This window comes from Gossypium hirsutum, chromosome A12 (assembly GCF_007990345.1).
Source record: "Gossypium hirsutum isolate 1008001.06 chromosome A12, Gossypium_hirsutum_v2.1, whole genome shotgun sequence".
Taxonomy (NCBI): Eukaryota; Viridiplantae; Streptophyta; class Magnoliopsida; order Malvales; family Malvaceae; genus Gossypium; species Gossypium hirsutum.
The window spans coordinates 40,165,377-40,237,465 of NC_053435.1; the positions used below are offsets into that span (position 1 = coordinate 40,165,377).

General features: G+C 34.5%; 2 protein-coding genes across 2 annotated transcripts; both read left to right on the forward strand.

Moving 5' to 3' along the window:
- Positions 1 to 16,664: 16,664 nt before the first annotated feature.
- Positions 16,665 to 23,386, forward strand: LOC107934394 (formin-like protein 6). The gene is made up of 5 exons (XM_016866820.2): positions 16,665 to 17,122; positions 18,636 to 20,211; positions 20,300 to 20,499; positions 22,019 to 22,260; positions 22,369 to 23,386. Exons 2-5 carry the CDS (start codon positions 18,728 to 18,730, stop codon positions 23,137 to 23,139), a joined length of 2,697 nt encoding a protein of 898 aa, XP_016722309.2. The 5' UTR covers positions 16,665 to 17,122; positions 18,636 to 18,727; the 3' UTR covers positions 23,140 to 23,386.
- A 6,936-nt stretch (positions 23,387 to 30,322) lies between these two features.
- On the forward strand, positions 30,323 to 33,393 carry LOC121211380 (uncharacterized). The gene is made up of 7 exons (XM_041084140.1): positions 30,323 to 30,750; positions 31,164 to 31,329; positions 31,462 to 31,594; positions 31,835 to 32,079; positions 32,779 to 32,988; positions 33,076 to 33,216; positions 33,301 to 33,393. Exons 1-7 carry the CDS (start codon positions 30,323 to 30,325, stop codon positions 33,391 to 33,393), a joined length of 1,416 nt encoding a protein of 471 aa, XP_040940074.1.
- Positions 33,394 to 72,089: the final 38,696 nt, after the last annotated feature.

Genomic DNA, 72,089 nt, shown 5'->3' on the forward strand with positions numbered 1-72,089 from the left:
TTAATTAAGATGTTTATGGGGTTGTTCGCAATCAAACTCAGATTCAGGACTTGAATCCAAACTTAATTATCAAAATTCAATCGAATGTCTCGAGACATGATAATTTTTATTTTTGTTTAGATGTTGGAAATTTCGAGACATTATTAGACATGTCTTAAGAATTGGGTCCAAGCTTCGCTGTCTTGGGACACAACTTCCCTTTTCAAACCCCTATCTTTGATGTTTGCAAGTCTCGAGACAAGAGATATCAAGTATCGAGACTTGAGACAAAGCAAAATTTATTTAGCTTGGATGTTTTGGTGTCTCGAGGCATAGGTCACTAATGTCTCAAGTCTTGCTTAGTAAGTTTCGAGACCTGTACCCAAAAATGCACAATTTAATCATTTTTGTTCTTAGTGTTTCGAAATATGTTCTTAATGTATCAAGACCAAAAGACAATTTCATCTACAATACAATCTTTCAATCATGAATTTCATCTCCAAATGTCATCCAACTTACCCCAACATCATATCATATCAATGTACAAGGGCGAAACCAGGGGGGCAGGCATGGGCCCCGGTCCCCCCTAAAATGGGAAATTTTCATTTAGGCCCTTTAGATTTTTTTAAAATTTTAAATTAGTAAAGGTAAAATTGCACTTTGGCCCTCCCTAAAATTATAAAAATTCAATTTAATCCTTTAAAAATTATAAATATATAGACTGTAAAAAATTAAATTTCCTTCGGCCCCCCCAAAAATTATTTTCTGGCTTCGCCCCTGCCAATGTACACGCATTTAGCATACTAAAACACATTCAATCCACATACATACAAACGTGGCATTCAATACTTCATACTTTACTATATCTAACATATAATGCAACAAGAAAACTCATGCATATTTCCATTAGAATTAGGTATCAAATTTCAACCTTAAAACATTTATAGGTCCAACACGTACCAAAATATATCAGAAGACTTAAAAATAGCGTATGATACATGACTCTATCTAGGTACATACCATTAACTATATATAAACAAAAGAGAACAAATTTAGTTTGAACTAAGTTAGTGAGCTTTAGATGCTTCACTAATCCTCCACTCTACCAAAACTTGCTCAGGACTTGCACAAGAAAAACACATTTGTATGCTAAGTATTAAATACTTGGTGGTTTGTGCTCTTTTGTTGTTATGTTTAATTTGATAAATTTGATTATGAAAATCCATTGGTTCCACAACCTAAACATAGAAACGTACCAATTAAATATGAAATACACTTTATTGAGTCTATCAAATCTCTAATATCCGAAATTTTCATATTTTACAACTCTTTCGTTTGAATTAAAATCCAAAATTTTAATTATACTACATAACCTCAAACTATCTAAAAATATAACTACCTCTCAAGATTTCTCATCTTCCCACCACCAACTAAGCATTAATCCATGACAACTTGGTTAAAACATAATAATCTCAAATTCTAACAAGTGGGCTTCATTTATCTAATATCTAAAGCTAATAATTTATAATAAAAAAATTGTAACACCGTAAACTCGGCCTAGACGTCCAATCCAAGTTTAGGAAGCCACATCATCGATACTTAAATACCACACATATAACACAATAACACTAAACCATACGTCGCACAATATTCATCAGAAAATTAGTTAAGTATATAATCTTCCAAAGTCCTACTATCATAGTTTACCGAAATTCCTAAAGTAGTATTTAAAAGAAAGATAAAAGCTTGACCAAGCTTCCACGGTGTGGACTCGTTCAAGAATGAGAACCACTTGAAATCCAACCAACAATAAAGTAAATTGTGAAATCAGTGCATAAAGAAGTTTATTTACATAAACACATTTACTAAACAGTGTCCGTATTCAAATATTTGATTTGATAACAAAAACATTTCTAATCAGATCCAAGACAGATTAATTTTAGATGCAGAAACAATTTCAGTTTCATATACATAATAGATTAGGGTCAAACACAGATATTCCTAACCCCCATCCGCTACACACCATCTTTGGTCATCCTAACACATCGTTAAGGGCATTCAATGCCCAACTAACCCTACACACCGTAGAGTGTTTGTCTGACACATTTACAGAAACATGGCTTAGCTGCTAGTTCATAATGCAACGGAACTCTAGGATCAGAGTTATACATATGGTGGCTGAGCCACTAATTTAGAATAGATCACTTCCTTCTTCATAATATCCCAACCGATGCATATGCAAAGAACCAATATCTACAATATGTATTTAGTTATTCTAAATTGTTCCACAAGTAGATAGCACAGTTCAATGTCAAACTAAGTATCACAGTGCACATGCTAATTTAAAATTTATGCATATGTCACAAGGTATCAGAGAGTTCTCACTTAGTCAAATTCAGACCATTCATTCCTTGGGGACGTCAAAATCAATCTCAAGTAACATTTACGACCTTCAAAACGATTTTTTGGCCCTTTTATATAAGCCACACAGCCTAGACACATGCCCATGTCCTTGTCCGTATGGTTCACACGGGCTGGGTAGACGCCCATGTCCTTACCCGTGTGGTTTTAAAGCATAAATCAGAGAGTTATACGACCTAGACACACGACCATGTCCTTGCCCATGTGACTCACACGGCTTGGGCACATGCCCGTGTACTCACTTGTATTGTCCTAAGTTACAAACAGTGAGTTACATGGCCTAGACACAATCCCATTTGAACCCTACACTAATATTGTCACACACAGCCTGGACACACGTCCATGTGCCTTGCCCATGTGACTCCAAATCGATGAACAGTGAGTTACACACCTGCCACATGATCGTCTGGCTCACACGGCCTAAAAACACGCCCGTGTGTCTGGCCGTGTAGCATCAACAACCACCATTTCCAGCGACCTAAACTTGCAAAAATTAAGGTTTTTAGTACGCACTTGGAGAGATTTCAAAGCAACAACAATGAGGAGAGTCTCTAGAGCCTAAAACACCATCCAATAACTCAACTAACCAACTTTATCGATAATAATGCACATTTTACACAGAATACTTTATGTCAAAGGTTTTGTGTCGAAACCTTCAATGAAATCAAACTTACTGAAAAGTCAAAAATGGTCGCTCAATTTGTTGAATTGAGGTTTTCTACTCTTGAGACCCCCACCTAAGAGAAAACCAAGTGACTAATTATCAAGGATTACACAAAATGTGTAATAGTCAAATTTATGGCCTAGTCGAAATAGTGGTCTTGGGACCAAAAATCCAAAGTCAGAGAAATTATTTATTATTATTTTGATATTATAGCATGTTTTTAAGAGTGCATAAAAAATTTAGTGAAGTAATTTTAGCGTTTGTGAACTTAATTGCGAAAAAGAACTAAATCGCATAAAGTGCAAAAGTCCTAATTTGATAGCTAAAAGTGTCAAATAGCTAGAGAATAAAATTTAGGGGTATTTAAAGGTAAATTAGACCCTTTTAAAAGAGCTTGGCCGGCCATGAGACAAAGAAAAGTAAATGGTCAAAATGTTAGGTAAGTGATGACATATTAGGTGACAAAATAATACCCTAAGTGCCCAGCCTTCATCTTTTTCACCTATTCTTTCTTCTTAACCGAAAATATCAGCCAAGAGAAGAGTTTTGAAATCTTGAAAATTTTAGCAACTTTAAGCCTTCACAAGTAAGTGATTTTAATGGCTTTTCTTAAATATTTTTGTACTTTTGAGACCTTTGAAACATGGGCTTTTAAATGAGGGTACTATTTTGCAAAATGATCAAGAGTGTAGGGTTTTTCCATGAAAGGGTTTGTAATATTTTCTGAGTTTTTATGGAAGAAAATAAGTCCTGGGTGTGTTATGAACAACTTTTGTGAAAGGTGTTAACAAGAAAACACCTAAAAAGACTATACTGCATAAATTGTAAAATAGATGTTAAGTATGTGAAATAGTGAGAATTTGGAGTTGCTATAAGAGCAAAAAGGGTTCGGATAGGCTTAAGATATGAAGAAATTTGATAAAAATTAATTTTCGGGCCTAGGGTTAAATTGGTCATTTTGTCAAAGTCTAGGGGTAAAATGTTCATTTTACCAAAGATATGAATTTTCGATTGCTTAATTTTATTTAGTGGCTAAATAAGTGCATTTTGCGATTATAGATCAAGAATCACCAAATTCGAACTTCATTCGGGGGAAAGCCAAGCAAATCGATTAAATCGACTAGTCGCCACATTTTGTAATTCGAGGTAAGTTGTATGTAAATAATACAACTACATTGCTTATGTATGTGTTGAATTGTATTTGAATTAATATAGCATGAATTGCTTGATTGTGGAATTGAGAAAGTATGATGATAATAGAGATAGTAGAATTCCTATTTGAACATGGGAAATAAATCGGATATTCATGCCATAACATATGGGTTATTATGAGCTAGTGTAAGACATGCTGGGACATGCATCGGCCACATTATGAGAGCCAGTGTAAGACCATGTCTAAGACATGTATCGACCTGGAGACGTAAGTCAGTATAAGACATGTTTGGGACATGCATTGGCTACGAGATGTGTCAGTGTAAGACCATGTCTGGGACACGGCATCGACACAGATATGCTAGAGCTTGTGTAAGACCATGTCTGGGATATGGAATCGGCACCTGACCCCATGTTTGAGTCTAAATGAATATTTGATAATGTTTCAAATGGTTCAACGATGAAAGTTATGATTTCAAGTTAACGAGGAAAGTATAGTCGTGTTGTGAGTGGTACAGGTACTTGTTTGTTATATATAGAATATAAGCCCATCTTATGATATACGATGTGTATTGAATATTGATGAGTAAGTTTTTGCTTATGCCCAATTGTATGTTATAAGCTTGTTGGTGAATGGTAAAGTTATGTTGTATATTCATTTATGTGAAACTTACTAAGCTTTATACTTACTCCCTCTCATTTTCCACTTTCTTATAGTGCCGCCTATCTAGCTCAAGGACCAACGGAAGTCGGAGATATCGATCACACTATCAATCGAAGCTTTCGGTATAGTTTGATTTATATTATTGAATGTGGCATGTATAGAGAACTAGACTTGTGTTTTGTGTCATTATCAATTTGGCCAAATGTGTTAGCTTGAGATAAATTTCTCATTTTGTATAAGCCTCGAATTATGGCTAATATCCATTTTGATTTATATACAAGGATGTTATCTTCATAGATGAGTAAAATGCACACTTGGAATGTTGTTTATTATGGCAGATTTGGTTACATGAGATAGCCTTGTATTGGTTTTGGTTGCTAATGTGTAGGTTGTGTAAGTAAGGGTGGCAAAGAGACTTGGTAAATAGTCTTATATTGTCCACACAAGTAGACACACGGGCATATGTTTAGGCCGTGTATGACACACGGTCTGCCTTATGGGTGTGTGGTCCAATCGTGTGTCCCCTGCAAGTAAAAATTTCAAGTCAGTATGCATGATAGTAAACACACGGCTGTGTGTCTCAGCCGTGTGATGGACACGGCCTAGCACACAGGCGTGTGCCTTGGCCGTGTGACATTTTGGGGATGTTGACATCAGAATCAGAATGTCTATGTTTTTGCACACAGGCGTGTCATGGTCGTGTGAAGGACACGGGCCAGGGACACGGGCATGTGTCAGGCCGTGTGAAAACCCCTGTAGGTGTGCATTTAGAATTAATTCCACATGGATGGGGACATGGGCATGTCCCTGTATTGTTTCGGCTGTGTGAGCCACACAGGCCATCAACACGACCATGTCGAATTGGTCACATGGGCGTGTTGCCCCTTCCATACAGACGTGTGCTCCTGTATCTAGTAATATTTTTTTCAGAATTTGTGGGAAGATTTGAATCATTTTCGAATGGTTTTAAATGACAGATGGAACCTCGTAGGCCTTTGTTATGAAGCTCTTGATAAAGAATCGGAAAAGTTTTAAATTTGACTAAATTTTGATGACTAAGAAACGTGTATTGTTATATGACCGAGTTAGGTAACACCTCGTATTCCGTTCTGACGTAGGGTACGGGTGTGGGGTGTTACAAAATGCTCGAGATGCCCAATTCAGAACATAAACCAACCCCGAAATTTAACAAATTGATAGTGAAATTTACTTACCAACCTTTCAATCAATGTAATTAATGGCGTATAACTTCGTCTAGACCCGTACTTACTTACGATCGTGATCAAAATAAAGAAAAACTTAAAGAATTGAAAAGAAAAAGAAAGGGAAGTAGGAAAATTAAAAAATAAAAATAAAAGACAGTAACAAAAAAAAATGGAAGATGACGAAACTTTTAATTCCTAATAACTTCAAATCAGATATCAGCACTTAGCAAAAAAAATATTCTCTATTGCATACCCTGGTATTCGAACTCGGAACTAGATAGAATACGGAAAGATGTTTAACCAGTGAACCAACAAGCTCATTCTTGTCACAGGTTTACATTGAATTGAACTTAACTATATAACACATGGACAAGAGTTGTTTTAAAAAAACAAAAACAGTTAACAATGAGACTCGAGCTCAAAACCCTAATAACAAAAGTAGAGCACACAATCATAGATACAGAGACTTAATTACTGTAAATTCTCACAATTAAATCCTCAAAATTTTTGGGGTGTTACAACATTCTCCCCCTAAAAGAAATTTTGACCTCGAAATTTACTTGACTCAAACAGATACAGATACTATCGTCGGATCAATTCTTCGGGTTCCCACATGGCCTCCTCAATACCGTGGTTCTGCCACAAAACTTTTACTAGAGGAACAGTTTTCTTCCTCAGTACCTTAACCTCAGGCTCTAAGATCTGGATAGGTTCCTCTTCGAATGTTAAGTTTGGTCACAATTCAATTTTGTCGATAGGAACAATATGTGACGGATCCGACCGATACTGTCTCAAAATCGAGACATGAAACACATCATGAATTCGTTCTAGCTCTGGTGGTAATTCTAACTGATACGAAATTGTTCTGACACGTTTCAAGATACGATAATGCCCAATAAACCTTGAGCTCAACTTGCCCTTGCGTTCAAATCGGAAGACCTTTTTCCACTATGATACCTTTAGAAACACTTGATCACCTACAGAAAACTCAATATCTTTTTTTTTTAAATTCACATAAAACTTCTGTCGATCAAAGGATGCTTTCAGGCAATCAGGAATCACTTACACAATACTCTCAATTTCAAAAACCAGCTCAGGACCCAATATCCGGCGTTCACTTAATTCTGTCCAACATAACAGAGTACGACACTTACAACTATACAAGGCCTCGTAGGGTGCCATCTAAATACTAGACTGGAAACTATTATTGTATGCAAACTCAGCCAATGGTAGATACTTCTCCCAACTACCCCAGAAGTCTATCACAAAACTCTAAAGCATATCTTCCCGAATCTGAATGACTCACTCAGATTGTCCGTCGGTCTGAGGGTGATACGCAGTACTAAAATTAAGTCAGGTACAAAACTCTAAAGCATATCTTCCCGAATCTGAATGACTCACTCAGATTGTCCGTCGATCTGAGGGTTATACGTAGTACTAAAATTAAGTCAGGTGTCTAAGGCCTCGTAAAATTTTATTCCAGAACTGAGATTTGAATTGTAGGTCTCTATCAGAAATAATTGAGATGGAACCCCGTGTAGTCTCACAATTTCAGCAATATACAATTTAACTAACTTCTATAGGGAGTAATCTATTCGGATAAGAATGACATGGGTTGATTTGGTCAACCAATCAATGATGACCCAAATCAAATCTTTCTTAGTTGGGGTTAAATGCAACCCACTAACAAAATCCATCGTTACTCGCTCCCACTTCCACTGAGGAATTTTAACTGGTTGAAGCAATCCGGAGGGCAATAATGCTCAGCTTTAACCTTTTAACACGTTAGACAGTAGGATACAAAAGCAACTACCTTTTGTTTCAGTCTGAGCCACCAATAAAGCTCTCGGAGATCCTGATACTTTTTTCCCCGCCAGGATGCATAGCATAGGGACTACTGTGCACCTCCTGTAGGATCGAATGCCTCAACTATTTATCATTAGGTACACAAATCTAACCTTTGAAGCACAACACATTATCGTTGTTCAAGCTAAAATCGAAAGTCTTGTTCGAACCAACATGTTGCAATCGTTGAACTAAGGATTTATCGCTCAACTATTTAGCTCGAATCTACTCCACCCAAATTGATTTAACCTATAATTATGCTAACAGCCCTTATCCTCAACCAAACTCAGACAAGCTAACATTGCTCTTAAATCAGTCAACGCTTTACAACTAAGGGCATCAGCTACCACATTAGCCTTACAGGGGTGGTACCCTATCATGCAATCATAATCATTAAGTAATTCAACCCATCTGCGTTGCCAAAGATTTAACTCTTTTTGAGTTAACAAATATTTGAGACTCTTGTGATCGGTGTAAATGATACACTTTTCACTATACAAATAGTGTCTCCAGATATTCAGAGCAAATACAACCACAGCCAGCTCAAGATCGTGCGTAGGTAGTTACCCTCGTGTGTCTTAAGCTGCCACGACGCGTAAATGACCACCTTACTGTCTTGCATAAGTACACATCCTAACCCGACATGTGACTCATTATTGTATACCATAAATTCTCGACCCGATTTCGGTTGAACTAAAACAGGAGCCTATGTCAGAATAGACTTGAGCTTATTGAAACTAGACTGCTATGCCTCAGACCACACAAATGAAGCACTCTTGCGTAGCAGCTTCATTAAAGGTGACGCAATCAAAGAAAATTCCTCAACAAACAACAGGCTAAACCTAGAAATCTACAAAATTCAAATACATTTTTCAGTTGTTTCCACTCAGCTATAGCTTCTATTTTCTTGGGATCGACTCGGATCCCTTCTACAGTTATCACATGACCTAGAAAAGGGACTTCCTGTAACCAAAACTCGCACTTAATAAACTTGGCATACAACTGTTTTTCTCAGAGTACTTAAAGTACAGTACGAAAGTGATTATCATGTTCATTTTTAGTTTTGGAGTAAATTAGGATGTCATCAATGAAAGTGATTATCATGTTCAATTTCAGTTTTGGAGTAAATTAGGAGTTCATCAATGAAAACCACTACAAATTGATCCAAATATGGTTGGAACACTTGATTCATTAAATCCATAAATGTCACAGGAGCATTCGTCAAACTGAAAGGCATCACCAGAAACTTGTAATGTCCGTAACAAGTCCTGAAAGCATTTTTTTACACATCAGTCTCCTTAACTTTGAATTGATGGTAACTAGAGCATAGATTGATTTTGGAGAAGACAGATGCTCCTCGAAATCGGTTGAAAATGTCGTTAATCCTTGGTAACAGGTACCTATTCTTAATTGTCAACTTATTCAACTGTCTATAGTTTATGCACATTCTCATCGACTCGTCTTTCTTCTTAACAAATAGTACCAGTGCCCCCATGGAGACACGCTCGATCAAATAAACCCTTTGTTGAAAAGTTCCTGAAGCTGCACTTTTAGCTCGGTCAGCTCATTCGGTGCCATGCAATAGGGTGAAATGGACATCCGAGCCAAACCTGGTAACATATCAATACCAAATTCCACCTCCCGATCCAGAGGTACCCTGGGCAATTCCTCAGAAAAACATCCGAGAATTCTTACACAGTACAGTTATCTCCCACAAAAAGCTTTGTGGAACAGAATCAGATACGTAAGCAAGGTATGCCTCGCACCCCTTTTGGACTAACTTATCTACTACAAGAGTAGAGATTACATTAGAGAGGTAATCTCGATGCTCACTGACCATGACTACCTCGTCATTCTTATCTGTTCTAAGAGTAACTCTCTTGGTTGTACAATCTAGACTGACCCAATATTCTTCAAGCTAGTCTATTCCCAAAATCAAATCAAACTCATTAAAGGGTAATTCCATTAGGTCAGCTGGAAATACCATACCCTGGAGCTTTAGAAGGTACCTGCCTGTAAACTCTATCAACTCGAATTGACTGACCCAAAGAACTAATCACAGAAAACTCTCTAGTAGTATTTTCAGCAATTAAACCCAGATTTGCAGAAATAACACTAGCTATGTACGAGTGAGTAGGGCCAATATCAATTAGAGCATAGCACAGAACAGAGTGAACAAAGAAGGTACCTGCAATGACATCAGCATCATTGCTCTCCTCGCGAAATCTTACCGCATAAACTAGTATCGACTGACGAGCCTCAATTTGACTTGCACCTCTACTTGGTGCTATTTATCCCCTCCCGAACTATTACCGTCTTTACCAGTACTACGACCTCTAGGTGGTTGCTGAACCACTCTTGGAGGCTGAACAGAACCCAGAGTTGAAGTCTGTGCCACAACTGGTACCTGATCTGGTCGATTGGGGCAATCTCTAACTCAAAGCTCCATCGACCCTCAACGGAGGCACGCTTCTAACTTCCTCTAACGCTCGCCCGGATGGCGTTTCCCATAATCACTATATAGTTGAATCTCAGTCACTACAGCTGGTGCTTCGACCCTCGGAGGCCAGTCAAACCTCGCCCACTTCTTAGAGAGTTGATCAGAACCAGAGGGAACTGAATCCCTCTTCATCTTTCTTTGATCCCTCTCATGACCACGCAGCTCGCGCAGAGTGTGCTTCACTTCTTCCACTATCTTTCTTTGTCAACTAGAACTGCAAAAATTCACTCCCTCTGAGGATCTATCAGAACCTGTAGATCATATCTCAATCCCTCCTCAAACCCCACGCACTTGTCGTAGTCAGACGCTACCAAAGTTTGCACATACCTACTCAGTCAAAGAAATTCAGCTTTATATTCAGCCACAGAGCAGTCGCCTGAACTAGGCTCATAAACTCGCGTTGGCGAGCCTCAACATAACTCGCCCTCAAATATTTACACCGAAAACATTATTGAAATAATCTCAGTTAACCTTACTCAACTGTCAACCACAACTAATAAGCTTCGTCTCGGAGTAGGGACACAAAACCCTTCAATTTCTAAGTGGGAGTATAGTCAAGATCAGTCAAAATACACTCGGTAGCCTCAAGCCAATATTCAGCAATAGTAGGAAGGACTCCTATGACGCCTTTAAATAATTCAGCCCCATTCGACCGGAGTCATCCAGTAATAGACCATTGTCTTCTCGATCCCAAATGGGTCCCTACGACCCTCTCTAGTGCTCGAATCATGGCCTGAGACAATGCATCATCCCCAGCCGTCAAAGTCTGGGACTCAGTCTCAGCAGTGGGAGTACCAACTGTCTCGTTGGTCTCCGAATTGGGCATACTATCCATAGAGTATGACTTTACTCGAGCTCCTTCTCGGAGTCCTCGATGCCTCTGAATACCACGTCCACAACTACCGAGTGAACTCATTATAGCAGTATAGCTACAATGTTAGAGTGCACAGATCAGTTCAGACATCCAACAGTATGATTTCACCAGTTCACATCAAAACATTTAACCAAACAACAGTTTAGGTATTATAATCTTTATAACAGAACAAAAATACCTACAGGGTTAGCATTGGAGGCTCAGTCATTCACTAAAGTTTTAGTTTTTTTTTCTATATTAACTTAGATACTAAGTTATCACTAAACTATTGTTCTCATACATTATGAGCCCAAACATAGTCCGAGTGTTGACTAACCTGGCTCTAATACCATTAAATGTAATACCCTAAGCCCAGCCTAGATATCTAGTCCAAGTTAAGAAGTCACATCATTGATACTCAAATACCACACATATAACACAATAACACTAAACCATGCGTCGCATAATATTCATCAGAAAGATTAGTTAAGTATATAATATTCCAAAGTTTTACTATTATAGTTTACTAAAATTCCTAAAGTAGTATTTAAAAGAAAGATAAAATCTTAACCGAGCTTCCGCGGTGTCGACCCGTTCAAGACTGAGAACCACCTGAAATCCAACCAACAATAAAGTGAGTTGTGAACTTAGTGCATAAAGAAGTTTATTCACATAAACACATTTACCAAACAGTATATGTATTCAAAGATTCGATCTGATAACAAAAACATTTCTAGTTCAAATTCAAGACAGATTAATTTCAAATGCAGAAACAATTTCAATTTCATAAATAAAACAGATTAGAGTCAAATGCAAATGTTTCTAACCTCCATCTGCTACACACCATCTTTAGTCATCCCAACACATCGTTAAGGGCGTTTAATACCCAACAAACCCTACATACAGTAAAGTGTCTGTCTGACACATTTATAGAAATACAGTTTAGCTGCTAGATCATAATGTGTCAAAATGTTAGGATCAGAGTTATACATATGGTGGCTTAGCCACTAATTTAGAACAAATCACTTCCTTCTTCATAATATCCCAACCCATGCACATGCAAAGAACCAATATCTACAATATGTATTCAGTCATTCTAAATTGTTCTACAAGTAGATAACATAGTTCAATGTTAGACTAAGTATTACAGTGCACATACCAATATAGAATTCATGCATATGTCACAGGGTATCAGAGAGTTCTCACTTACTCAAATTCATTCCATGGGGATGTCAAAATCAGTTTCAAGTAATATTTACGGCCTCAAAAATAGTTTTCGAGCCCTTTTATATACACCACATGGCCTGGACACACGCTCATGTCCTTGCTTGTGTGGCTCACACGGCCTGGGCACATGTCCATGTCCTTGCCCGTGTAGTTTTAAAGCATAAATCAGAGAGTTATACAGCCTAGACACACGGTCGTATCCTTACCCATGTGACTCACACGGCCTAGACACATGTCTGTGTGCTCGCTCGTGTTGTCCTAAGTCACAAACAGTGATTACACGGTTTAGACACACACTCGTTCCCTTACCTGTGTGAACCTTGCACTAATATTGTCACATACGACCTGGGCACATACCCGTGTGCCTTGCCTATATGGCTCCAAATTGATGAACAATGAGTAACACAGCCTGCCATACGGTCATGTGGCTTACATGGCCTAGACATAGGCCCGTGTGCCTGGCCATGTGGTATCGACAACCACTATTTCTTGTGACCAAAACTTGCAAAAATTAAGGTTTTCGTTACGCACCTGGAGAGATTTCAAAGCAACAACAGCGAGGAGAGTCTCCGGAGCCTAAAACGACCATCCAATAACTCAATCAACCAACTTTATCGACAATAACGTACATTTTACACAGAATACTTTATGTCAAAGGTTTCGACACGAAACCTTCAACGAAATCAAACTTACCGGAAAGTCAACAATGGTTGCTCGATTTTTCGAGTTAAGGTTTGCTACTCTCGACACCCCCGCCTAAGAGGAAACCAAGCAACTAATTATCAAGGATTACACAAAATGCTCGAGATGCCCAATTCAGAACATAAACCCTAGAATTTAATGAATTGACAGTGAAACTTACTTACTAACATTTTGATCAATGTAATTTATGGCGTATAACGTCTAGACCCGTACTTACTTAAGACCGTGATCAAAATGAAGAAGAAAATTAAAAAATTGAAACGAAAAAGAAAGGGAAAGGAAAAAGGAAAAAAATAAAAGACAGTAATAAAAAAAATGAATGGAAGATGACGGAATTTTTAATTCCTAATAACTTCTAGTCAGATATACCAGCACTTAGCAAAAAGAATATTCCCTATCGCATACCTTGAGATTCCAACTCGAAACCAGACAAAATACAGACAGATGTTTAATCAATGAACCAGCAGGCTCATTCTTGTTAAAATTTACACTGAATTGAACTTAACTATATAACACATGGACAAGGGTTGTTTTAAAAAAAACAGTTAACAATGCAACTCGAACTCAAAACCGTAATCACAAAAGCAGAGCACATAACCGCAAATACAGAAACTTAATTACTACAAATTTTCACAATTAAATTCTTAAAATTTTTGGGGTGTTACAAAAATCACACAGGAAAGCTTTGCTAACATTTAGAAATATCTTTCGGCTATGGAGGAAAAACACATGCAAGAACTTGTTTTCTTTCTTTTGTTTTTCCTTAGCAATTGCCGTTTGGGGAGAGATGATGATAAATTATATCTTTACATCTTTTATTAATTATCACATTTTAGTTTAATTAACCCAAATCCAATGATCACTGTTAACTTAGGAAAAGATTAGTGGAAAGGAATGGATGAGATCATTTCATCCACTAATTCATATTTATCATGGTTTATTAATCTTTAGGTCCCTGGTTTAATGACAATTAAGTCCTTAGTTTAATTGCACATTAAGGACTTATTTAGTCCCAATTTTAATTACTTCTATTTTAATCACCTTATAATTTGGAAGTTGTACTATATTCAAACCATGATTATTTTTTTTTTGTATTTTTTAATATTAAATACTTTTTGATATATTTTTAAAAATATTTTGAATATATTATTTTTTTTTATTTTTGAGGAAATTCATCAATGATTTTAAGCAAAAACTAATGTTATAAAAAATATTATAAAGTTAATATACACAATTAATCCGTGCATCAGACGAGATTACAAACTAGTACATATACTATACCAATATGAGATTACACATAAAAAGATATAAATAGTCATTTTCACATTATAGTTCTTTGGCACATGATACTCTCTGTTTGAAGTACTTATTTACAATTTGGATAAATAATTCTTTTACTTCTTACTTTTTAATTTTTTTTTAAGTTGCCATGCCTTTTGTTTAAATTTTTTTTATAAATTTTTATATGTTAAATATAATTTTAATTTTAAATAAATTATTTTTTATTTTAAGGCTTTACTTAATTGAATTAAGTTTTAATGTTATAATATTAAAATTAATGACTATTAAATTGTTAAATTTAAAATATAGTTTTTAAAAAATACACATATTAATAATTTTTATTAAATTAAATTTATATTTTTCAAATATAATAATATTTAATTATATTTATTGATTAAAGTAAAGTAAAGATAAATATAAAATTACAAAAAATCAAATATGAACAATTTTAACATCAAAACAAATTAATTTAACAATAAATATAAAATAAATAACTTGTAATAAATTATTAATAATACTATTAAAACTATAATATGTTGATATTAATATTCAAATCATGATGAATTTTTTTATTTTTTTAATATTAGATATTTTTAAAATTACATAGCATTAATTTAAATTATTCTAAAGTAGTTAAATATTTTTTAAAATATTATTTTTTAAATTATTAATGATTTTTAAATAAATTCATAAAAATGTTAAACAAAAACTAATATTATAAAGAATTGTTGGGATCAATTTAATTAAGCAACAAGTAAAAAAAAAGCAGAATAAATTGTGAAATTAAACACACAAATTTAATGAGGAAAAACTCATCCAAAGAGGATAAAAAAATCACGGGCAAAGATAGTTTTACTATAATGGAAAAAGAATGAAGAGTAAAAAGATGGAGATAAAAACTAAACCCCGAAAACCCGAAAACAAAGAACCCTCCAAAACGTAAATACAAAATTCTCTAAATGTGTTATTTTCTAATGTTGTAAAAAAGCCTATTTATAGGCTAAATTCATTGGTCAAATAATAATAAAATAATCTAGACTAATCAGAGTTTGATTGAAATAAATAAACAGAGTTTAACTGAAAGATTATTTCTCAAATTTGACTGAAATATGAGTTATAATCAACAAAAATATTATAAATTTAATATATACGCATGTATCGCACAAGAATAAAAACTAATTGATATTAATATATTGATATATTTATATATTAGTAATGTAATTAATATATTAATTAGTTTTGGTAATGTATTGGTAATACAATGGTAATAAGTTATATTAAGAGTAATCAAGTTATTATTATCTTGCCACTCCTACTTCGCTTAATTATATCCTCTACATAGCCAACTATAGACCTAGTAGACATGTAAATTCATGATATGCAGAGCTCTTTTGATCCACCTTGATAAAAATAAGTGTTAAATTATTTTCTACATAGATCATTTATTCTTTTGATCACACGTGAGATTCTACTAAGTGCATGTCAATCACATCTTTGCGTATCTAAAAGGTTTTCATGCCCTTAATTGACTAGTAGTATCAAAATTGGTGCAAGACATGTGTTAAAGGTCCAAGGACAAAAGATGGTCAATCTCACTTGTAAATATAAACTCAAATTTAAGACTATAATTAGTGTTATGGTTTTTCTTAATATATAATGCCTAGAATTATTATAATTTTTTTAACCCTTGAATAGAAGTATAAATCATGCATGAGCATACTTGAAGTCACATCTTTTTATATTAACAATAGTATTGATGTTAACCGAGTTAAAGACTCAATTGACAATGTTACCGTTTTGTAACTACTTATTTATTATTTTTGATATAACAATATATATATTTTAAATTTTATCTACTCTATTTATTTCAAATTTATTAACTTTGTATTTTTACTCTAATTTCAATGAACATGTCAAAATTTTAAATGTGTGAAAATTCTGTAAAATATGGCGAGAATTAATTAATGTAAAGCAAATTTAATTTTGGAGTTAGAAATTATGATTAGAATTTTCGAAATTTTTAGATATTAATTTGGGCTGGGATTAATTTGAAAGAAAGTTTAGAAGAGGGGAAGATTTAGGGAGGTTTTATGTTGACATTTGCCCTTATTGTTGTTGTTGTTCATAAAACAAGAGAAAACCAAGAATCAAGTAACCTAAAATCTTTCTTTATTTCCTTCCTTTGCCGACAGAGCTTCAGTTTTCCAAGTTGTTATATTTGCATCTACTCGAAAAAAATTCTATCGTTTGCCACAATTCTTTCGGTCTACCGTTTGCTTCAATATTTGCAAATATTTATTCAATCAGCCTCCAATGCACAACTGCTATTTGTCCCTCGAATATGCTGCTCCAGTCTTCCTCGATTTGCTATTTGCCACGCTAAACTTGTTTCAGCTGCTCCCTTTGCTACTTCCTCAATTAACTTGCTTTTTGCTTCAATCTTTCTTTCTAAAGAAACTTCACTCCTATTTGCCATCTAATTGGCGTTGCTATTGACTTCATTATTTCAAAGTTGCTGCCGATTGCTTATTCAATAGATTCTGCTGATTAGTGGGCTGCCATCTTCTTCTATTTCCATCCAAATACTTGCTACTCTTCTCATAAATTTGGCTGCTTTTTCTTTGTTGTGGTAAGTGTTCTGTTCCTTTAAATTTTTGCTTATATTGATCTAGTGTTTTATTATATTAACTTGCTTTTGAGAAAGGTTAATTAGATGATATTAGATCAGGATGAATTGAGTTCATATGTTAATAAAAAATGTTGAATTAAATATATATATTTATACAACTTCTAAAATTACTCGATAAAATTTAATTTTTTAATATTTATAATAATGTCGATATCAATTAAAATAAGATTTAATCGATTTAAATATAAATTTATTAAATTAAATTAAAAGTTTTTATTATTTTTAATTTCCAATTTATAATTTATGTGAGAATTATCCATTTTAATAATATCAATTTTAATATTTCAAACATATCATTTTACTCAACCTGATAATTTGTAACCGTTTAAATCCATCTTTATATATAATTTTAGCAATCCATCAATCTTCGAATATAGATCATTTCTTTAACTTTTTTAAGAAATTATTTTAAGAGTTTTATATATTTAAAAAAGATTATTATCTTCATCAAATTGAAAAGAAAAATTTTCTCAATTTCATCATTTATAAAGATTTCAACATCTTACCTTAGGGCTTAGGCTTTAAATAAAGTAGTAAAGTAGGGAGTGGGCACAGAGATTTAATGGCACCAAAGCGAGAAAGAAGGTTTAATAAAATATGTGCCACTGCATTTTCTCGATCCCGACGAAAGATGAAACAGTTAGATAAATTAATTGGACAAAAATGGATACCAACCTGGTCATTTTATTTTCACCATTTCCATGGTCATCATCGTCTTTTTACTTTTGATCTAAACCCACTCAATATGCTAAAAAGTTTATTCTGTCTTCTCAGATCTGTTTTTTTTTTTCATTTCATACGTGGTACCCACAATATAAAGAATATAATTTTATGAGATTAATTTTATTAATAAAAAAAGTTAAGTCACTTCATAAAACCTAAATGTATTTACTCTTTAAAAGCTACCATCTTTGTCTAAAACAATACACTGTTAAAAAATTATTTACTTATAAAGTGAAAAGCAGTCACCTTTTTTTATTTATAATTTCTTTAACCCACAAAATTGTCATATTACATCGAGTGTCAGGTAATTAACCAAAAATATTAAATGATAAAATAAAATAAAATAATTTATATATAAAAAAAAGCTCCTTTTCCTTGTCTTCATTTGAACAACAGTATAAAAGGTTATTAATTTTCATTTTTTACTTCTTTTCTCTTCTATATTACATACGAGTAAATACATAATTTTAATTTAGATAATCTAAATTGTTTTTAGGTAGATAATATGATTATAAGAAAAATCCGATATCTCCTCCACCTCCGGTAAATAGGAAAAATTAGAAATTAGTAAAATTGGGCTATGGCTGAACTCATCTGCTTGGCATCCAGATCTTGCATCAAAAAGAAGCTTCCCCTGACTAAACAACTCCAATTCTTCTTTCTCTTAATATTAAATAAAGTGCTATTTTTTTATTTTAATTAATTAATTATTTATCTTTTCTTTGCCAAGGGTTGAAAGGAACGGAGAAGCAAAGTCATGTCTTCCCCCGTAGATGAATTTTGAGAAAAAGGAGAAACAACATTGGACCCGAAAAATTCAGCATGAGAGCAGCTTATCATATTCTCCTCTTTTTCATCTTACTACCATTGTCTTCACCAACATCAAAAGCTGCTGTTTCTGTAATTGAGGATTTTATCATTTATAGAAGAATTCTACACCAACCATTATTTCCAGCTGGTTCAGCCCCACCTCCAGGGACCGACAATTCTATACCTCCACCGTCTCCTCCGCCGCCTGACCCAACTCAGCCATTCTTCCCTGAAGGTCAGCAATCCCCAGATCAGAATCAACAATCTACACCACCAGCTGCAGTGGCCAATGGCTCAATCCCAATCCCAACCGCAACACAACCCACCAAACCAGCTAAAAGAGTTGCAATTGCAATCTCTGTGGGGATTGTAACCTTGGGAATGTTATCAGGACTTGCTTTCTTTTTGTACCGTCATAGGGCTAAACACCCTGGAGATACCCAGAAGCTTGTTGGAGGGAACTCGGAGAGGTTCCAGGAAGATTCCGGGGTGCCACCTTCCAGTTTTCTTTACATTGGAACAGTGGAGCCAATGAGGAGATCGGTGAGTGAAGTGAACGGAGGAGCCAATGGTTCACCTTATCATAAATTGAACTCAGGGAAGAGATGGGATCGGTATAGGCCAAGTCCTGAACTGCAGCCATTGCCTCCTTTGGCTAAGCCTCCTGCATTTGAGAATTGTTCACCCACGGCAATGTCACCTTCATCATCTTCTTCTGGTGAAGAGAGTCAGGGGACTGGTTTTTATACCCCCCAGGGCTCAACTATTAGCAATGAAGAAAGCTATTATACTCCGGCTTCACGTTCGATTAGTGGCGGTTTGGTGACTCCGGCCAAGACAGAAATGAATGGGAATACTAATTCTGGTCGTCCTCGTTCCAAAAGAACATCTCCAAAAACAAGGCTTTTGGCTTCTTCACCCGAAATGAAGCGTGTTATTATCCCTTCAATAAAGCAGCAGCGGTCGCAGCTGCCTCCTCCTCCTCCACCACCACCGCCTCTTCAACAATCACAAAGCCTAGCCCCTGAGTTACATGAGACCGAAGAAACTACTTGTGCAAAAAGGGCGAAATTCTCCTCCCCACCTCCTCCTCCAAATGTGGCGTTACTTCGATCAATTAGCAGCCATATGTCCCCACAAAGAACAAAAATTCCACCTTCGCCTCCACCTCCACCTCCACCGCCCCCTCCGTTCCCAGCAACGGGACCTTCAATTCCGAGGACAGTAAGGTCCTTGGAAACCGATGTGTCTCTAAAACCTTCCCCAGTGTTAAAAACGCAAGAATCCTCGACTCCAATTCCCGATATAAGTGAAGGGGGTGGGAGTAGAAAATCCATGGAAGAGGTTAATCATAAAGCTGGCAGTTGTGTAGAGAAGACAGATGGGGATGACATGGAGAGTGCAAAGCCCAAGTTAAAGCCGTTGCACTGGGACAAAGTACGAGCGACCTCGGAGAGAGCTACAGTGTGGGACCAGTTAAAATCAAGCTCTTTTCAGTGAGTGATAAAACTTGTATACTACTTCACAGGGGATTAAGCTTTCAAAAATATGACCTCTAATCTTGAGAACTTGCCTTGTTTGCAGATTGAATGAGGACATGATGGAGACCCTTTTTGGCTGCAATTCCACAAACTCAGTGCCCAGAGAACCTATTAGAAGATCAGTTTTGCCTCCTGTTGAACGGGAAAACAGAGTGTTGAATCCAAAGAAGTCACAAAATATTGCCATACTGTTGAGAGCACTGAGTGTAACTCGAGATGAGGTGTCAGAAGCTCTTTTAGATGGTAAGTCATATTTACATTTTCTATCAGTAAATAATAAGATTCTTATATCTTAGATATGAAGGAAATTTTTCTGCATCATCTTTCTCTTTGGTTAAGGGGCTTTGAGGATTTAAGAGCATAAAATTTGCTGGTTTTCACTTCCTTCTAAATATGCCAAAGATAATTGTACTCTTTTGAAATTCAATATTTAATCTTGAAATTCAAAATTTAATCCTAGATGTTGAATCCCTATGTATACATTTTTTAATTTAAAAATCTTGGTAGGATGTGTGGAATTCTGTTTATTCACTCTTGATATATAAAAAAGGTAAAATGACTCTCTTAATCCTCATGGTTTACAGTTTTTTTTTTGTCAATTTGATCCAACTCATAAACAATTAGAAAATAAATGGTTTTAACAGTTGAATGTTTTTTCTTATTTTCAATAAAAATAATTAAAAATTGTGAAAAATTAAAAACTATTTAAAAGTAAAATAAAATAAAATAATTTTAAAAAGTAATTTATTTTTAAATTACTCTTTTTAAATTACTTTTTAAAAATTATTTTATTTTTATTTTTTCACAATTTATTATTATTTTTATATTTTTATTGAAAATACGAAGAAAAAAATAATTTGTAAAACATTTTTTTAAATGTTTATGGACTTTTAAAGAGTTTGGATCAAATTGATAAAAAAACTGTAAATCATGAGGGCTAAAAGAGTTATTCTACTTTTTTAAAACAGCCCATCATCAATTGTAATGGCAAGAACAAGATTTTTAAATAAAAAGAAGTACAGGAACTCAATGTCTCAAAAATTGAAGTATAGAACTTATATTTAAATTCCATAAGAAACATAGCAATTGGCAACTTGCTGCTTGGTGTCTTTCTAAAAGCCAATATTGAGATTGAAGTAAATGATAGTAAACCACGTTTTAGGTACCTGGTATAATTTGTTGAGCTCAAACATATTGTCCTTCACCATCTCTTAAAACATATTCCTAGTTCCTCGAATTTCGATCTCTGGGTTGCATCTCCAAGCCCTTTTGTCAATAAAAAGTGTTATATGTATTAAAAGGAACTTAATTAACAATTTATTATCATATTGCACTTGTATCATTATGTTAGTTTCATCATGAAAAACAAAGGCTTAAAAGTTACATATAGTAGTGATGATCAATCTCTCAATTTATAATGGCAAACCACATAGACAACTGAGATTAGCAATTGGAGTAGCAACTTGCATGCTTTACATCATAAAATGCCTTACCATCTAATTGTTTCAAATATCCCTCAAAATTATAACATGTCTATGTACCTGAGTGTATGACAAGCAAATAGTTAAGCATAACACCTTTTCAAGTAAGCTGCTTATGTAGAAATATACAGACGAAAAGGTTCATTGAGATGCCAATTATGGCCATTATTCGCAAAAAAAAAAAAAAAAAAAAAAGGAAGAAGAAGAAAAAAGAATTGTCTATTTATATCTTGACTTTTCAGTTTGCTATATATCATATGCTATTCTGTTTGCACTAACAGGTAACCCAGAAAGCTTAGGTGCTGAGCTTTTGGAGACTTTAGTAAAGATGGCTCCATCAAAGGAGGAAGAGATAAAACTTCTAGAGTACAGCGGGGACATCTCGAAACTAGGCTCTGCAGAAAGATTTCTTAAGACAGTACTTGATATCCCTTTTGCCTTCGAAAGAATTGAAGCCATGCTCTACAGAGCTAACTTCGATACAGAAGTGAAGTACTTGAGGAAGTCTTTCCAAACCCTAGAGGTATTAAAATTCAAAAGGCTCAATACTTGGTGATTTAACCATCACAAAAAAATGTTTAAAAAACCGGTAAAGGCTCCTATAAGTTCATTTCTCTCTATGTGCTTTCAGGAAGCAAGCGAGGAGTTGAAGAATAGCAGGTTATTCCTCAAACTCCTAGAGGCTGTTCTGAGGACAGGAAACCGGATGAATGATGGTACCAATCGTGGTGATGCTAAAGCTTTTAAACTTGATACCCTTTTGAAACTTGTTGATATAAAGGGAACAGACGGGAAAACCACACTTCTACACTTTGTGGTTCAGGAGATCATTAGATCTGAAGGTGCTGGTACTGACTCTGCAAATGTGAATCTTAAGGAGGATGATTTTAGGAAGCAAGGATTGCAGGTTGTAGGTGGGCTGAGCAGAGACCTCAGCAATGTCAAGAAGGCAGCAGGAATGGACTCAGATGTCCTCAGTAGTTACGTGTCGAAGCTTGAAATGGGACTTGAGAAAGTCAGAATGGTTTTGCAGTATGAGAAGCCGGATATGCAAGGGAATTTCTTCAACTCGATGAGGATGTTTCTAAAAGATGCTGAAGAGGAGATTGCTAAGATCAAGGCATATGAAAGAAAAGCTTTGTTGCAAGTAAAAGAAGTTACTGAATATTTTCATGGGAATGCAACAAAGGAAGAAGCTCATCCTTTCAGAATCTTCATGATTGTGAAAGATTTCCTTTCAATATTGGATCATGTCTGTAAGGAAGTAGGCCAAATGCAGGATAGAACAATGGTGGGTTCCGCCAGATCCTTTCGGATATCTGCAACTGCTTCACTACCAGTCCTTAGCAGGTATAATGTGGGACAAGACGCAAGTTCAGATGACGAAAGCTTGTCTCCGTGAAGCTGCACGAATACGGGTCCTAAGACTTACTCCCACAGTTGGACCCTTTTCCAGCTAAACCAACAGTTAGGATGTCTCATTTACCATCTCAAGCATCATGTCAAGACTCAAATTTCTTTTTCTAGATCAGATACCTGTACATTTTTGTAGTAAAAAAAGAATGTTTTGTTTTTTAATATATTACTATATGTAATGGTCTGCATTTATTTGATAAATTACTAATAATATATTTTTCAGTTCTGCAACATTGTCTTTGGTTTGGACTCTGGAGCTATCTATAATTCTGTGTCTCAAATTTTAGTTGGTATAAAAAGAGTACTGGTTTTTTTTTAAAAAAAAAAACACAGAGGAATAATCACCAAATGAATGCTAAAATGCCAGAATGAAGTACAGAACAAAAGAGTTCCCAATCTTATGGTAGATTTTCTTAGTAAGAAAATAAAGCTTTAAAAAGACAAGTGAAAATTTACTAAAACATACCCGAAAAAGTTTTAAATGTCATGTCACCTCCATAGAATTCTTGAACTGAAAGGTTAAGGTTTGGATAAGCGAACTGATCAGTGAAGAAAGCAGGTGGAAATGGAGACACATTATTGACACCTAGATGCATCCCCATCAGCTTCACTGTTGGATGGAATTCAATAGTAACTAAATTCAGGGTTCTTCTTCTATATCTGAAAAAAAGATTTAAAATTTCAAAAGTATTCACTATTTCTTGATATTTGCTTAGACTTTGAAAATTGAATCTCAGAATCAAAGAGAAGAAGATTCATCTTAAAAGAGTAGCAAGGAAATTTTAACCAATATTAGTATTTTCTTTAGTTTGGACTGTTGTTATCCCTTCTTAATGTTTGAATTTCTATATTAATATTAAAACAATAAAAAATCATGAATATTAATTTTTTATAACTTAAATAATATTATTAACAATTTTTTATAAATTATTTTGTTTTAACCTTTAAATTATTAATATTCAATTTTTTATAATATTATATTTATCTTTACTCTTAACATTATAGAATAAAATTGTAAGGTATATGAATATCTGTTTAATCTTTATTATTTTTAATTACCTTCTGTTGATTTTTTTTTATTTTTTTACCGTTTATTTTAATACCTTTTGTTGAAATTTTCTATTTTAACATGGAACTATATGCTTATTGTAACCTAAAAGATTTAATTTAATGAAACTTATTAATTACAATTTTCATTATATTAGTGCACCACAATGTACAAACTGTGCCGCATAGGATTTATTTCTTTCTTTTTTTTTTTGTAGAAAAAGGAGTAACTAAACTAACTACATAAAACTAAACTATCCCCTAACGGGGAGACCTCAAACAAGCGTAGATTGTCCCTTCTATTATGAATAATTTTGAACAAACAATTAGCATCATGGTTATCATTTTTAGAGATGTGCCAAATGCTCCAATGCCCTATCTGCGATAAAAGTTGGTGAATTCTCCTGATCAAAGCCTAATTGGAACCATCTGAGAACTATCTTGAATGGTCTTAGCCACCTCAAGATTATCAATTTGAATCAACACGTTATTGTACCCTCGACCCATTAAAAGTGCCAACCCATCCAAGATACCCCATAATTCAGCATCGAAAACGGAACAATTTCCCAAATATCTATTGAAGCCAAGAGTCCACCCTCCATTTTGATCTCGCATTATTCCCCCTACTGTAGCAAAACTAGCATTAGCCTTGATGGAGCCATCAATATTCAAACATACTCAATTACCCGTCAAGTATGAAAATAGAATCAATCCTTGCGACTTGGTCGGTGTACCCCTATTAAAAGAAACATATTGTTTTGCCCAACTATGAGACACATTGATAATTTCACTAACACTCCATGAAACACCCTGAAAATTTAAGAGATTCTGATTCTTCCAAATACGCCATGTGATAATCCCAAAGAGACACACTACCAGTCTATTTCACCCAAGCACAAATCTTGTTGATTTTGCGAGTTTGACACAAGCCACTCCTACAAGTTTTGTTGGAAAAATCCGATTTGAAAATAGTTTCTTGCATAGTGAAAAATTAAAATTTTGAAAACCAACCTGGTTTGTGATATTTATAGTAATAAACGTTAGACCGAAATTGTACTTGTGTTTTCGGATAAGCGAATCCTTGATTTTTTCAGCTTTCAACCAAACGATCTTCTCTGTTATTCTCGTACTACGAACTACTTTGAGTGTGGGCCTGAACCAACTTAATCAAAACACAAAACTAGAAAAAAGTTTTCTTTTCTTTTTGGGGTGAAAATAAAAATTCTCTCTTCTTTAATAGAAACCAGTAGAATTATTATTCTAGAAAAATATATTTAATAGTTTAGAATAGATTCTTTTTATTTTTCAACAGTGTAACATCCCGAAATGGGGCTTAGTAGGAATAGTAATTTTGGAACCACAAATCTGAGGTCAAAAAATTATTTTAATATTATTTTATGTGTTATAACATGATTATATAAGTGCATGAAAATTTTGGTGAATTAATTTTGGCGTTTGAGTGCTTAATCGCGAAAAAGGACAAAATCGCATAAAGGGCAAAATTTTTGTTTTAATAGTCAAAGGTGTCAAATTGCTAGAGAAACTTAATTGGGGGTCTTTAAAGTGAAATTAGGTCATTAAATAAGTGATGGCCGGCCATAGGGGGAGCAAAAGAGTTGAAAAGTCAAAATTTGGTATGGTTGGTATTTGATGACATAAGCAAACACTAATAAAATAAAACAAAAGTAGCCACCCTTCTTCTCCATCTTTCTTCATCGAAAATACCAGCAAAAATAAGGGTTTGGAAGCTTGAAATTTCAGCAAACTCCTCACCCTCACAAGTAAGTGATTTAGATGCTTATTTTTTTTATAATTTTTGTACTTTTAGAACCCTTGTAACTTAATCTAGCTAATGAGGGGACTATTTTGTAAAATGGTTGAAATTCTAGGGTTTTACCATGAGAATATTCATATTGTTTGCTGCATTTTTATGGAAGAAAATGAATCTTAGTTGTGAAATAAACAACTTTTGTGAAAGGTGTTAGCATGAAAACACCTAAAAGTATCATTTTATAAAGTTTATAAAATAGAGAGTAAATGTGTGTAATAATTGAAATCTTGAGTTGCTATAGTTATGAAAATGGTTCGGCTAGGCTTAAAGAGTAAGAAAATTTAATAAAAATCATTTTACGAGCCTAGGGGCAAAAGCATAATTTTGGCAAAGTTTAGGGGCAAAATTGTAAATTTGCAAAAATATGATTTTTGGGTCAATTTGAATAATGTGAGTCCTAAATAGGCTATATTTGAAATGATAGATCAAGGAAATCGAGATTCGGGCTTAAATCGAGAAAAATACAAGGTTATAGACTAATGGTAAAATTACCGTTTTCGTATTCGAGGTAAGTTCGTATGACTAAATAAGCATGTTATCCATGTTATTGTTAATATACTTGAATCTATCTTGCTTCATTTATATTGAATTATATGTTGATGATATTGAGTATGATGAAAGTGATGTCAAAAGTTAATAACATTCACGTGATGGTAGAATACATTAGAAATTCAATGGAATATGATATCCTATAGAAACAAGTAAGTTGTATGTAAATAATATAACTACATTGTTATTACACGTATTTGAATAGATATAGCATAAATTGCTTGATTATGGAAATGATTATGTATGATGAGAATTGACATAGAGGAACCTCCCAGTTGAACCTTTGGAATAAACGGATATTCATGCCATGACATTTGGGCGATATGTGTGTGCTAGTGTAAGACATGTCTAGGACATGCATCGGCCACATTATGAAATGCTAGTGTAAGACATGTCTGGGACATGCATCGGCATTGAGGCAAGAGCCAGTGTAAGACATGTCTGGGACATCCATCGGCTACGAGATGTGTCAGTATAAGACCATGTCTAGGACATGGCATCAGCACGGATGTGCAAGACCATGTCTAGGACATGGCATCGACTTGATGGATAAGCCAGTGTAAGACCATGTCCGGGACATGGCATCGGCATTATACCCTATGTTTAAGGCTTGAATATCCGATAGCTTTCTGAATGGTTCAACGGTAAGAGTTACGATTTAAGCTAAATGAGAAAGGTTTGACCATATTATGAGTGATACAAGTACTTACATGAAATTGATGAGATGTTAATTCGATTCATGTTATATGATTAGTAAGGAATGAATATGAGCATGTTGAGTAACACAGGTATGTATGCCAAGCTCATGAGAAATGATTTCAGTTTATGATGTACATTTAGTGAAGATGTAAATAGGTAATTCATGCTTATGAGAATGATTTTGTGATGACCTTGTGATTATAGGTCTATACTTATGATGTATGAATATGTAACCTTACCAATGTGGTGAAAATGAATTAATATGGTGTGATAAACGTAGTATCGTTAATTTACACTAAAACAGTTTTGGACAGCAGTTATAGTCCGACTTTAAAAATTCACCAAAAATTGTGAAAATTGAGTTAGAGGCTGAATAAAATATGAAATTAAATCCTAATGAGTCTAGTTTCACATAGAAGAAATGGTGTAAACAAAAGAGTTTCATATTATGAAATATGTTAATTATTGTGAGACAGAGTCAGAATGACTTCGAAATCCCCTATTTTGATTTGAGAAAATCATTGAAAATTGTAAAAAAAATAGTTATGAGTTATAATTTATATGCATAGAATTCTTAATGAGTCTATTTTCAAGAGATATAGATGGGAACATCATCCGAGTCCCGTACTATGAGATAATTAATTTTTAGTGAAGAGGGGTTAGAACTGTCAGACATAAAAAAAGGGTAACTTTAAGGAATAAACTGTATTAATTGACTGAACCAAAAATTTTGAAAATTTTATGGTAAGAAGATATGTGAGTTTAGTTTCAGGGAAAATTAGCGAAACTTAGACGGGTCGATGGGACAGAGGCTCAGCGGTGACCATTGGATCGAGAACTATTTCACTTAATAAACTATGTTTTTATTTATAATTTTGTTTCATTCGAGAGTTCGTAATTTTGGGACTCTCCGGACTTATGATTTTATTTTGGTTTTGGATGCATTTTGACTCTTCCATTGCAATGCATAACGGAAAATAAAGTTTTATAAAAGCAAAGGTTTTTTTGAAAACACGAACTGGATTTTCTAAAATATAACGGTTCTAATTTTTTCACTATAAATTATTTTTTGGTAAACAAATGAATTAAATAATATTTTCAAAAATAGATATAAACGAATATGAATTATGAAACTAGAATGATATGACGAAACGATTTTGTTTTTAAAACCCTACCTTATGACATCTTCGGATTTGGCCATAATGCCTAGACTGGATTTGGGGTATTACATTTAGTGGTATTAGAGCCAAGTTACAAAACTTGAGCTGTGAAATTTTGGGTTCCAAAATTTTGTTTCAAAAAGAACTGATTTTTAAAATAATTTGGCTAATTTGAGAAAGTATGTGGTAGACCGAGTCTCCAGCGCCGATCTTGTAAGTATCTCTGAACTTTAGATAGAATGTTCTAAAAATGCTATTGTTAGCACTTTCTGAAACTAAACTGAGTTAGTTAGGGATTGAAACCTCTGAAAACATTTCCTAACTTCTGATAATTTACGCATAAAATATTTGCGAACAAATACTGAAACTGGTGCATAAAACTTTATAATGTAGATAAAATTTGAAATACATTATGAGCTCTCGTGGAACTCGTGGGCATGGTAGAGGCCGTAGGGTGCTCGAGCTGAGTTTTCCTCTCTGGGCAGTATGCCAAATTTAGACACGAATGAGACGCTAGTTTTGCCTGCTACTGGGACTGGGTCTCAAAGCCGTTTAGCTAAAGATGACATATTGTCCCAGGCCATATTGAGGATATTGGAGAGAGTCGCTAGACCCCATTCTGGATCCAGGGGCCGAGGGTCGGTAACTGAGTGGCTTTAGTCCAATAGTACTAAGCTGTTTAGGGGTTTCATTGGAGTCGCCCCTACTGTGGCCGAGTATTGGTTGGAGGTCACCGAGAGGATCATGAATGATATAACCTGTACTTCCGAGCATAACTTAAAGGTGTAGTTTCATTGCTTCACAACGAGGCATACCAATAGTAGTTATCGGTTGAGGAGGATACTTAGCCTAATCGTCTGAACTAGACTTCTTTAAGACTGCTTTTTAGGGGAAATATGTGGGTGTGAGCTACGTTGATGCTCATAGGCATGAGTTCATTAATCTCACGCAAGGTGATAAATCTGTGGCCGAGTATAAAGCCTTGTTTTTGAGGTTGAGCTGCTACGCTTGAGGCATGGTGGCGTCCGAATATGAGAAATGTATTTGCTTTGAGGATGGTCTAAGGGATAGCTTGATGGTATTGATTGCTCCACAGAGGGAGTGAGAGTTTGCTATTTTGGTTGAGAGGGCGAAGATCATCGAAGAGGTTAAGCACACAGAATGCTAGAATAGGGACCGTGAGAGAGGCAAGAATAAGAAGGAGTTAGAGCCTTCTAGTTCTATTCAGAGGCCTAAGAAAAGGTCAGACCTGATGGGCCAATTAGAGTGGGGGTTTCTGTGGCTCCTACTGGGATTCAGCCTTGTAGAGATTATGGTAGGTTCCATCCAGGCGAGTGTTGAAGTAGGTTTAGGGCTTACTTGAGGTGTGGATCTTTGGAGCACTATATTAGAGAGTGTCCAGAATGGGCTGATCAAATGCAAGCTTTAGGACCGAATTTTGTACAGCATTAGAAGGCAGTTTAGCAGCCACCTATGGGCCGTGGACCGGCTAGGGGTGATAATGGTATGGGCTGTGGATAGAGAGCACCGGACAGATGTGCTAGTTAGATTGAGGTGAAACAGCTTGTGTTGGTTTTTGCTACTTGATGCCGAAAGGATAGAGATGCTCCTGACGTTATCACGGGTACATTCTTTATTTTCGATGTACCTTATACTGCTTTAATAGATATAGGTTCTACACATTCCTATGTAGCTTGTTCCATTTTTAAAAACCTGAGGATATCAATTAAGAGCACTTCTAGTGAGATCACTGTACTGAGTCCGTTGGGGCAGTCTGTCCGGGTAGTAAACTCTATAGGGATGTTACATTAAAGGTCTAAGGGGCTGTATTTCTGGAAAATCTAATGGAGTTACCGTTTGGGGAGTTCGATTTAATTCTGGGTATGGATTGGTTGGTTGAACACCGAGTCAGTTTGCATTGCGAAACTAAGAGGGTCATTTTGAGGACTGAGGATGATAAGGAGGTGGTTGTGATCGGTGAGCTTCGAGATTATTTGTCCAATATGATCTCTGCTCTTATGGCTGAGAAACTGGTTTGGAAAGGGTGTGAGGTGTATTTGGCTTATATCAGTGTTTTTGTTTTTGGGGACTTTTCTATTAGGGATATCAGAATAGTAAGGGATTTTCCAGATGTCTTTTTTGAGGAGTTACTGGGTTTACCTCCAAATCGAGAAGTTAAGTTTGACATTGAGCTTCTACCAGGTACGGCTTCGGTGTCCATTGCTCCCTACCGAATGGCATCGAAAGAGCTTACAAAGCTTAAGGCTCAACTTCAAAAGCTTCTGAATCGTAGTTTCATCTGTCCTAATGTGTCTCTATGAGGGGCATTGATTTTGTTTGTTAAGAAAAATGATTGGACCATGAGGATGTGTATTGATTATCGGTAACTGAATAAACTGACTGTAAAGAATAAGTATCCATTTCTGAGGATTGATGATCTATTTGATTAGTTCCGAAGGCTTTATTATTCTCGAAAATAGATCTCTGTTCTGGGTACCATCATCGTAGAGTTAAGGAAGCTGATGCTCATAAGACTCCATTTAGGACTCGTTATAGACATTACGAGTTCCTACTTATGCCTTTTGGTCTAACAAATGCTCCGGCTGCATTCATGGATCTGATGAATCTAGTCTTTCAGCCATATCTAGATTAGTTCGTCGTGGTCTTTATCGACGATATTTTGGTTTACTCTAAGACCAAGGATGAGCATGATGGGCATCTTAGAGTAGTGCTTCAGATACTCCGTGAGAAACCGCTCTACGCTAAGTTAAGCAAGTATAAGTTCTGGTTGCTTGAGGTGACTTTTCTAAGGCACGTGGTTTCTGTTGAGGGGATCCGAGTTGATCTAAGGAAAATTGAGGTTGTGCTTGAGTGGAAACAGCCTAAGAACGTATCTAAAATCTGTAGTTTTCTAGGTCTTACGGGTTATTATCGGCAGTTTGTTGAGGGGTTCTCTCTGGTTGCAGCTCCTCTAACTAAGCTTCTACGTAAGGGTGTTCCTTTTTTTTGGACTAATGTGTAGCAATCGAGCTTTGAGAAGCTCAAGTCTGTTCTGACTCAAGCTCCCATTTTGATACAGCTAAAATTTGGTAAAGAATTTGTGGAATACAGTGATGCATCGCATGTTGGTTTGAGTTGTGTTCTAATACAAGATGGTAAGGTTGTGGCTTATGTGTCCCATCAGCTTAAGACACATGAAGGGAATTTTCCGATGCATGATCTCAAGTTGGCTGCGGTGGTTTTTGCGTTGAAAATATGGAGGCACTATCTGTATGGTGAAAGGTGTATTATCTACACTGATCATAAGAGCCTCAAGTATCTCCTTACCTAGAAGGAGTTGAATTTTAGGCAACATCGATGGATTGAATTGCTTAAAGATTACGATTGCATGATAGAGTATCATCCTAGTAAGACCAATGTTGTGGCCGATGCTCTCAGTCGTAGAGCGACGACTGATTTGAGAGTGATGTTCACTTGCCTTAGTCTATTTGATGATGGAAGTTTTTTAGCTAAGTTGCAAGTTAAGCCGACTTGGATTGATCAGATTCGGGATAAGCAGTTAGGGGATGAGTCTCTGGGTTTGTGGTTCTGTCAGATTAAGAGTGGCAGTACTTCAGATTTTGGGCTGAGTAAAGATAGAGTTTTGTGTTTTCGAGGTTGGATCTGTGTGCCAAATGATTCTGATTTGAGACATTCAATTTTGAGAGAGGCGCATAGTAGCTCTTATGCTATGCATCCTGGTGGTAATAAGATGTACTGCGATTTTTGTGAGTTGTATTGATGACCGGGTTTGAAGCGAGGGGTTAAGAATTTTATTGCTTGATGTCTGACGTGCCAGCAAGTTAAGGCTGAACACTAATTACCTTTGGGTTTGTTACAACCCCTTAAGATTCCTTTATGGAAGTGGGAATGAGTAACGATGGACTTCGTTAGTAGGTTGCCCTTGACACCTACTAAGAAGGATTCTATTTGGGTCATCGTGAATCGATTAACCAGGCCCACTCATTTTATTTCGATTCGAAATGGCTACTCTCTGTAAAAGTTAGCGAAGCTCTACATCTCTGAGATTGTAAGACTGCATGAGGTTTCTGTTTCGATTATTTCTGATAGAGATCCTTGCTTCACTTCTCAATTCTGGAAGAAATTGCATGAGGCTCTATGTTCGAGATTGGACTTCAGTACTGGGTTCCATCCTCAGATCAATGGTCAATTTGAGAGGGTGATTCAGAAACTAGAGGATATGCTTTGGAGTTGTGTAATTGATTTTAGAGGTAGTTAGGAGGATTATCTGCCACTAGTTGAGTTCGTTTACAATAATAGTTTCCAATCTAACATCCAGATTGCACCTTACAAGGTTTTGTATGGTTGTAAGTGTTATACTCCGTTATGGATCGAGTTAGGTGAGCGTCGGGTTTTGGGACCTGAGTTGGTTTTTGAGACCGAATATAAGGTTAGACTGATTCAGGATCAATTGAGGATGGCTTCTGATAGACAGAAGTCTTATGCAAATCTGAAGAGGAGGAATATTGAGTACTATGTGGGGGACTTCGTTTTTCTTAAAGTTTCTCCGTGGAAGAAAGTTCTGAGATTCAGTCGTAAGGGCAAGTTGAACCCTAGGTTTATTGGGTTGTATCAGATTCTAAAGCATGTGGGACCGCTCGCTTATCAGTTGGAGCTACCTCTAGAGTTGGACCGTATCCACGATGTGTTTCACTTCTCGATGTTGAGGCAATACCGGTCTGATCCATCTCACATTGCCTCTATTGAGGAGATTGAGGTTAGACCAGACTTGACTTTTGAGGAGGTGCCGGTTCAGATTTTGGATCGTACAGACTTGACTTTTGAGGAGGTGCCGGTTCAGGTTTTGGATCGTGATATTAAAGTTTTGAGGAGGAAGTCTATATTGCTAGTGAAGGTTCTGTGGCAGAATCATGGCACTGAGGAAGCCACGTAGGAATCTGAGGACTCGATGCGTCAGCAATATCCTCATATGTTCTGACTAGGTAAATTTCGAGGTCGAAATTTCTTTTAGAGGGTAGAGTTGTAACACCTGAATAACTTATTTCTGTTTCTGTAAATATCTTACACAAATGTGTATATTCTTTAGTGGTTAAGTGTTTTGGAGGTGTGTATGAGGTCTTGGGTTGAAGTCTCACATTTGCAAATGTTTTTGTTTTTTCTAATCCTAGCCTTACCCTTGTTGAGTGGGCTTATATAAAATTTTCTATTAATTCATATCAGAATGAGCCTGTTGGTTTTAGTTGTAAGGGAGTTGGTGTAACACCACTAACCCGTATCTGTCGTCAAAACAGGGTTTCGAAGCATTACCTAAACTTTTAGAATATTTTTCAAAAAAATTATGTAAATTACTATTCATTAGCCGAGAACATTCAAAATGTCCCTTGATTGGACCCTTGAGACCCAATACGAGCATTAGAATCGAGTCGAAATTTAATCAGGAACTCTAAGAATTTTTTTTTGCGACTTTTCATAATTTTCCTAAGGTGCAGAGCTCACACGCCCGTGTGGTCCAAGGGACAAACCCGTGTGACCCTGGGACACGCCCGTGCTAGAGGCCGTGTTCGACCCCATGTAACTCTTTGACTTGTGCACACGGCCATGCCACATGCCCGTGTGCTAGGCCGTGTGGTTAATTAATTTAATTCAAAATTAGGTGCAGGTTTTACAAGGCCAAGACACACGCCAGTGTCCTAGGTAGTGTAGCACACACGGTTGAGACACACGCCCGTGTCTCTGCCCGTGTGCTCAATTCTGAGCGTTCTGTTTCTCAAAATTAAGGTGCAGGGGACATACGGCCTAACCACATGCCCATGTTACCAGGCCGTGTGTCACACACGGTCTAGACACACGCCCATGTGTCTACCCGTGTGGACAAAATTAAGTCATTTCTAGCTTCATTTCTCACTCAAAATTTCACCTAAGACCTGCGCTTGAAACATACATCCAATACTAACCAATCCAAGCATTCAAATTAAACAATTTCATCATTCATCAAGGCATACCATTACAAACATATGTGCTTATAAACTTACCTTGGATTAACTTAGGCATTAACACCATTTGATCTCATATACTTAGCATATCACATGTGAATATATCATAATATCCTACTTAATCATACCAAAATAAGCCATTACTAGCCATTCCAATGGCTAGGTTACAAAACATCATTTTCATGCCACTAATGGCCAAGTTGTCCTATACATGCCATTATATCAAGATGATTTTACTATGTATACCCAAAATGACTAGTTGATAGTGTGACGATGCTCCAATGATCTTCTAACCTTCACGAGCTTCAAAGCAGTATAAAACAGGGAAAATAAAAGGAGTAAGCATTACATGCATAGTAAGACTGTATAATGGAAACTAAACTTAACAATCTCGTTATTAAATCTAAGCATACAATATAATATTACCATCCATTAGCAACATTGCCAAAACACTTGCATTCAACCAAACATGTTAGTCACCAAAACCTTCATAACAATCAAGTAAACATAGATGAGCTCATCATGCAATATTCTTTCAAGTCATTATGATTTCATCTCATAATTCTCATACAAAGTCAAGAGTTTTGTAACGCCCCCACGCCCGAAACTGTCGCCGAAGTCGAGCTTGAGGAGTTACCGAACATAATTTATCAAATTAAGAACTTCAAATCTTTTGTTTCTACATTCACAGCTTTCTAGCTACTCGCGTCACAGTTACAAGAAAAATCATATCTCGAGTTAAGAAACTCGAAATCAAGATCCATAAATTTTTCCTAAATCTAGACTCATATATATATTTACTAATTTTTTTATAGAATTTTTGGTTGGGCCAATTAGTACAGTTTATTAGTTAAAGTCTCCCATGTTTCAGGGTTCAACTGCTCTGACATCTGTGTATTACGAATCAGATATCTCTCTATACAGAATTTCAATAACTACAAGGTTTGTTTATCTTAAAAATAGACTCAATAAGTAATCTTTACATATAAATATTGACTTATAATTATTTTTGTACAATTTATTATGAATTTTTAAAGTCAGAATAGAGGATCCAGAAATCACTCTGGCCCTGTTTCACAAGGTTTCAAATATCTCATAAAGTATAATTTATATGCCTGTTTTTTTTATCCATATGAAAACAGACTCATTAAGATTAAATTTCATAAGTTTCTCATCATTTAATTCCATTTATACTATTTTTAGTGATTTTTCAAATTCATGTCATTGTTGCAGCAATATTCTGTTTTAAGGCAAATTTCATCTTTTCATGAGTTGTTATGAACAAGATAACCTATTAAACTTCCATGATATCAAACATGATCTAAATTTAACCATCACCATGACTTATCAATATCAAACATTCTCTCAACCAATCATGGCCATATCATAAAATTATTTACACAAAATAAATATATTGCTATACATGCCATACTTAAGTTTTACAAGCCATTTACCCAGATGAAAGTCCTTTGGATAGTGTGATCGAACCTTCGACCTGTCCCGATTCCCGAGCTGACTTGTTCAAAACTGCAGTAAATAAAGAGGAGGGAGTAAGCATAAATGCTTAGTAAGTTCATATGTAAATAACAAGTAACATAACAATACAAATATACCAAACAACTTTAGCATGGTATCACCAAAACATATGTCATATTTCTAAACATCATTCATCATCTTACCACCTTATCGTTGTTGTATCTATTATCAACCCGAGGGTTAAGAACATACCTGTCCAAAGTGTCCATTTCACAACACTTACCAAAACGTCGTTTGCATCTTAAGTGTTCTTTCATTTCACTAGAAATTTCACCCGTTGAACACATCGGAATACAACTCGGATACACGGATAATTTGCACATAAGTGCCTCATATGTAATCAAGAAATCATGTAACCCGCCCCTAAGTGAACTCGGACTCAACTCAACGAGCTCGGGTGTTCACATCCATAAGTGAACTCGGACTCAACTCAACGAGTTCGGATGCCTAGTTACATTTCACGAACTCGGACTCAACTCAACGAGTTCGGACATCCGCATCCATAAGTGAACTCGGACTCAACTCAATGAGTTCGGATGCTCAACCATCCTAGTGACATGTCACTTGTATCCTATTCTATTCCTAAGGTTCAAACGGGCTTTTTCCCTCGATCTCACATTTGTCGTCTTCCATGGAATATCGGAACCGATACTCGGTAGCAATTCATATTTATCAAGTAGTAAACATAATTTGCATATTACTCAACATTAACCACAAAAGCATAATATTTCACGATAAAAAATCAGCATATCATATAATTAACATTAATAACTTAAAAATAACATTTATGCTACATTATTTACACATGAACTTACCTCGTATGCGAAAATGGCTACTTTTACCATTTCGTCCACAACTTGGTATTTTTCCATTTTAGCCCGAATTTCAGTTTTCCTCGCTCTATCATTTAAAATATAGTCTAATTAGGACTCACATTATTCAAGTTGACCCAAAATCATATTTTGGCAAATTATAGTTTTGCCCCTAAACTTTTGCATATTTACACTTTTGCCCCAAAGCTCGTAAATTAAACTTCAGCCTATTTTCTTATGTTTTATGACATACTGATCATTTTTCCCTTCTATGGAAACATCAAATTCTCACTCTAACATGTACTTATGACTATTAGGTATTTTTACCGATTAAGCCCTTTTGCTCGTTTTCACTTAAAACCGAGTAGTACAAGTTGTCTAACATAATTTAAAACCTCATATTTTATCATAAACACCAAAATACACAAATTTCACCTATGGGTATTTTTCCAAATATGAACCCTAGGTTGAATTATTGCTAGCATAAGCTTAATCGAGCTACCGGGACTCCAAAAACGTAAAAATCATTAAAAACGAGGCTAGAACGGACTTACAATCGAGCTTGGAAGCTTGAAAAACCCTAGCCATGGTTTCTCCTTGCTATATTCGGCCATGGGGTTGAAGATGAGCAAAATTGGCTTTTAATTTTGTATTTTAATTCATTTACCCCCAAATGACCAAAATGCCCTTACTACTAAACTTTCCAAAATTCCATCCCTGTCCAATTTTTGTCCATAGACTTAGAAATTGGTAAAATTGCTATTTAAGACCTCCTAATTAATATTTCAAAACAATTTCATACTAGAAACTTCTAGAATACAAGTTTTACAAATTATTCGATTTAGTCCCTAATTTCAATTTAAGCACTTTATGCATAAAATTTCTTCATGAAATTTTCACACAATCATGCAATCATATCATAGACCTCAAAATAATCATAAAATAATTATTTCTATCTCGGATTTTGTGGTCACAAAACCGCTATTCCGACTAGGCCCAAAATCAGGATATTACAACTCTCCCCCCTTTAGGGATTTTTGTCCCCAAAAATCTTACTAGAAAAGTGGTCTTCACTTAGATTCCTCAATTTCATATTCGGTGCTGAAGAACTTTCACTCAGGCGTTGCCTCCAATATATCTCATTAATTTCTCATATATTCTGAAAGTTTACGAACTCATATCTTAATTGTTCTTAAATTTTCAACCCTTCTCCGTTTCCCTTGTCATCTTGACATAAAACCAGATCTCAATTTGGTTAATGGAGACTAGAATTTCAAGAAATTAAACAATCAAAAAGACCTGAAATTCCATGAATCTGATGAGTAGGAATTCATTCAATACCGATATGATTTATAGATCTCGCCAAACATTTAACAATAGGATACATCACATTTTCCTCTTTCCGCCATGGAAATAATTCTGATATGGCCTCAAGAATAATCCTTCTCATTTCTATCCCAATATCAACATTGGCAAGGATAATTTTGACAAATTCCAATGCTCGGCTTTAACCCCTTTAACAACTCCGATTTTATGTAACATCGAAAGCTCTAAACTATCACATTACCTCACTGTCTTGAAACACATCACAATTCATACAACGGTACATTACTGAAAGTCAGGAAGTCTTTACTTAATGTAGACTAGTCTAGTTCAGACTATTTACTTTGTCAACATGTAATAAACTTTTCAGCTTTCACAAGACGAAAACCTTATCATTCGTAGTGACTTTAACTAATATCCAACTCTTTCTAATAAATATACACTTCTCGTTCAGACTATTTACTCTTTTATCAGTACAAAAATGAAATTATATTATCAGACTTGAGAAAAATAATCCTGACATAATTGTCACATGAAATCTTTCAAATAAATAATTCACCATACCGACTGAAACTCGCGCTTTTATCACCTATGCCTTTACTGATGTCAAATCCTTACACAGAAATTAAAAAAAAATCCCAATACTAAAATCACCACATTACCAAGATCAAATTAGAAGTATAGTCATATTTGACATGATTAGCACGAGCTGAAGAACGCACTTCGAACACGAGTCATAATTGACAAATTATGGAACAAAGATAACAAGGAAACCAAATAAAGAAATCCAAGATACGATACTATGCCGGAGAATCGAAAACCAAACTCATAGAGAAAATACAGAATACCCCGATAATTCTTCAAAGAAAGAAAGTCTAAAAGAAAACATCATTTAATCCCACTGGAATCAAATATAACAAGAACAATATACTTCCCATACATATATATCAGATGAAGCATCAAGTAGAAGAAACAGAATTATAATATTCTTATCAGACGAAATGGAATAGAATACCCGATGAAATAGAGCAATATAAATTATAAACCAGTCAGACTACCAATACTTTCATCCAACACCAGGATTAAAAGACATTCCCATATAACAAGAATTTCTTCAGAAGATCAATAGCCATAGAAATATTTCTGAGAACGGGTAAACACGTAGAACATCTCAAAAGAGACTGCTAAATCTGTCCAGTCATAACTGTCACACTCAGATAGTTCACATTTCAATTATCATTTCCCCAACTAGTTCTGCCGTCACAAATTTCATATTAAACCATTCACTAAAGAAGGCCAGTTCTGAATAAATTTCGATTTACACTTTTCTCGACCTTGCACCTGAGTAATTCGGTTTACCAAGGGGAATTCCTTTTCTAACTGGGATAGTGCATAACTCCAATAATCTTTACGTCAATCCGATACTTTACTGGCTCTGACTTTACTTATCAGCTCATTTTCAATATCTGATCATACTTATAATTATTCTATCACTGAACTCTTTGGGTTCTCAACCGAAAACTTATTCAATACAAATCTCATGAAATTCCATTATAAGTACCACTTTGGTAAGGGGGAGGGGTTGTAGGACCTCTGACTCGACTTTCTTATACATACACATATGACACAACTCCCATCATCATAGCAACATCATCAAAATCATGTCATTCATTCATGTTGTGCTTACACCAATTTTCCTATTGTCCCATTTAGACAATATACTTATGCATACATTCCATGTTTTCTAGATAGCTTTACTTATCCATTCATTTAATTAAATTAATTCATGCTCATGACATCATATAAGGCCAAACAAACATAGATATTTGCATCACAATCACAACTTTCATTTCGTGCATCATCATGTACATATCATTACAATCATATAATTCAGTCCAACAATTTAACATAGATAAGTTCATTTCATTATAATCCTTTATCTCATAAAAAATTGTATATCATTAACATTCATCAACATTCAACGTCCAATCAAGACAAGGACATTTTCATTCATATCATGATATTATGACCTTTATTCATACCTCTACTACTTTCTATTTATTCCATTCATCTTATCAAGTAAGCCACATACACTACATCGTATGAGCATTAAGCAAATATGGATATTTATCACAACATGAACTTTCATCTCACATATTATCACATATGTATCATAAACTTTTATTTATACTTTTCTGAACCGAGACTTATCATAATCATAACTTTACTCAAATACCTTCGCATAACATTGAACATGGTCAGCGCAGCTCGGTTGGAGAGTACCCAGTCTAAATAAGACGGTACTCATACGCGTCGGAAGACATCACACTATCACAGATCAGTGGCATGTATAGCTAAACTTTTACACATGCTAGGTTAGTTCGAGAACTGACTAAACCTGCTCTGATACCACTAAATGTAATGCCCCCACGCCCGAAACCTTCGTCGGAGTCAAGCTTGAGGAGTTACCGAACATAATTTATCAAATTAAGAACTTCAAATCTTTTGTTTCTACATTCACAGCTTTCTAGCTACTCGCGTCACAGTACAAGAAAAATCATATCTTGAGTTACGAAACTCGAAATCAAGATCCGTAAATTTTTCCTAAATCTAGACTCATATATCTATTTACTAATTTTTTTATAGAATTTTTGGTTGGGCCAATTAGTACAGTTTATTAGTTAAAGTCTCCCCTGTTTCAGGGTTCAACTGCTCTGACATCTGTGTATTACGAATCAGATATCTCTTTATACAGAATTTCAATGACTACGAGGTTTATTTCTCTTAAAACTAGACTCAATAAGGAATCTTTACATATAAATATTGACTTATAATTATTTTTTACAATTTATTATGAATTTTTAAAGTCAGAAAAGAGGATCCAGAAATCACTCTGGCCCTATTTCACAAGGTTTCAAATATCTCATAAAGTATAATTTATATGCCTGTTTTTTTATCCATATGGAAATAGACTCATTAAGATTAAATTTCATAACTTGCTCATCATTTAATTCAATTTATACTATTTGTAGTGATTTTTCAAATTCATGTCATTGCTGCAGCAATATTCTGTTTTAAGGCAAATTTCATCTTTTCATGAGTTGTTATGAACTAGATAACCTATTAAACTTCCATGATGTCAAACATGATCTAAATTTAACCATCACCATGACTTATCAATATCAAACATTCTCTCAACCAATCATGGCCATATCATAAAATTATTTACACAAAATAAATATATTGCTATACATGCCATACTTAAGTTTTACAAGCCATTTACCCAGATGAAAGTCCTTTGGATAGTGTGATCGAACCTTCGACCTGTCCCGATTCCCGAGCTGACTTGTTCAAAACTACAGTAAATAAAGAGGAGGGAGTAAGCATAAATGCTTAGTAAGTTCATATGTAAATAACAAGTAACATAACAATACAAATATACCAAACAACTTTAGCATGGTATCACCAAAACATATGTCATATTTCTAAACATCATTCATCATCTTACCACCTTATTGTTGTTGTATCTATTATCAACCCGAGGGTTAAGAACATACCTGTCCAAAGTGTCCATTTCACAACACTTACCAAAACGTCGCTTGCATCTTAAGTGTTCTTTCATTTCACTAGAAATTTCACCCATTGAACACATCGGAATACAACTCGGATACACGAATAATTTGCACATAAGTGCCTCATATGTAATCAAGAAATCATGTAACCCGCCCCTAAGTGAACTCGGACTCAACTCAACGAGCTCGGGCGTTCGCATCCATAAGTGAACTCGGACTCAACTCAACGAGTTTGGATGCCTAGTTACATTTCACGAACTCGGACTCAACTCAACGAGTTCGGACATTCGCATCCATAAGTGAACTTGGACTCAACTCAACGAGTTCGGATGCTCAACCATCCTAGTGACATGTCACTTGTATCCTAATCTATTCCTAAGGTTCAAACGGGCTTTTTCCCTCGATCTCACATTTGTCGTCTTCCATGGAATATCGGAACCGATACTCGGTAGCAATTCATATTTATCAAGTAGTAAACATGATTTGTATATTACTCAACATTAACCACAAAGCATAATATTTCACGATAAAAAAATCAGCATATCATATAATTAACATTAATAACTTAAAAATAACATTTATGCCACATTATTTACACATGAACTTACCTCGTATGCGAAAATGGCTACTTTTACCATTTCGTCCACAACTTGGTATTTTTCCATTTTAGCCCGAATTTCAGTTTTCCTCGCTCTATCATTTAAAATATAGTCTAATTAGGACTCACATTATTCAAGTTGACCCAAAATCATATTTTGGCAAAATTATAGTTTTGCCCCTAAACTTTTGCATATTTACACTTTTGCCCCAAAGCTCGTAAATTAAACTTCAGCCTATTTTCTTATGTTTTATGACATGCTGATCATTTTTCCCTTCTATGGAAACATCAAATTCTCACTCTAACATGTACTTATGACTATTAGGTATTTTTACCGATTAAGCCCTTTTGCTCGTTTTCACTTAAAACCAAGTAGTACAAGTTGTCTAACATAATTTAAAACCTCATATTCTATCATAAAACACCAAAATACACAAATTTCACCTATGGGTATTTTTCCAAATATGAACCCTAGGTTGAATTATTGCTAGCATAAGCTTAATCGAGCTACCGGGACTCCAAAAACGTAAAAATCATTAAAAACGAGGCTAGAACAGACTTACAATCGAGCTTGGAAGCTTGAAAAACCCTAGCCATGGTTTCTCCTTGCTATATTCGGCCACGGGGTTGAAGATGAGCAAAATTGGCTTTTAATTTTGTATTTTAATTCATTTACCCCTAAATGACCAAAATGCCCTTACTACTAAACTTTCCAAAAATTCCATCCATGTCCAATTTTTGTCCATAGACTTAGAAATTGGTAAAATTGCTATTTAAGACCTCCTAATTAATATTTCAAAACAATTTCATACTAGAAACTTCTAGAATACAAGTTTTACAAATTATTCGATTTAGTCCCTAATTTCAATTTAAGCACTTTATGCATAAAATTTCTTCATGAAATTTTCACACAATCATGCAATCATATCATAGACCTCAAAATAATCATAAAATAATTATTTCTATCTCGGATTTTGTGGTCACGAAACCGCTATTTCGACTAGGCCCAAAATCAGGATATTACAAGTTTTATGTCTGTTGAATCATTGGAATTCTGATGGATGCTCAAGTAGTACACTCAAGGTGTACAGTTCCATAATCCAACATACACTTGAGCCGCATATCGTATAACAGGATTACAAGTCCAGGCTAAATCCTTCAAATAACGTATGCTCAGAAGAGCTCAATTAGGATTACTAGTCTAGGCTAAACCCTAATCGTAACGCACACTCGAGAGGTATTATGTAAGGATTACCTATCTGGGCTAAATCCTTTCTATAACAAGATCAATGGGATTACTCGTCCAAGCTAAATCCCATCCGCAATAAATGCAGGATCTTATCCGTTTCGAGAAAGCGCATATAATCATAGGAATCCAATATTCAATCGGGACTTAACCCGTTTTTCACCATTTCAACCATGTATTATATTTTTTGATATAGCATTCAAATAATGTACAGTAATATAATTCACATTCCATGCAAACACAACATTCAATTTAACATATTTACATGCTCGGTTAAGTTACACGAACTTACCTCGAGACTTGTTCGCATTAGAAATCTACTAATTCGAAACTTTTTCTTTTCCTCGATCTAACCTTGAATTAGTGTTGTTCGGATCTATATAAATGAATTTAACCATCAATTTCACACATTTCGTTTTTTAAATGGACTAAATTTACGTCCTAGGCAAAATAACCATTTTGCCCCTAACTTTTCCATAAATTCTGATTTCGTCTCTAAGCTCGAAAAACGAAACTTGTGCAATTTACTCCCTATTCCAAGCCTAAAAAAATCCCATTACAAACTTTACAGCACTTGTATTCATAAAAATTCAAAATTTTTCTTCAATTTCACAAGTTTACATTTTAGTCCTTAAACCACGTTTCCATCAAAAATCATTTTGTAAAAGTTGTTTATCTATCAACAACCTTTCATTTTCTACCATAAATTTCTAATTTTTAGCATATACATCCTTGACCCATTTTACATACTGTGATAACTTTTCAAATTAATCTCTCAAATAGAGAGATTAAGTTATCCTGGTTTCCAAAAATCAAATTTACTAAAAACGGGATAAGAAAAGTTACCCAATTAGGCCTTGAAAGTTTCCCCTCTCTCTCCTGGGGTTTCCATAGAATTTTAGGTTGAAGATGACAAAAATAAGATGATATTTTCTTTTCATCTTTTGATTAATTAAGTATTTTGCAATTTCCAATTTAGTCTTTGCCTTTTTTCTATATTTCCATAGATGAGTCATCAAAAAAAAGATCTACATACTTCTTTAATGGTCTAATTACCATATAAGGACCTCTAGATTTGAATTTCATACCTATTTAATCCTTATAGCTACTGGAATTCAACTTTCACATTTTATGCGATTTAGTCCTTCTCGTAATTAAACACTTAACCGATAAAATTTTTGTATCAACATTTTCACACAACATGCCTATTATAAAACGAACCATATAATGAAATAAAAATAAACCTTATTTTTGGATCGGATTTGTGGTTCCGAAACCATTGTTTCGATTTCATTGAAAAATAGGTTGTTACAATTGGTGTGTTAAAGGTCCTATGTTCAAATCCCTACGTTAGCAAGGCAATTGTCTGATATATTTTTGGTGGAACTAAAATTCTGAGGTGGTTGTGAGTAGTGGGTCAGTGGGAGGAAAATTAGAGAGGTTATCAGATTTCTGATTTTGTTAGGTTCTGTTTTCTTTTTCCCAAAACTTTCCTTCCTAACTTTTTTTTTCTCTCTTCCCCTATCTTCCATTTTTGATTTCTTTTTGTTTCTCTTCGGATTATTGTTGTTTACTTGTTCAACTGTTGCTACTATGATTTTTGGATTTGTTAATTTGTTTGGTAAGTGAAGTTGGGTTTTTATTAACGATTAGTTTTTTTTAAATTGTGGGTAATCTTTGTGATAGCCGATAAATGGTAGTAATCGAGGAATTTTGTGGCGTAGAAGAAGGCAGTGAGGCAATGGTTATGGCTTCAACGGTTGACCTTACTGCGTGTGATCATTTTTACGTTGGTAAGTTGTTGGTCGTTGATCGATTTAGTTTTTGTTAACTTAATTTTGGTTGCTAAAAGGTGTTGCATATTCTGATTTTAGGTGCTTGTGGTCTCGGGAGTGTTTTTGTATCGAAATCGACATAGGTGTGTACCTGAAATGTAGAAAATCAAACTTCAAAAAAACCAAAAAACTATTCTATCGACGCCACACGGCGTGTCATCCCCCTTGTGGTTGGCCGTATGCATGACACGGCCGTGTGGTCAACGAAGGCATGGCCATGCGCATGACACGGGCGTGTGGTGGTGTAGCTGTTGCTGTGTGGGCCACGTGGGTTAGGCTAAGTTGGGCATGTGGGCCCATATGGGCATGCCACACGGGCGTGTGAATTTTGGGCCAGGTTGTGTGGGCCATACTGATAAGGCCAATTTGGGCATATGGGCCCATATTTCTGAATTTTTCCCTAAGGTCGCACAGGTCGTTCCAATCGACTGTAGGCCTAGTATAGAGTTGATAAGGGCTAACCAAACCTATTCTGTTGTTATGGTATTCTGGTAGACTGATCTGAGTAGGATACTAAATGTATGCCTGTTATTTGTATATAAGCATGTTGAGCATGTCAAATATATTATTTTTGTATCTATTTTATGTATTTGTTTTGGGGTGGGATTTGCATATGAGAATGAAGTGTTCTATATGGAAATCATCGCCTATCATCTGGCATCTTGGCTGTGCATTATCTCATATGTGTCGTATCGACACTATATGGAATGTTTGGATGGGTGGGTGTTTTTAACCCCATATGGTGTGATGGGACGGACGAAGATGGTGTGCAGAGGATGGGGTTAGGATTCGTTGTATATTTTTTGTATAGTCGCATATCTGTTTTTGTTATTTGTATCTAAAATGGACATAAGTCCGAATCTGCATATGACTGTATATAAGTTTACTGTATGTTTTGCATGTCTATTTCTGTTGGGTTACACACTGAGTTTGCGAAAACTCACATCTGTTTGTCTATTCTGTTTAGGTAATCCACAGACTTAGACGGGTCGGTGCGACGAAGGCTCAGCGGTGGCCACTGGATCGAGAACTATTTCACTTAATAAACTATGTTTTTATTTATAATAATGGTTTCATTCGAGAGTTTGTAATTTTGGGACTCTCCAGACTAATGGTTTTATTTTGGTTTTAGATGCATTTTGACTCTTCTGTTGCGATGCATAACAGAAAACACGATTTTACAAAAACAAAGGTTTTTCTGAAAACACGAACTGGATTTTCTAAAATATAACGATTTTAAGTCTTCCACTATAGATTGTGTTTTGGTAAACAAATGAATTAAATAACATCTTCGAAAATAGATATAAACGAATATGAATTATGAAACTAGAATGATATGACAAAATGACTCTGTTTTCAAAACCCTACCTGTGACATCTCCGGATTCTACCATAACATCTAGGCCGGGTTAGGGGTGTTACACTCCACAAGAAAGAACATTTTCCACGCGATAAAGTTTCAAGAAATCCATTCTAAATCCCATGCTTTTCTCGCAAAACTTGGACCCAAAGAGCATTAGTATCAATCACAATATTGAAACCCAACTAGGATCCGAGATTTTGAACTCTATGAAAATTGATAATATTGCTTATGCGCTTCCCTAAATCATCATCCACTCATTTTGAAAAACAAATGTTAGTCTTATGTGCATCAATCCTATACCCTGAATAATAGTAAAAACTGCCCAACACTCTTTTAAGTACCTTGGCTTGACTCTCCTTAGCTTGACAAAAAAGAATTAGATCATTTGTAGAGAAAATAAGGAAACGGATGGATCTGAGCGGAACAAATGTATATGAGCCCACCGCCCGAAATTAATAATCGATCGAGTGTTATGTTCGAGCCAGTCCATGCACAGGACAAAAAGGTAAGGAGACAATGAACACCATTGACGAATACCTTTTACCGGTTGGAATTTCTGAGTTAGAGTTCTATTCCACAAAATCTGCATGGTGGAACTCGTAATGGCTGACATAATAGCACTATGGAGTAAGTTTGGGATACATGTAGCTTGGAGGGATGAATCAATGAACTCCTAATGCACTCAATCATAAGCTTTCCCTAGATCAATCTTGACTACGATACATGTGTTCACAATTTAATATTTCGATAGCCTTGCGATCTAAAAAGCCCAACTCAAATCAAAAAAATCAACCGCGTGGGTCTTTTAAATCTGATCTCTATCTCCCTTGACAGAATCCAACTGGTTTCTTCTACCTAGACATGCCAATTTGTTCGCGAGAATTTGAAAAAATCATGGCCGATTCATTTTCCTAGCTATACGCCAAACAACTCCAACCCAATGTGTACTTTTTGAATTGAAGTTGAATCAAATTTAAGGGATAACTTTGTACTATCCCATATACCGGAGAGATAGAAAATACTGCGTTGAGAGGTTTTTTAAGCGAGTTCGTATCTCACGATTTCGTTGGTGTAATTTTCGGGCTAAAGCTGAAAAGGGTTTAGTTAATCATGAAAAGTCTCATGTTTAAAAATAAATGGTTTAAATGGAATTGTGGAAAGTTGGAAGGGCTTGGCAGGAAATAATCAAAAAGTTGAAAGTCAAAGAAAAAAAAAGTTGATTTGGCAGAATAGAGTGTGACGTAGGAATGGAGAGAAAAAAATAGAGAATTTATTAAATGCCAAAGGCAGAGTGTGTGTTCAATTGGTTGCAGCCATACACACTTTTAGTGCTAAAATTTAGCTAGATTTTTCCAAAATATTATCACTAAATAATCCTAAATATAATCACTAAATAATTCTAAATATTATCACTAAATAATTCAAAATTTAAAAATCAAATTTAAACTAAATACTAAATTTAAACTAATTATAGAGTTGTAACAATATAAAAAATCCTTCAATCTTTATCCAGCTACTTTTTAAAAGAAATCTTCAACCCTTTAATATTTATCCAGTAGTTTTTGAATCTTCAATTTTTCAATCAAGCCCTCATCTTTGCTTTTGGTTCCAATTTAGCCCATTTTTGTAAGAGTTCAAATTCCGCACACCAACTTTATTCCTGATAAGAAAATCCCAAATTTAATAGCATTTTATCTGATAATTAGCCAAAAATAAATATATTAAAAATACAAATTTATCTTGCCATCAAATTCCCCCTACTTAGCCGATGCTTTGTCCTCAAGCATGATATCCACCAAAAACAACTCGTCAATCCTTTTCAAAATCAATACCTCCTTCCCTAGTCAAGCATACTCCAAACAATTAAGTGAATCACAAATAAACAATTGCTAAACTCAATCAATAAGCATTTTATAAAATCTCGAACAATATGTCAAATTCAACAATTTTGCTAAATTTAGGCTCAATCAAACATGAGAAACGATCATACCCAATATATACTTTTATTTGTATCTATATACATTTTTTTATTTTTTATGTATTTTTATATTGTTATATTGTTATATTTATTTTTTTCAAACGTAATCAAATCTTTTGACACAAAGTGAAATGACAACCTAAGCACCTCACCCCGATTACTCAACCTGACACGTTCTCTTTATTTAATTATTTATTTTTAACAAATTCGAGACATAATCAAACTTTTTGACGCAAAACGAGATGACAACCCAAGCACCTTGTCCCGGTTACTCAATTTGGTCACATTTTCGAATCTTCACTCTTAACCAAGCTATTAGCAAATTTATTTATTTATTTAAACGAGTGCTTTCATTAGGCAAGTTCAACAAAACCTACAATTTTCATGAAATATTGACTAAGGCATCACATTTTCAATTCTACAAAATATTCATTGATCAAGTAAGCAATAATTATTCATGATTCACCCACTTATTTAATTAAACTAAACATAAGAATTAGAGGTTTATTTCCAAAATGAATTAAGAAATTATTCTTAGCAAAACACATGTAAAGAAAAAAGTATGGCATGATCACGATCCCTCGTACTTAGCCCACATTGCCCCCATTGTGCAAAAAGAATAACAAGAGTGGAAAAAAGCGTACTCCTCGCTTTTTTTTAATGGGCTGAAAGACGGTGAAAGTGACCGCTTTGCAAAATGGTGAGGATGCTTGAGATGTTGGATTTCATTTTTTTGAGGCGAGCTTCAATGTGATGAAGTCGTTCATCTACAGCTAAAAGTGGTTGCTATTAAAAAACAGCACGATCAAATGAATTAAAGTAATATTTTTATTTAATTCTCAAATTGAACTAGAATTCAAAATTAAATTAAATAAATAAAAATAAATACGGGTTGCCTCCCATAAAGCACTTTTGTTTAACATTGTTAGCTCGATGACCTAAGTATTATTCATTTGGTTCCTTGAGAATTAATTCTTCCATTACGTGAAAATTCTCATAGAAAAAATTTCAACCTTTTCCCATTGACCTTGAAGTATTTTTCGGATGCCTTTATCATCGGTGGATTGAAATGTAATCGAGCTTCTCTGTTCGGGTTTGCCTTTTCCTCTATCAGAATCTTTAAATGTTCATGTAACAGTTTGAGTTCCAATTCTAGGACTTTCATGTGAATGATAAATACAGGAATTGGCTGTTCCCCCATTATTAATTCTTACAGTTTATCCAAAACCTCGAGGTCTAAATTCCTGCAAAGCACAATTTATAATCCATCCTATTCATGATATTCAAAATGAAATTTCATTAGTGGTTCAATAATATCAACACTAGAAATATTCAACATTGTACTGGGTTGGCCCAACGCCTCATAAACATTAAATTTTACCACTTCACCATCGAATTCCATATTGAAGGTTTCACTTCAAACATCAATCTTTGTATGTGCAGTACTTAAGAATATTAGAAACATTTTTTGAGTGGTCGTCCTTCATATCGATGATGTAAAAGTCTGCAGGAAAAATTAGTAAAGACATCTTCCAGCACCCCTTATGAATATACGCATGACCTATCTACCAATTAAATAATCACCCCTATTTCTTTCAAAAGACTCGTGTTTGGCATCTTAAAAATAGAGCAAGACATTACATTAATAGATGCTCTTAAATCACACATGACTTTCTTTATGCCAATATTACCTATTTTGCAGGATATAAAAAACATACCTTGGTCCTTACACTTAGGTGGGATTTTCCTTTGTAGGACTGATGAAACATTTTTTCTCATATTCACCCATTCGTTTCCTTGGAGTTTCTTTTTTTCGGTGCACAGTTCTTTAAAAAATTTTGTATAGTGTGAAACCTATTTAATTGCATCAAGTAAAGGAATATTAATTTTTACCTTCCAGAATGTCTCAAGGATTTTTTTTTCCTCTCATTCCTTTTTAACTTTGATAAGCCTTCCAGGGTATGGGGAAGGTACAACAAATGGTTTAAGTGGTGTCAGCTCTATGGGAGCTGCTGGTTCGTCTTTTTGTTCTTTCTATTCAGCGTCGTGGTCAAGACTTGTGCCAGACATTAGTTCTGACTCTGTTCTATCCTGTACGGTAACAACACTTGCATTTTGACGTGGGTTTGGCTCAGTTTGAGACAGTAGTTTTCCTTGGTTATCCAAACAACTAACCGTGAGCGCTAGCTTACTTATTTGCTAATCCATCTCTTGGAGATGCTCTTCAGTCTTTTGTTGAAACTTTTTCGATACTAACGACTAACATCTCTACTATGGTTTCAAGAGACGACTTTGGAGGTTGATACTGTTGAGGCGGAGATGGTCTTGGTTGATATGGTTGATTATATTGAGGATTCAATCCATAGTTTAGATTTGGGTGGTCCCTCCACCCTATATTGTATGTGTTCGAGTATGGATCATAGCGCCTTTGAAGTGGCCCTGGGAAGTTCCCAACGGTATCTACTTGTGCAGTTGTGTCCTTAAGTAAAATCAGGTACGAGTCGGTAAGATGATCGGGCTTAGCATAAATTCGGCACAACCGAGCTAGGTTCGTCTATCTTGCAAGCATATTTTTAACCACATTAGTAAGTTCATCAATCTTATTTACTATGGAAGGAGTACTTAGCTCATGAACCCTTCTCATAGGTTCCATAGGTGGTCAATACTGTTGAGAATTTACAGCCATAGTCAAAATTAATTCCTTATCTCTTTGGAGAGTCATGTTCACAAGAGGCCCTCTACTGGCAGCATCAATCTTCTTTATTTCCATTGAGAGTAACCCCTCGTAGAAATACTGTAGAAGCAACTGTTCAGATAGGCCATACTGTGGGAAACTTGCGCACAACTTCTTGTATCGCTCCCAATATTCATAGAGTGAATCTACTTCTTTTTGTTGTATTCCGACTATACTCCTCCTTAATTCGACTGCTTGAGCTGCTGGGAAAAACCTATTAAGAAACAATCAAGACATATTAGTCCAAGTATTAACAGATCCCAGAGGTAAATAAAATAACCATTCTCTAGCAGAGTCGGCTAATGAAAAAGGAAAAGCTCGTAGTTTTATTTTATCCTCAGCTACTCCTTCTGGTTTCATGCTTAGACAAACCAAGTAGAACTCTTTCAGATGAGTATGGGGGTTCTCATTTTTCAAACCCCAAAAAATAGACAATAAATTTATTAATCTCACCTTTAACTCGAACAGTGTTTTGCTCACTGAATAAGTTATGCATAGCAGTTATTGTTCATCTAATGCAACTACAAGTTGGCGTATAATTTGATTTGCCATGTCGTCTGAATCTTTAGATGAGTAAATATATTCGGTGTAAGATCCTTCTTCAAAGTCTAGTTGTGGTTGCTTACAGCGCTGAATAGCTTCTCTGTGAAGTGTTCGAGTCAACTTTTCTATTTTCAGTTCAAATGCTAGAGTCTCCAATTCTAACTTGGTCATAAAAAAAACAAACAAAAATTAGGAATTTTCACCAATCCCTAGCAACAGCGCCAAAATTTGATGGGCATCAAACCACCAAATATAAATTCCTATGTATAAATAACAGTAATTAGCAGTATAGAGCAGTAGGTTCAAATCCACAGGGACTGACTATCTAATTTTGGCTTTTTTAGTGGCTAGAATCACTGCCGCCATCACAGTTGTGCCCACACTTGTGTGTAGAAATGCTGAAAATAAAAATAAAAATAGGGGGCTTAAATTGATTAAGATAATAAAAATAAGAAAAATAAAATAAAGCATATTCAAAAATGAAAAAAAATTAAGAAAATAAAATAAATAGATAAATAAAATATTTTTTTAGCTTAGCCCCAGCCTCGGTGTATTCTAATCTTGAATCGATCCTTAAAATAGATCTTCCCTTCCAAGTAATAAGCTAGGTATAGTGACCAAGAATGTTCCGACCACCAACTTTTCCTTATGTAATCGATCTCGGTATGACCTGCAAACCAACTCTTTCCAAATTTCAAATTGCGTTACACATATTCACAATTTAAGATTTCGATAGCCTTGCGATCTGAAAAGCCCAACTCGAAGGTCGTTTAAATCTGATCTCTATCTCCCTTAACGAAATCCAACTGCTTTTTCCACCTAAACACGCCAATTTGTTCGCGAAAATTAGAAAACAGCATGGTTGATTAATTTTCCCAATTGTACGCCAAACAACTCCAACCAAACATGCACTTTTTAAATCGAAGCTGAATCAACTTTAAGGGACGAATTTGTACTATCCCATATACTGGAGAGATAGAAAATACTGCGCTGAGAGGTTTTTTAAGCAGATTTGTATCTCACGATTATTTTGTTGGAATAATTTCCGGGTGAAAGCTAAAAAGGGTTTAGTTAATCATGAAAAGTATCATGCTTGAAAATAAATGATTCAAATGGAATTATGGAAAATGGGAAGGGTTTGGTAGGCAAATAATCAAAAAGTTGAAAGAAAAAGAAAAGAAAAAGTTGAATTGGCATAATAGACTGTGAAACAGGAATAGAGAGAAAAAAAATAGAGAATTTATTAAATGCCAAAGGAAAAGTGTGTATTCAATTGGCTGTAGCCACTAGGTATTTATACATACTTTTAGTATTAAAATTTAGCCAGATTTTTCCTAAATATTATAACTAAATAATTTAAAATTTAAAAATCAAATTTAAACTAAAGACTAAATTTAAACAAATTACAGAGTTTTAACAATATAAAAAATCCTTCAATCTTTATCCAGCCACTTTTTAAAAGAAATCTTCAACCCTTCAATCTTTATCCAGTCATTTTGAATCTTCAATCTTTCAATCTAAGCCTATTTTTGTATGTAACAGCCCGATTTTCGGCCTAGCGAAACAGTGATTTTGAGACCACAAATCTGACATAGAAAAACTTATTTTTATTAAATTTTTCTGGTCTACAGTTTCATGGAACGATTTAGTGAAAATTTCGTTTGAAAATTTTAACGTTTGAGCACTCAATTTAGCAAAAAAGACTAAATTGTAAAAAGTACAAAAGTTGAGTTCTACAAGCTAAAGGTGTCTAATTGTTATGAAATTCTGAACTGAAGGTCCTTAGATGATAATTAAAATATTTTACCTTAAGTTGGACAAAAATAGACATGAGGTAAGAGAAATTTAGTGTTTTAAAAAAGGGCATTTTTGTAATTTAGTAATTAAATGAATTAAAAAGCCAAAAATCAAGCCAAAATCTTGTCCATCTTCTCCTTGCTTGTGCAAAAATTTAGAAGGGAAGACATAGCTAGGGTTTGGCCACTTTCAAGCTCGGTTGTAAGTCTGTTCTTGCCTCGTTTTTAATGCTATTTACATTTTTAAAATTGTTATCACTCGATCTATCTATTTCTACCATTAATTTGAGAAATGATTAAGGTCTAGTGTTTGAACCATGTTAGATATGTGTGTATTTTGATGTCTAATGGTAGAAAATGTATGTTTGACATATGATAAACAACTTTTGCTAGGTGATTTTTGACGATAATGTCAAAAGGACCTATTTGTAAAAAGGTTTAAAATGTGTGTAAAAGTGTGATTAAATAAAAAATATGGGTTTTTATAAGCATGAAAGAGGTTCGTCTAGGCTTTAGAATTAAAGAAATTGAATCTATTTCATTTTACGAGCCTAGGGACCAAAATGTAAAAATGTCAAAGTTTTGGGGTAAAAATGTAATTTTTCCATAATGTGATTTATGAACTGATTTGAGTAAGTAAATAATAAATGAGTAAAATTTGCTATTATAGATCAAGAGAAACGAGGTTCGGACCTAGATCGGGGGAAAAATAAAGTGTTTGACGATTAGGTCCCATATCTACTATTTTTGTACCGAGGTAAGTTCTTATGTAAATAATGCATTGTTTCAATTATGTTTTAAATACTTTACTATTGTATGAATTATGATTGACCATTGAGCGTGTTCGACAAAGTTACGACAAGAGTGAAATCTCGGTTGAACTTTAGGAATAGATAGGATACAAATGTCATGACATTAGGGTTACTAAGACTATATGTAGGGCCATATCTGGATATGGCATCTATATGAGACTTCGTGTAAGACCATATCTATGATATGGCATCGATATGAGACTTCGTGTAGGACCATAACTGGGATATTGACATCGACACGAGATCCCATGTAAGACTATAAATGGGATATGGCATTGGTCTGGTACCGTGTGTACGAAACTCCCGAGTATCCTTTAATATTCCAAGTGGTTCAACGGGTAATTTAATGAGTATGTCAAAGATGAATTATATGTAAATCCAATTCGAGATGACTCAGGTATGTATATAAAACTCATACATAATGAGCTCGTTATGTGATGAACCTTCGATAAGGTTATGATTGAGTAAGTTATGATTATAAGATCTTAGTAATACTTATACCAGTTATCATCATGTTAATTGTATGTTAAATGTGTGTTTATTATGCCTATTATTTGCATGGGAACTTACTAAGCTATATAGCTTACTCCTCTTTCCTTTCCTTTGTCTTATAATGTCACCAAGCTAGCTCGGAGATCAGAGGCTGTCGGAGATCCACTCACACTATCAACTAATTATTTTAGGTACCAAAGAATTTGACATTTTGAGTTATAGAATTTATAGGGACTTGGTTGTTTTGTTATGTGTCATAATTGAATTGGCCTAATGTGTTGGCCTATATTGGTTGATAATTCATTTTGTAAATGACCATTGAAATTGGCTAATATTGGTTTAAGTATATAGGCATATGATGATGTTTTCATGGATGTGGAAATTTGCATGATTTAAGTTGATAAGTATGTGATGCTTGTATGTGGTAAATGGTAGCATGTGAATGATGTGTGGATGTCTTGATTGTGGTTAAATTGGTTGAATGTAATTGCTTAGATTGGTGTTATGTTTTGTAGTGTATGTGTGTGCATAAAAGGGTGACAAAATGGATTGGTAAATAGCATTGTTTTTGTCCACACGAGTAGACACACGGGTGTGTGTCTAGGCTGTGTGTGACACACGGCTTGCCCCATAGGTGTATGTTCCGGCCGTGTGTCCCCTGTGCCTTAATTGTTTCAAAATAGAATGCTCAAAATTGAGCACACGGGCAGGGACACGGGTGTGTGTCTCAGCCATGAGGATAACAAGCCCTAGGCACGGGCATGTGCCCTGGGCGTGTGAAGTCTGCACCTAATTTATGAAAAATCATAAATTTTAATTTGACCAGACGGCTTAGCACACGGGCGTGTGCCTTGACTGTGTGACTCCAATTTGTTCTTAGGTGACAAACAGAGAGTTACACAGGTTAGGGGCACACACGACCTGCCCATACGTGCGTGTCTCTAGCCACATGGGCGTGTGGCTCTTAAAACATGAAAAATTTTTTAAGTGTTGTGAAATTTTCTAGAATTCTCGATTTAGTCCCGAACCACTTCCAATGCATGTTTTGGACCTCGTAGGTTCGTTTTAGGGACAATATGAATGTATATGAAAAGTTTTAAATTTGGATGGAAATTTACATCTCGATTTTGTATGTTTACTTATGTATAAGTCCGGTAATGCCTCATACCCTATTCTGATGTTGGATACGGGTAAGAGGTGTTACATTTAATGGTATCAGAGCTATAGTTTAGTCGATTCTTGGACGAACGTAGCGTATGTAAGTGTCTAGCTATACATGCCATAAATGAACAGTGATAGTGTAATGATTCCTGAAAATTTTAAATTGTGTTTTCATATAGTAAATGGATCCTAATTGAGCTGAGGCTGATGAAGTTGAAAGTAATGCCTGGCCCCCGTTCAAGAGGTAGCACCATATGATAGTAGACCCCCAACAGTTGGTTAGGGATAAGGGGGTAGGCAAGCCCTTCTCCATATGGTGAATGGGTGGTATACGAAATTTGTTCAAACAAATCTGGATGCCCAACCTCCTCCACCCCCACCTATTGCTCAATCGGTTCCTGTAGCTCTACAAGGTATGGGAATTTGTAAGAATGAACAAGCCCCCAGTTGATAAAATCCGAAAGAATGGGGCTGAAGATTTTAGAACTAATGTGGATGATGATCCCGGGAGAGCCGAGTTTTGGCTTGAAAACTCCATCAGAGTATTTGATGAGCTGTCTTACACACCAGATGAGTGTTTAAAGTGTGCCATCTAACTTTTGAGAGATTCTGCATATCACTGGTGGAATACACTAGTATTGGTGGTACCAAGAGAGAGGGTTACATAAGAATTCTTTCAAGAGGAGTTTCGAAAGAAATATATTAGTCGGTGGTTCATCGATCAGAAACATAAGAAATTTCTTGAGTTGAAACAAGGTCAAATATCAGTAACCGAATATGAGCGAAAACTTGTTACACTTAGCAAATATACTCAAGAGTGTGTTTCCACCAAGGCTATCATGTGCAATAGATTTGAGGATGGATTGGATAAGGATATTTGTGTGTTTGTTGGGATCTTAGAACTGAAAAAATTTGTGGTATTGTTCGAGCGAGCTTGTAAGGCTGAAGAGTTGAATAAAGAAAAGAGGAAAGCTGATTGTGAAGTTAAAGATTCGAGGAAAAGACCGATGAGTGAGTCATTTTCATCTCATTCAAAGAAATCTAAAGAAATGTATTCCCATTCGAATGTATCAGCTGGGTATTTCCACAGAGACCGTGGGAAGCAATACTTGAGTTTTAAATCTCAAACCACTTCAATGGCAAGTGTGGGTAATGAAAGGCCTAACAGACCTGAATGTCAGCATTATGGAAAAAGACATTCTGGTGAGTGTAGGATGAATGACCGGGATTGTTTCAAGTGTGGTTCTCAAGAGCATTTATCCGAGATTGCCCTGAAATGGCTGAGAAAGAAAAATTTCAAAGTGTAAGGCCGAGTAATACTACTAATAGGGGTAGGCTACTGAGGAATACCGGAAATAGAACTAGTAATAAAGGTGTGACAAAGGATTTGGCTGTGAGATCCGAAGCTCGAGCACCTGTTAGAGCTTATGTCATCCGTGCTCGCGAAGAACTGACATCTCCCAATGTTATTATTGGTACTTTTTCTCTCTATAATACTAATGTAGTTGCATTGATTGATCCTGGGTCACCCATTCTTATGTTTGTGTAAAATTGGTAACTAGTAAAGGCTTGTCTGTTGAGTTTACTAAGTTTGTGATTAGAGTGTCAAACCCTTTAGGCAAACATGTAATAGTTTATAGAGTTTGCAAGAATTGTCCCTTGATGATTCGAGGTCGCTATTTTTCGATTGATTTAATGTTATTGCCATTTGATGAATTCGATGTTATTTTGGGTATGGATTGGTTGATACTACATGATGCCGTAGTGAAGTGTAAAATAAATATTATTGAAGTGATATATGAAAATGGTGAAATTCTTCAGATTGATTCAGATGAGTCGGGTGAGTTGCCTGTTGTGATTTCTTTGATGTCTGCCCAAATATATGTAAGAAAAGGCTGTGAAGCTTATCTTGTTTATGTGTTGAATGCAAAAGAGTCTGAATTGAAAATTGAGTCAGTGCCAATAGTTTGTGAATATCCGGATGTGTTTTTAGAAGAGTTGTCTAGGTTACCACTAGTTAGAAAAGTCGAGTTTGGTATTGATTTAGTACCAGAGACCTCGCCGATGTCTATTGCTCCGTATAAAATGGCCCTGACTAAATTGAAAGTCTAGTTGTAAGAGTTGACAGATAAGGGTTTTGTGAGACTGATTTTTTCTCCTTGGGGTGCTCCAGTGTTATTTGTAAAGAAGAAAAAAGGACCCATGAGGCTTTGTATCGATTACCGGTAGCTCAACAAGGTGACTATAAAGAACTAGTATCCTTTACTGAGGATTGATGACTTGTTCGATCAATTGAGAGAAGCAACGGTATTCTCGAAGATTGATTTAAGATCTGACTACTATCAGTTGAGAGTCAAAGAGTCGGATATGCCAAAGACCGCTTTCAGGACAAGGTATGAGCATTATGAATTTCTTGTTATGCCTTTCGTACTAACTAATGCACCTGCTGTTTTTATGGACTTGATGAATAGAATCTTCCGACCATATTTAGATAAGTTTGTGGTTATGTTTATCGATGATATTCTGATTTATTCTCAAGACAAGTCTGAGCATGCCGAGCACTTAAGAACTGTATTGCAGACTTTGAGAGATAAACAGTTGTTTACTAAATTCAGTAAAAGTGAGTTTTGTCTCCAAGAAGTCAGATTTTTGGGACATATCGTTTCAGGTGATAGTATTCGGGTTGAACCAAGTAAGCTTTCGGCTATTGTTAATTGGAAACCGCTAAGGAATGTATATAAAGTTAGAAGTTTTTTGGGTTTTTCCAGTTATTACTGACGTTTTGTCAAAGGATTTTCGATGATTGCTACTCCTATGACCAAGTTGTTGTAAAAAGATGTTAAGTTTGAATAGTCCAAAAAACGTCAGCAAAGTTTTGAGAAGTTGAAAGCATTATTGACTGAGGCACCGGTTTTAGTAAAACCTGAACTGGGAAAAGAATTCGTAATTTATAGTGACACGTTACTGAATGGATTAGGATGTGTGTTGATGAATGAGGGCAAAGTGATAGCTTATGCCTTTAGACAGTTGAAACTGCACGAGAAGAATTATCTGACGCATGATTTAGAATTAGCTGCCATTGTGTTTGCTTTAAAAATTTGGAGACATTATTTGTACGATGAGAAATTTCATGTCTTTTCTGATCATAAGATTTTAAAATACTTGATGACTCAAAAAGATTTGAGCTTACGTAAACGGAGATAGCTCGAGTTACTGAAGGATTACGAGCTAGTAATTGATTACCACTTGGGTAAGGCAAATGTAGTCGCAGATGCATTGAGTAGAAAAACTTTGTTTGCTTTGAGAGTGATGAATACACGATTGAATTTGTCCGATAATGGTTCGATCCTAGCTAAATTGAAAGCTAAACTGTTATTTCTTCAACAAATTTATGAAGCTCAGAAATGTGACAGTGATTTGCAGGCTAAAAGAGTTCATTGTGAATCGGGTAGTGATTTAGATTTTCATATTGGATCCGATGATTGTTTGATACTCCAAGGTAGAATTTGTGTACCAAGAAATGATGCACTTATTCAGAAAATTCTTCATGAAGCACATAATGGTTATCTGTACATCCAGGTAGTACAAAAATGTATAATGATTTGAAGAAATTGTATTGGTGGTCAGGTATAAAACGAGATATTTCAAAGTTTGTTTTGAAGTGTTTGATCTGACAACAAGTGAAAGCTAAACACCAAGTGCCTTCGATTTTACTTCGGCCAGTGATGGTACCTAAGTGGAAGCGGGATAGGATTATGATAGACTTCGTAACTAGGTTGCTTTTGACTCCGAAAAAGAAAGATGTCGTTTGGGTTATTGTTGATAGATTGACGAAATCAGCTCATTTTATTCCGGTAAGTACTGACTACTCACTTGATAAGTTAGTCGAATTGTACATTTCGGAGATTGTGAGGTCACACGGAGTGCCTATGTCTATTATTTCGGATAGAGATCTGAGGTTCACTTCGAGATTTTGGAAGAAGTTACAAGAGGCTTTGGGTACAAACTTGAACTTTACTACCACATTTCATCTGTAAACCGACGGTCAGTCTAAAAGAACGATTTAGGTACTTGAAGATATGCTCTGATATTGTGCTCTAAAATTCGAGGTAGTTGGGAAAAGTATCTACCATTAGTCGAGTTTGCTTATAACAACAGTTTTCAGTCGAGTATAAAGATGGCACCTTATGAGGCATTATATGGTCACAAGTGCCGAAAGCCTTTGTGTTGGATAGAACTTAGTGAGAAACTGATTCACGGGGTTGACTTGGTCAGAGAAATTGAAGAAAAAGTGAAAGCAATTTGTGACTGTCTGAAAGCAGCTTCAGATCGACAGAAGTCATATGTAGATTTGAAAAGAAAAGAGATTGAATTTCAAATCAGTGATAAAGTATTTCTGAAAGTATCTCCGTAGAAGAAGATTCTGAGATTTGGCCGTAAAGGCAAGTTGAGTCCACGTTTCATTGGACCGTATGTGGTTATCGAAAGAATAGGGCCAGTGGCATATCAGTTAGCTTTACCGAATGAGCTGGAAATGATTCATAATATGTTTCATGTGTTGATGTTGCGGCGATATCGTTCTGACCCTTCACATGTGATATCTCCATTAGAGATTGAGATTCAACCGGATATGACATATGGTGAAGAACCAATTAAGATCTTAGCTCAGGAAGTTAAACAGTTGAGAAATAAAAGTATAGCCTTAGTGAAATTTTTATGGCAATGACATGGGGTCGAAGAGGCTACGTGGGAACCCGAGGAGGCTATGAGAAAATAATACTTAAACTTATTTTCTGGTAAGATTTTCGAGGACGAAAATCCCTAAAGGTAGGAGAGTTGTAACAACCTGATTTTGGGCCTAGTTAGAACAGTGGTTTCGAGACCACGAATCTAACATAGAAATACTTATTTTTATTACCTTTTCATGGTCTACAATTTTATAGAATGATTTCGTGAAAATTTCGTTCAAAAATTTTAACGTTTGAGCACTCAATTTAGCAAAAAGGAATAAATTGTAAAAAGTGCAAAAGTTGAGTTCTACATGCTAGAGGTGTATAATTGTTATGAAATTTTAAATTGAAGGTCCCTAGATGGCACTTAAACCATTTTACTTTAAGTTGGACAAAAATAAACATGAGGTAAGAGAATTTTAGTGTTTTAAGAAAAGGACATTTTGGTCATTTAGTAATTAAATGAATTAAAAAGCAAAAATCAAGCCAAAATCTTGTCCCTCTTATTCTTACTTGTGCCGAAATTTAAAAGGGAAGCCATAGCTAAGGTTTGGCCACTTTCAAGCTCGATCATAAGTCCGTTCTTGCTCCGTTTTTAATGCTATTTACCTTTTTGAAGTCGTTATCACTCGATCTATCTATTTCTACCATTAATTTGAGAAATTACTGAGGTCTAGGGTTTGACCCATGTTAGATATGTGTGTATTTTGATGTCTAATGGTAGAAAATGTATGTTTGGTGTATGATAAACAACTTTTTCTAGGTGATTTTTGATGAAAGTGTCAAAAGGGCCTATTTGAAAAAAGGTTATAAAATGTGTGTAAAAGTGTGATTAAATGAAAATTTTGGGCTGTTATAAGCAAGAAAGAGGTTCGGCTAGGCTTGGGAATCGAAGAAATTGATTCTATTTCATTTTAAGAGCCTAAGGACCAAAATATAAAAATGTCAAAATTTTTGGGACAAAATATAATTTTACCATAATGTGATTTATAAACTGGTTTGAGTAATGTGAATAATAAATGAGTTAAATTTTCTATTATAGATCAAGAGAAACGAGATTTGGACCTAGATCGGGGGAAAAATAAAATGTTTGATGATTAGTCCCATTTCTACTATTTTTGTACGGAGGTAAGTTCTTATGTAAATAATTCATTATTTTAATTATGTTTTAAATACTTTACTATTGTATGAATTATGATTGACCATTGAGCGTGTTCGAAAAAGTTACGACAAAAGTGAATCCTAGTTGAACCTTAGGAATAGATAGGATACAAATGTCATGACATTAGGGTTACTAAGACTATGTGTAAGGCCATATATGGGATATGGCATCTATATGAGACTTCATGTAAGACCATATCTGGGATATGACATCAATATGAGACTTCGTGTAAGACCATAGCTGGGCTATTGACATCGAGACGAGATCCCATGTAAGACCATATCTGGGATATGGCATTGGTATGGTACCGTGTGTACGGAACTTCTGAGTATCCTTTAGTTTTCCAAGTGGTTCAACGGGTAATTTAATGAGTATGTCAAAGATGAATTGTGTGTAAATCGAATTCGAGATGACTCAAGTATGTACGTAAAACTCATACATAATGAGCTCGTTATGTGATGAACCCTCGGTAAGGTTATGATTGAGTAAGTTATGATTATAAGATCTTAGTAATATTTATGCCAGTTATCATCATGTTGATTGTATGTTAAATGTGTGTTTATAATGCCTATTATTTGCATAGGAACTTACAAAGCTATATATCTTACTCCCCTTTCTTTTCCCTTGTCTTATAGTGTCACTAAGCTAGCTCGGGGATCGGAGACTGTTGGAGATCCACTCACACTATCAACTGATTATTTTGGGTACCAATAAATTCGACATTTTGAGTTATTCGACATTTTGAGTTATGGCATGTATAGGGACTTGGTTATTTTGTTATGTGTCATAATTGAATTGGCCTAATGTGTTGGCCTATATTGGTTGATAATTCATTTTGTAAATGGCTATTGAAATTGGCTAATATTGGTTTAAGTATATATGCATATGATGATGTTTTCATAGATGTGGAAATTTACATGGTTTAAGTTGATAAGTATGTGATGGTTGTATGTGGTAAATGCTAGCATGTGAATGATGTGTGGATGTCTTGATTGTGGTTGAATTGGTTGAATATAATTGCTTAGATTGGTGTTATGTTTTGTTCTGTAGGTGTGTGCATAAACGGGTAACAAAATGGCTTGGTAAATAGCCTTGTTTTTGTCCACACGGGTAGACACATGGGCGTGTTTCTAGGTTATATGTGACACACGGCTTGCCCCATGGGCGTGTGTTTCGGCCGTGTGTCCCCTGCACCTTAATTATTGCAAAACAAAATGCTCAGAATTGAGCACACAAGCAGAGACACGGGCGTGTGTCTCAGCAGTGTGGATGACATGACCTCAGGCACAAGCGTATGTCTCAGCCGTGTGGATGACAAGACCTCAGGCACAAGCGTGTGCCCTGGGCGTGTGAAGTCTGCACCTAATTTATGCAAAATCATAAATTTTAATTCGACCACACAACCTACCACACAGGCATGTGACTTGGCCGTGTGACTCCAATTTGTTGTTGGATAACAAATAGAGAGTTACACGGGTTAAGGACATGGGTGTGTGTGACCACTCGGCCTGCCCACACGGACGTGTCCCTAGCCACACAGGTATATGGCTTTAAAACATGAAAAATTTCAAAGTATTGTGAAATTTTCTAGAATTCTCAGTTTAGTCCCAAACTGCTTCCAATGCATGTTTTGGACCTCGTAGGTTTGTTTTAGGGACGATATGAATGTATATGAAAAGTTTTGAATTTGGATGAAAATTTACATCTCGGTTTTGTATGTTTGCTTGTGTATAAGTCCGGTAATGCCTCGTACCTTATTCTGATGTTGGATACGGGTAAGGGGTGTTACATTGTAAGAGTTTGAATTCATCATACCAACTTCATTCATGATAAGAAAATCCCAAATTTAATAGCGTGTTATCCGATAATTAGCCAAAGATAAATATATTAAAAATATGAATTTATCTTGCTATCAAATTCCCAATATGTCCATACACATTCTTATCCCAACATTTGATTTCCTTCGTAAGATGAGAAAGCGAAGCCAACATATATCCATTAAAGCTCCACTTTTCCTTGAAAAACTTAGAGAAATCTGGATGTTCAACCCATCCTACTAGTAACCGAAAAGGTTGCCTCCTAGAAGAATGAAACACTAGCCTGAGAGACAACAAAAGAGGCCTATGATCATATTTGAGCCCCAAAAGGTGAGTCACCGTAGAATTTGGGAAGTAACCCACGCATCATTACCAATAGCTTTAGCTGCTCAAAGACTCCACCTCTATGCCACGTAAAGAAAGGCCCTCCAAACCCTAAATCATGCAACTCTATCGAATATATAAAATCCCAACACATTTTCCCATTAACCCGCTTTGCTCTCTTTTCATTAAGAGAGAGAAGAGCGTTAAAATCCCCTACCGCCACCAAGGAAACTCGCTGCTCAAAATGATCGTTTTTAATTCTTCCCAAAGGTACCTCCGTTTCTAACTATCAAGACTAGCATAAACAAAGACGACAAAAGTAGGCCGCTTAAAAACAGACCGCTTTGTAACCTCATTTTGTCATAGTATATATATAATTAGACGTTTATTGAAATTTTAATATATATTTTAAGATAACTAAAATGATTGTAATTAATTTTTTATTAATTAAACATTCTAAATTAAAACAATTTTTTAGAAAATACCAAACTATTATTAAACCAAATGAGAAACGATTTTGTTAGGTATAAATTTTTAATCAAATTATGATTTCTCTATTAACTTTAAATTTAAGATTTAGTATCTATACTTTAATTTGACATAATTTGAATCTCCTAATTTTATAATCTCATTAGTTTAGATAGTTGAAACTCTTAATTATTTTGAGTAAAATCTTGAGCCAAAATTTTCTTTTAAATATATTCAATTCAACTTATCATGCCAAAATATAATTTTCTTGGTGGGTTAGGAAATTTTTTTTAATAAAAATTTATGCTATCATTTCAACTGAAATAACTAAAGATTTTAAGTATTTAGATTAACTAATGTCATTGTAAAAATAAAGACTCAAATTATGTCAAATAAAAATATAAATTAAATCCAATAGACAAACTCTTGTCACTGGAAAAATAGAGAATTAAATTATGTTAAATTAAGATATAAACACTAAATCCAAAACTAAGCATGGAGATAAGAATTGGAATTTGACCATTAATGCATATCATAGAAACTATAGTTGAAAAATCTGTTACTGCTACATAAATCCACTATCCTTAAATAGAAAAAGAAAGTAGATCGATCTGGATGAGTCCAATAAGGAGTAAATTTGGATATGGGGTTCATCGAAGCTGCTTGTCTAAAACAAAGAGTTTATGGCGTTGCCCGGACTCAAATCAGAGATCTTTAGTGTGTTAGACTAACATGATAACCAACTACACCACGACATTAATATTATTATTAAATTTTTATTATAAAATAACTAACAATTGGACATTTGTTGTTATGTATAACTTATACCGAAAAATTTGAAGCTGGGAATAAGTCTAAAAGCTTTATAAGTAATGTCATTTATGAATTATTTTTTGGTATAATTTTATATATTTAATTTTAATTTATTTTATTTTTTATAAATTATTATATATTATCATCTTATATTTATATACGCAAATTATTATTTAGTTGATGTAGAAATATATGTATTTATTTAAATGTATATAATTAAATCAAAATTAAATTTTAATGTATATATTTGATTCACCATCAAAATTTTCTATGTATAATTGTACCAAATTAAAATTCATTTATCAAATTGCATCTTAAATCAAAATTAATATGTAGTCCTAAAATTTATCCCTAAAAGTCTAATACATGTCATCTTTGATTACTTGATTATTCATTTAATAATACGTATTCTAATATGAATATAAAATTATAATTCTTAAAATATAAAAAAACTTAAATATTAATGTTTGATGCATTAATAATATATATATTTTAATTCGACGTATAAAATTAAAATATTGTCATGTGTTCAGGTGTTTATATATTATTAATATATAATATTATCAACTGTGGCCGAAGGGATAAAAAATAGAGAAACAGAGTGGTTGATGGCATAGCTTCTTTGACAATCACTCTACCTCGTGGTCTTCCTTTCTTCTATAGTCCGCCAGATAAATTTTAAGATTATTGCTTGATGATCCTTTGAATTTCATTAGGTATAAAATTTAATTTAATTTAATCCATGATTTTATATATAAAATTTTATTTTAATTAATTTTTGTACAAAATTTTGATATTATCGTATGTACTAAATTGAGATTCAACCCTTTTGAATATACAATTTATATGATTATATTAAATTTAAAAACAAAATAAAAAAAAGTAATAATTTGTTTAAAATTAAATTATACTGAGAAAATATTTAAACAATTTAAAAACAAATCATTGTGAACTTAAATCTTTTATAAATTAAATCACAATAACAAACTATGTAAATAATTGATACATAATACAAAAACAAAAAATAATTACAATGCAACACGAAAAATAAAATAAAAATTTATAAAAAATATTAACTAATAAAAACATAATATGCATTTATTGGAAAAATAAATAAATCTATAATAATAAATCTATAACAATACTTAATACAAAAACATATTGACGTGATAACCAACTACACCACGACACCTTAGTTGTCAAATTTCATTTATTTAAACAATAAAAGCAATAATATTTAAATTTGACTAGGCATTGTAGAAGGTTTTGGGGTTACGTTATAAACTAGTATGAGTTTTGACTTTATGTAATTTTGTATATGTATTTTTTACTTGATTCAAATTTCATAAATTTTTAACATAATTATTGATATAGTTTTTATCTATTTGTATATACAAATAATTATATTTATTCAATATAAAAAATTGATATTTTTATTTAAATATATAGAACCGAAACCAAAGTTTTATGTATATAATCAGATTAAATTAAAATTCATGCATTAAATATATTTTTAATCAAAATTCATGTATAATATCGAGATGTTTTAACTTAAATGGAAAGGTAGTTAAAACTCTTATTAGACATCCATTTAGCACGGATTCAAACTGTGCTATCCCCATCCCTTACCCTTAATATTATGTAAAAAAATGTATAATATTGAGATTTATCCCATACACACTAACGATACATGTTTTTTTAATGATACTTGTCATCTATGATTACCTTGATTCTTCTTGTTAGGATCGACCCGATTAAGCAACGAACAAGAAAAATAGCGGAAAAAATTGAGAAATTGAACACACAAATTTAACGTAGAAAAACCCCTCCAAAGAGGATAAAAAACCACGGGCAAAGATAATTTTACCATAATGGCAAAAGAACGAAGAGTACAAAAGATGGAGATAAAGACTAAACCCTGAAAACCCGAAAACAAATAACCCTCAAAACGTAAACATAAAATTCTTTAAATGTGTTATGAGTTCTAATCTCTAATAGGTGTATTTTTCTAAGGTTGTAAAAGAGCCAATTTATAGGTTAAATTCATAGGTCAAATAATAATAAAATAACCTAAACTAATCAGTGTTTGATTGAAACAAGTAAACAGAGTTTAACTGAAAGATTATTTTTCAAATTTGACTGAAAATAGGAGTTATATTTAACACTTCTTTTAATAATACATATTCTAGTATAAAAATAATTATATTTATTCAATATAAAATTAATTTGATGTATTTATTTTTGTTAAATATGTATATTTGAACCATAGTCAAAATTTATATGTATAATTACAATAAATTAAAATTCATATATCAAATTACACAATAAATTAAATTTCAATTTCAATGGAATTTGGATGAGAGTTGCTCCTTCAAACCCATTATCCATCCAATTTGTTGGTTTGATTTCTTTTGTTTATTTTCTTTTGCTATATATATATAATATTTTAAATTAGATCAACGTAATTTACTAAGAAAAAAAAAACTCTTTTATTAAGTGGTATACTCGTTACTCAATCATTATGACTTTGGGTTACTTGGTTTGGTGGAATTAGAGCTATGCCAGTAATAATAGAAAAACAGTAAGCAAGTACAATATTAAGAATGCATAATAGAATTTGTTTTGTGTTATATATATATATATATATATTTGTGAATTACAAGAGGAGGGTAAAGCCTTAACAACAACGTGATTAATGTGACTTGAACCCAAGCCACACTTGAGATAGTGAACATCCTGACCATTAAACTAACACACGGGGTTCTTTTGCACCTTACTTGTATATAGAGTTATATAGACTAGATTTTATAATCTCGAGATTTACTAATTTAATTATAAATAATTTTAATTTTAATTATATTAAATTATTATTTTCACATGTTATCTAAATAAATTTAAAATTGTACTCAAATAATTATAATAAATTATCACTACAACAAAACAGGCCTATGGTGACATTTTTTTTTACTTAGGATGATCAAAAAAGGTTGGCAGAGGCACTCTCGATGATTCTCACGACACTTCTAAAAATGTCATTGTTAGCACTGTTGGCATAGGTATCGCGACGCTTTGGAAAAAGCAAGCATAATTCAATCTAGGTCGACCTTTATTTAAGGATTGGCAAACACCTAGTCAAGGCTGACCTTTAAAAAAGATTGGGATAGGAGGAAATAGATGACCCAAAAAAAGTCAGAATAAAACATTCATATGCCAAATTTTACATAGTTGGCTCATGTCCCCAACAAAGGCAACTTAAAAATAGTTGAGTTAGGTCGCCCTTGGTCTGACTTTTAAAAGTTGGCTCATGTGCTAACTAAAGATAACCTAAAAAAGTCGAGTTAGTGTATGCTTATGCCGACACAAGAAGGGTTGATTTAGGTTAGATCATTAGGTTAGATCATACCAACTCTAGCTTTATAATGGTTGTATTAAATGCAATCAAAATCGACTCAAAAGGTTAGGGTAGACCATTCTATGCCAACCTTAAAAAGGTTGGGATAGACCTGTCTAAAGCAAAATTCAAAAGGTTGGAATAAACCATGTCTGCGCCAACACGTTACATACTTGGCTCATGTCCCATGTTTTTTACAAATTTTTTCCTAGCTTTTGAAGAGCCTATTTTGGTGAAATATGAGCAACTTTGTATGTGTTGGGTTTGGACAAGTTTGAGACAATATTAATTGAATAGTTAATTAACATAAATTGATCATATTAATACAAAATTACCACTAAATAATGCAGTTATAGTTTATATACAAAATCTTTATAGAAGCAGTCAACACATTGGCAACATGTTGTCAACTTGTTGTCCATTACATCACTTGGTAATTGCATTCAGTGAATGCGTTGCCAACATGTTGTCAACCTGTTTCCCATGACATAAAAAAATTCTGGGACAACTGCATTCATAAACTACTATAACATATATATATACACACACATAATATGCAACAAGTTTTATTCATCTTCATCATCTGAACTGAAGGCCTCGTCATCAAATCCTTTAGTTTGAAATTCAATTACAAAAATAACAATGCACCTTTTCTATTTATATGAGTTAGATGCGGAACAACATGAACACGTGGGAAGAATATTTCAGTAATAGCCAAAAAACCATAAATTGAAGCTAAATCAACAATTTTCATCAGCACATCCATTAATTATTGGTTGAGTAAACAATGAAAACATCAGATAAGAGACTAACATTCAATTACAACACAAACAAATAGCGAAATACCAACAATCAATTTATATTAAACCATCAACAAACTTATTGACAATCTAGTTCTAATAGTAAGTATTTCACTTACTTGAGATTCCCTTTGCCATACACTCGTTGAGGAGAGCCTTGTACTTCTTCTCATGAGCATCCATCTTATCCATGAACTTTGCCTCTCAAATTTCATTCAATTTCATAAACCTTTCTTTTACCTCGCCTATCAAATGAGCTCGCTCTGCAGCCTTCATATGGAATCGAGATTCTGCTTCCTCGAGTAGAGCCTTCTTCTGAACTGCTTGTTCGACTTGGATTTTTTGTATTTTCTTGGCATGTTTAGTGCTCATCTCTTCAATTAATGTACTAATGGCTAGTGTAAATTGGCTTCCTCGGGTGACTGAACCATAGCCAAACAATCTAGATTTGGTTATCTCACGTCCATATCCCAACATTTTTCGTACTTGTCAGGGTCGAACGCTTGTGTATACTCCTTGTTTTCCAATGCAACATTATTTTGATGCATGAAAGAACTCCCAGGTGTTGGCATAAAGTTTGTAACCCTCTTGTATGCTTTATCCTATAATTCTCTTTCATTAGAAAAATCTATTTTGAAAATAGTAAAGTTGATGTCAAAATAAAATAAAAGAAATAAATAATACAAATTGTTTCTTACATAAACTTGTTCTGCAACTTCACTACTCAATTTGTCACTTCCATCTTTCTGCAAATATTGGAATCTAAACTGCTCAAAACACGAGGGTACACGAGGGTTCACGACCTTCCTTCTCAGCCTATATTATACAACAAAACAATAGTTGTTAACAATATTCACCAATGAGCGTAAAACAATTAAGATAGGCTATATATTGATTAATATGTAATACTTACAAATTTTGCATTAAGGGTTGCATATCCTATATTACCAATGATGTGTGAATAACGAACCTTTTTTTGGGATTCTTTCACCTTTTCTGATTTTGTCTGTTGTTAAAATTGATGAAAAGAAAATATTAGAGTAATAGGAAAGCTAAGTTTATTGTGGCTCATTCAAAAAATCATGCATATATGCAACCCCTACTTTGATCATATTATAAGTGAAAGCAGAAAAATGGAACATTTAGTACAATAAAAGTGCGTATCGCAGCTTGTGGTGTTCCTCATCACCCCACTAGCCACTTCCATTGATCATCATGCACACTAGGAGGATTGTTTTCATTTATTTCTTCAAGTGCTCGACCTTCTTGGACCATCTCTTTGTAGCATCTAGACTTCAAAATCGATTTAAACTCCTTATGAAGTTTCCCAACGTGTGAGAGAATGTTGGAGTCCTCCACCTTACCTTGAAGATCAAACTTTTCCTACATATATAACAAATTAATGTAACAAGTACTTATTACATACAATTTCAAACAATGCAAAATTATTGTAATTCGTTAAATTAGAAAATTATTATGTACTACATGCACTAATGATTCTCAATATGTTTTCCAACTCATATTTGGAAAGATGTTTCGTATGTTTGCTATTCAAAAGACAAATAGAGCCGGTCTTTGTAATTGTACTGAGGAATTCAGCCAATTTGACGCTTCCTTCCAAATAGGTTGGCCATATTGGTTGGTGTCTACTACTATACAAGTTTCAAGTTGAAGATTCCATATATCTTTCATGTTGGTAAGCCCTCGCTTTTTCTTAGTAGCCTCTGTCAAAAGTAGCAGCGTATATAATGTACATAATAATGATAATTTCTTGCAATCCTTATATAAATGATGTTCATGAAACATTAATTACCAGCCAAAGTTGAAGGTACTTTTTCTACCATTTGACTAAGAGTTTCTTCTCTCATACTTTGGGTATCGGTAGCAGCACTTCCCAAGGTGTTCGAACCTCTCGAGGAAAGTCGTACACCTCTTAATGTTCGAGCTTTACCAACCATTTTCCAAGAAAAAACAAAGTATGTACATACATATATTTATGTTATGAAACCCATTAACATCTATCATTTCGACAATGAGTGATAATGGATGAAGGTTAACCAGGAAGTACCAAAAGGAATCGAGAGAGCACCGAAAAGGTCTTGGAGGAATCATTTTCTTTTTCTTCTTATTACATTCCCTTTTCCTTTTTCAATCGTTTGTACTTTGGGTTTTGAGGAAGAGGAAAAGAATAAAAGATTGGAACTAGGAAAGATGAATTTTTCACTTGCTTTTAAGATTTATTGTCGGGAAAACCTAAGTTGACGATAAATTTGGAGGAGGGTTTGGCTTTTTATTTGCCTATTATGATTTTTATTTTGGGTTTTCTCTTTG

What these genes read in the sequence shown, in the direction of transcription:
- LOC107934394 (XM_016866820.2), top strand. Translation starts at nt 18,728, where the DNA reads ATGAGAGCAGCTTATCATATTCTCCTCTTTTTCATCTTACTACCATTG. An exon ending in GTCAGAAGCTCTTTTAGATG is followed by an intron (nt 20,500 to 22,018) that starts GTAAGTCATATT and finishes TTGCACTAACAG; the next exon opens with GTAACCCAGAAAGCTTAGGT. An exon ending in AGTCTTTCCAAACCCTAGAG is followed by an intron (nt 22,261 to 22,368) that starts GTATTAAAATTC and finishes ATGTGCTTTCAG; the next exon opens with GAAGCAAGCGAGGAGTTGAA.
- LOC121211380 (XM_041084140.1), top strand. Translation starts at nt 30,323, where the DNA reads ATGGATTGGTTGGTTGAACACCGAGTCAGTTTGCATTGCGAAACTAAG. An exon ending in TTGTGTTCTAATACAAGATG is followed by an intron (nt 31,595 to 31,834) that starts GTAAGGTTGTGG and finishes ATTGCATGATAG; the next exon opens with AGTATCATCCTAGTAAGACC. An exon ending in TTGGGCTGAGTAAAGATAGA is followed by an intron (nt 32,080 to 32,778) that starts GTTTTGTGTTTT and finishes TCTAACATCCAG; the next exon opens with ATTGCACCTTACAAGGTTTT.